The sequence below is a fragment of the Rutilus rutilus genome, assembly GCF_951802725.1.
Source record: "Rutilus rutilus genome assembly, chromosome: 23".
Taxonomy (NCBI): Eukaryota; Metazoa; Chordata; class Actinopteri; order Cypriniformes; family Leuciscidae; genus Rutilus; species Rutilus rutilus.
Window position 1 is genome coordinate 14,318,879 of NC_140233.1, and position 60,948 is coordinate 14,379,826.

General features: G+C 41.2%; 3 protein-coding genes across 3 annotated transcripts in view; all 3 read left to right on the forward strand.

Annotated features, from left to right (window-relative positions):
• Positions 1-17,665, forward strand: part of LOC311283235 (interferon-induced GTP-binding protein Mx-like) — a 25,902-nt gene extending 8,237 nt beyond the window's left edge. The window contains exons 3-8 of the mRNA XM_084397558.1: positions 9,727-9,923; positions 14,592-14,714; positions 14,823-14,933; positions 16,410-16,564; positions 16,648-16,786; positions 16,902-17,665. Of these exons, the coding sequence (XP_084253684.1) occupies positions 9,727-9,923; positions 14,592-14,714; positions 14,823-14,933; positions 16,410-16,564; positions 16,648-16,786; positions 16,902-17,104 (928 nt within the window). The 3' untranslated portion in view covers positions 17,105-17,665. The remainder of the gene's footprint in view (positions 1-9,726; positions 9,924-14,591; positions 14,715-14,822; positions 14,934-16,409; positions 16,565-16,647; positions 16,787-16,901) is intronic.
• A 3,749-nt stretch (positions 17,666-21,414) lies between these two features.
• LOC311283236 (interferon-induced GTP-binding protein Mx-like) lies at positions 21,415-22,482 on the forward strand. The gene is made up of 4 exons (XM_084397559.1): positions 21,415-21,543; positions 21,684-21,760; positions 21,862-22,071; positions 22,153-22,482. The coding sequence occupies exons 3-4, from the start codon at positions 21,931-21,933 to the stop codon at positions 22,381-22,383; spliced, it is 372 nt and encodes a 123-aa protein (XP_084253685.1). The 5' UTR covers positions 21,415-21,543; positions 21,684-21,760; positions 21,862-21,930; the 3' UTR covers positions 22,384-22,482.
• A 10,952-nt stretch (positions 22,483-33,434) lies between these two features.
• Positions 33,435-57,464, forward strand: LOC311283290 (interferon-induced GTP-binding protein Mx3-like). The gene is made up of 13 exons (XM_084397644.1): positions 33,435-33,463; positions 38,252-38,448; positions 40,883-41,005; positions 52,733-52,887; positions 52,971-53,109; positions 53,231-53,429; positions 54,829-54,907; positions 55,011-55,133; positions 55,701-55,833; positions 55,957-56,100; positions 56,241-56,317; positions 56,418-56,627; positions 56,713-57,464. Exons 2-13 carry the CDS (start codon positions 38,259-38,261, stop codon positions 56,941-56,943), a joined length of 1,803 nt encoding a protein of 600 aa, XP_084253770.1. The 5' UTR covers positions 33,435-33,463; positions 38,252-38,258; the 3' UTR covers positions 56,944-57,464.
• Positions 57,465-60,948: the final 3,484 nt, after the last annotated feature.

Sequence of the window (60,948 nt, forward strand, 5' to 3'; positions counted from 1 at the left end):
CCTCTGGCAGGACACGGTTAATGACCGTGCCCCCGCACAGGGCCGCTATGCCACCCTCGCTGGTGCCGGTCATTCCGCCTCGCTGCCCCACCGACGGTACGTCTGTGGTTCGTATGACCCCGCTGGTGCACTTTCTGGAGGCCTGGCTAGAGCTTCCCAGACTGTCCCGCTGGGTCGCGAGAACCATCAGATTCGGCTACGCGATTCAGTTCGCGATATCTCCTCCCGGCTTCAGGGGAGTCCGCTTCACTATGGTCGGTGGCAATGCCCCTGTCATGAGAGCGGAGGTCGCCACCCTACTGGCGAAGGGTACGATCGAGATTGTCCCTCCAGCCGAGATGAAGTCCGGCTTCTACAGCCCTTACTTCATTGTACCCAAGAAGTCTGGTGGGTTACGGCCAATCCTCGACCTGCGCGTCTTGAACCGCTCCCTTCACAGGCTGCCGTTCAAGATGCTAACGGCCAAACACATCCTCCAGTGTGTGCGGCCGCAGGATTGGTTTGCAGCGATCGACCTGAAGGACACCTACTTCCATGTCTCCATTTTACCTCGACACAGACCGTTTCTATGGTTTGCTTTCGAGGGGCAGGCATACCAGTACGCGGTTCTCCCTTTCGGGCTAGCCCTGTCTCCTCGCGTCTTTACGAAGGTCGTCGAGGCAGCCCTTGTTCCCCTCCGGGAACACGGGGTTCGTATCCTGAACTATCTCGACGACTGGCTGATCCTAGCTCACTCTCGAGACCAGGTTTGCGAACACAGGGACCTAGTGCTCCGGCACCTAGCTCGTCTGGGCCTTCGGGTCAACTGGGAGAAGAGCAAACTCTGCCCCGCGCAGAGGATCTCTTTTCTCGGTATGGAGATCGACTCGGTCGCCATGTGCGCGCAGCTTACGAGTGAGCGCGCGCAGTCACTGCTGACTTGTCTTCGTCAGCTCGAGGGCAAGAGTGCGGTTCCACTGAAACTTTTTCAGAGGCTCCTGGGGCATATGGCATCCACAGCCGCAGTAACGCCGCTGGGATTGCTTCATATGAGACCGCTTCAGCTTTGGCTTCGCGATCGAGTCCCGAGGTGGGCATGGCAACACGGCACGCTCTGAGTCCCAGTGACTCCAGCCTGCCGTCAGACCTTCACCCCGTGGACGAACCTCAGTTTTCTACGGGCCGGAGTGCCCCTAGAACGAGTTTCCCGGCATGTTGTTGTATCAACAGATGCCTCCACCACGGGCTGGGGCGCCATGTGCAATGGACATGCTGCCGCGGGCTCCTGGACAGGACCCCAGCGCCTTTGGCATGTCAATTGCCTCGAGTTGCTGGCTGTACGTCTCGCCCTGCACCGCTTCCATGCGCTGCTCAAGGGTCAGCACGTACTAGTCCGTTCAGATAATACCGCGACAGTAGCGTACATCAACCACCAGGGTGGTCTACGCTCCCGCCGTATGTCGCAACTCGCTCGCCACCTCCTCATATGGAGTCAGAAGCATCTTAGGTCGCTTCGAGCCATTTATATCCCGGGAGACCTGAACCAGGCAGCCGACGATCTCGGCTTCGGCCTCTCGCTGGAGAATGGAGACTCCATCCCCAGTCGGTCCAGCTGATTTGGGATCAGTTCGGGGACGCACAGGTAGACCTGTTTGCCTCCCACGACTCGTCCCATTGCGACCTGTATTATTCCCTGACCGAGGGCACGCTCGGCACGGATGCACTGGCGCACAGCTGGCCGCGGGGCCTACGCAAGTATGCGTTTCCCCCAGTGAGCCTTCTTGCGCAGACTTTGCGCAAGATCAGGGAGGACGAGGAGCAGGTCATTTTGGTTGCCCCGTATTGACACAACCGGACCTGGTTCTCCGAACTAGTACTCCTCGCGACAGCACCTCCCTGGCCAATTCCTCTGAGGAAGGACCTCCTTTCTCAGGGACGGGGCACCCTTTGGCACCCTCGTCCCGATCTTTGGAACCTCCACGTGGGACGAGGCAGGTTTGAGTACCCTACCACCAGCGGTGGTGGCTACCATCACTTCCGCTAGAGCATCGTCCACGAGACATGCCTATGCGTTGAAGTGGAACCTCTTCGTCAACTGGTGTTCTTCAAAACATCAAGAACCCACGAAATGCCCGATCAGTGTCGTGCTTTCCTTCCTGCAAGAAGGGTTGGAGCGAAGGCTGTCTCCCTCCACCCTGAAAGTATATGTTGCCGCCATTGCCGCACATCACGACGCAGTTGATGGTAAGTCTCTGGGAAAGCACGACCTGATCATCAGGTTCCTGAGGGGAGCGAGAAGACAATCCTCCTTGTCCTCCCCTCGTACCCTCTTGGGACCTCTCAGTGGTTCTAACTGCCCTGCAGAGTGCTCCATTTGAGCCTTTGCAATCAGTAGAGCTTAAGTTCCTGTCTATGGACAGCGCTCCTGGTTGCATTGGCCTCCATCAAGAGGGTAGGGGACCTGCAGGCATTTTCGGTTGACGAAGCGTGCCTGGAATTCGGGCCGGCTAACTCTCACGTGATCCTGAGACCCCGGCCTGGATACGTGCCCAAGGTTCCTACCACACCCTTTCGAGACCAGGTAGTGAACCTGCAAGCGCTGCCCTTGGAGGAGGCAGACCCAGCCTTGGCACTGCTCTGTCCAGTACGCGCCCTTCGTGCTTACGTAGACAGAACGCAGTGTTTCAGGACCTCAGACCAGCTCTTTGTCTGTTATGGTGGGAAGCTGAAGGGAAAGGCTCTCTCAAAGCAAAGGTTATCTCACTGGATAGTGGATAGCATTGCTTTGGCATACCAGCAGCAAGGTCGTCAATGCCCCCTTGGTGTGAAAGCCCACTCCACTCGTAGTGTGGCTTCCTCTTGGGCTCTAGCGCATGGCGCCTCGCTAACAGACATTTGTAGAGCTGCAGGCTGGGCGACACCCAACACATTCGCGAGATTCTATAATCTCCGAGTAGAGCCAGTTTCTTCCCATGTACTTGCTTCAACCAGCCGGTACTAGATTCTGCTCAGGTGTCTTCGCTTGCTCGCCATTCCTCTCCACGGACGGGATACGTGCGATTATCTTCTTAGGTGAGTCTGATAAGCTCTGAGTTTCCTCCAGCACTGGTTACGTCAACGCCTGAGTTATGCCAATCTGCCATAACGCAGCTTTTGCGCTTGACTAGGTGCCTCCATGTGCATGGTCCCCCCTCTGGGCGACCCCCACATGTGTATTCCACTGTAAGTCTCTTTTGAGCGTGTGTCTTTCCCTTGGCAAGCCACCTTGCCACCCCTGGGGTTTAAATATTCCACCTGTGGCTGGACACCTCAGTGATACTCCATATGCATCCCTCTGGATCATATGTGTCTCTCAAGTCCCCCCCTTAATGGTTGGGCGTAATTGCATATTTCTCCTGAGATATGCTTCCCAGTGTACCTTGGTATTCCTGTGTTAGGTAGGACTCCCTCGTTCATGCTAGGCTCACAACAGGGAGCTCAGACTTACGCAGGGCACTGGATGACAGCCGAGGTGGCGTGATTAGACTGGAACCCCAATCGTCGTCATCCGACGTAACTCGGAGTGACCACGAAAGGGAACGTCTCGGTTACGGATGTAACCCTCGTTCCCTGAGTAGGCGTTACGTCTTCCTGCCACTTCCGCTGTATCGCTGAAAAACGCCTGGGTCCAGTTTCGACTCCTTAGCGAAGACATATCTGCATGTTGCCAGCGTACTTCCTTATATACCCCCTGCGGTGGGCGGAGATACGCTATGCAAATTCCGCAGACCCATGGCATTTCATTGCCATTGGCTCGTTTTATATACTCGAAGGTGATAGGCTTCTAAGCGAAACCCCAATCGTCGTCATCCGACGTAACGTCTCCGTTCCCTACTCAGGGAACGAGGGTTACATCCGTAACCGAGACGTTTTGTATGGAAGCTTGTTTCCGCCACTGAATAATAAATAGTTCAGTTGGGTAGTGCACATATTAAATAATACTGTTACCGAGGTGATAAAAGCACCAAATTTTACATGAAGCTTCTTTAGGACCTCCTAAATGATTTCAGCCTAGGAGCCCAGCTGAAATATTGACATTTAATGTCAAATCACTTAAAAAACAATATTCATGAAAAACGTTTTTTTTTTTTTTTTTTTTTTTTTCTCTCAAGTAAAACTTTCAGGGTAATGGCCTTTTAAGACCAATGAATAAGCTTCCTTTTGTTAATTTGTGCTCAGGCCAGTAGTTCTTCCAAATTATAATTGAAAAACAGAGTGCCAAGACACCTTATACCTAAAAAAAACCTCAAAAAGCCCTGTATAATATAGGCGAATTATAAAAAAAAGGCAGCAAAAATGCTTAAATGTTAAGAGATCTTGGTTTTCTCTTTTATTTTTCAATTCAACTAGGTCATTCATATAGCTATCTGCTGAGTTCATAGTTTGGTCATTAGTTTTATGTTAGGCTGCATCACATCACATTAAATCCTATTTGTGTGTGACAGTACATAGCTAGATCTAGATGTACTTTCAGTTATTTTGGTTGCCTATTTTGCACGTGTTACAGGTCAGAATTTGTTTGTCCTTTTATGCTTAATGTCCAACTAAGGAATACACTTGGAATACACTTGGCGACCTCTTAGAGTGCTCTGGTTGGACGACAGCACTCACTGAAGCAGAAGTAGCATCTTCTAGAAAGGCTGACTCATTTCTGAAAGCAGCACACCTAACGGTGCGAGTCATGGAGACCAAGTCACTCTACTGTCACTTCACAATCTACAGCAGGAAGCTTTTAGGCTTATTGCTGGCCATAAAGATGAAGATACCTTTATCACTTGGAGAAATTACATGCTGAAGAAGAGTCCAACTTTCATGTATTGGGATCTAATACTAAGATATGAAACCCTCATTCTCATTTTTGTCAGAGCTCACAGAGAGAAGAACTTCCTTCTATATTTAGAAGTTTTAGAAGAACTCATCCCTCTATTTTTTGCCTTGGACCATACAAACTATTGGCGCTTTTCCACTGCATGGTACGGCTCGGTACGGTTCGACTCGGCGCGGAACGGTTCGGCTTGCTTTGCTTTTCCACTGCGTGGTACGACTCGACTCAGTACGGCGCGGTTCGGCTCGCTTTAGCTCGGTTGCTTTTCCACTGCAGTTAGTACCGCTTCAAAGTGTTTGACTGATCGTTATAGCTGCCGTCTCTACTACCATGACATCATCATATTAAATGCGAATTTTTCATTCCGTGTTTCCCCATCCACTCCTCGGCAACCAACGAGAGGAACGTCTGCACCTCGTCCACTGACCACGATTCAGCCATTTCTCTCTTTTTTTGAAGTTTATACTCTTTTTTTGAAGCAAATACTTTTAAAACAGGTGCTACAGCGTTGGCTGTTGTCTACTGGCTATTTAAATCTAGCGGGTTTAAGTGTCTCGTGTCGTAAATACAATGACGCTGGTAGAGATGATTCTGTCTGACCAATCAGTGATCTGCAGTGTTTTCACGTCACATTTTAGTATCGGTACGGTACGCTTGGAACCTCAACAGAGGTGGTACCATTTAAAGCGAGCCGAAGCGAGCCGTACCGTACCGTACCATGCAGTGGAAATGCGCCATAAGTGAGCCGTACCGAACCGAGCCGTACCATACCATGCAGTGGAAAAGCGCCAAAGCGTGCCGTCCCGAACCGAGCTGTACCGTACCATGCAGTGGAAAAGCGCTATATGCAAGATGGTGTCTGTCCACATCAGGGACATGAAGTCTTCGCCCAGCACCATCAAGGATGAGTTTGAAAAGCATTCACACTGGGTTCTCTCAAAGACATACAACAAGTTCTCTGCAATACCTTTTGGCCAAGCTCATGAACAAGAGAATAAGATTGTGAAAGGTTGCGGTGGTGCATTTGTTCTCACAGAAAACCCAAATGCTTTCAGACGATGGATGATCTCTGGACCAGAGTTGGGAAGATTGCTGAAAGAATTTGAAGAGGACTTTCTTCCTGAAAATGACATAGATAATCCTAAGAATTTTAAGCATCATGAACAGTGTCTTTCCACACAGAAGACATTTCAAAGACATGTAGCCAACCTGTCTGAAACTATTAAAAGAATGGGCAACCCTTTCTTGGATGATTTTAAAGATCTAGTCACTCTTCACAGCCGTAACTGCAGATGAATCTGTAGCTAAAACAGAGTTCATCTTAGAAGACACAGGCTATATATCACATCAGGGCAAGCTGTATCTTCCTTTGGTTCCAGCAGCACCATGAGCAGTTGCAATCATGAAGAGGCAGACACCTGGATTGTGGTTCATATACAGCATGCCCTGGAGCAAGGAGCAAAAACTGTCCATGTGCGTACTGTGTACACTGATGTCATTGTGATTCTTGAAGGTCTATTCCATGATTTACTTGTGATTCAACCTTTGACTGACATCTGGGTGGCTTTTGGCATGGGCAAAAAGTACAGATTTCAATTACATATGTAAAAGTCTGGGTAAGGACAAGTTTCAAGCACTGTTGATGTTCCATGCCTATTCAGGGTGTGATACAACATCTGCTTTCACTGGGAAGGGTAAGAAGTCAGTTTGGCGGGCCTGGCAAGCCTATGATAAAGCCACTGAAGTATTTGCTTCCCCTGCCAGAAATCCATTCCAAAAATTAGATGCTGCTTCATGGCAGTTCCAAAAGCTTGAGAGACTGACTGTCAGCTTGTATGACAAGTCCAGTCCTTTAAGCTCCATTGGCCAGAAGAGGAAATAACTCTTCTGCCATGGGAGTAGGACAATGGAGAAACTGCCACCCACCCAAGATACTCTACTGCAGCACATCAGACGGGCAGTTTATCAGACTGGAATCTGGGCGACCAGCACACTCTCACAGCAAGGTATTCCTTCTCCAAGGGACTATGGATGGACCAAAGAATCAGGGTCTTGGGAACCAGTTTGGATGACACCTTCAGCAGTCCCCACAGCCTGCAGAGAACTTATCAAATGTTGCTGTAAGGGGGAATGCTCCACCTGCAAATGTGGCAAAGCAAGTCTAGACTGCTCAGCTCTTTGCAAATGCAACTGTAACGACTCGTAATTATCAATTACAGGGCCAATAAAGACCATATTGCTAATACTTTAACATGTATTGAAGCTTTAGTTATGTAAAAGTTCATAAACATAAATAAACATATCAAAATGTTAACTTTGGGATTCATTTGAATACTTTATCTTGTGCAGGAACTTGAAAATCTCTGTGTTTTTAAGCATATTTCATTGTTAATGATATACTTCTAATATGACATCTTGCAACATTTATTTACGAGGGCATGTCAAACAAGAAAGATATGCAAAATCATAATAAAAATGATAAATATTTTTTGTCTTTTATCAGAAGTTTCTCGGCAGGAGAATGTCCAAATGTAATGTAATTTATATAAAAAGTGTTCTATCAAACGATACCTACCTTTTGACTCCTTTTTATAGTTTTGGAGTTATGAGTCTTTACTTTTGTGTGTGTCACTCAGACAAAACAACTCTAAAAATGCCTTCAAGGCTTAAGGGGTTAAATTAAAAATGTTTAATTTAAAAATGGCCAGACACGGGACTCTGGAACTAATAGGAGATTCATTTTAGTGACAAATACAGTGGCCCTTCGAGCTCAGTGTGCTGCAATTTAAGAAAACATGCAAATAGACTAAGCAAGCTAAGAAAAAAATCAATCTGACAACACATGCACATGTTCAGAAAAAGCAAACAAAAATGTTTTCAGTGGACATTAGTGCTAAACACGGCTTAGAAACGCTTGCAGAGCCAAAAGAGAATAAAGAAATGAGAATTTAAATGTCGTTTTAATGATTTTGAAAGACATTTGACATACCATACATGTATCCTGCTTAATAATAATAATAATACAGACAAGATATATCCCAGGGTATAGGCTAAAGTAGTGTTGCGTCCCCAACCCTCTTAGGATTTAACTCGCCTAAAGTCCTTTTAGGATGCAGCACCGGATTCAGATAATGTCTCTCAACTGAAATATTATAGATATTATTTCCATCTAGTATTTATATTACTTCTGAGTCAAGATATTGTTTACCTTTGTTTTAGAGGAAAGGAACAGGGGTGTATTCAAGAAAGCAAGGTTAGATAGCTATGAACACGGAGCTGAGAGCACAGCGCACTCACACAGTGTGTGGGAGAAATTTGGAATTATCTCAGATGAAGAAAACAATATTGTGAAAGGCTTTGCTGCATCCAAAACCTGCCTTAAAGTTTTCGTGTTGGATAGCAGCAAATTGAAATGTGGAATTTTGTGGAAGTTTTCTGAAGGAGATCAAATCTGAGTTCCTTGGCAGGAAATGAGCGATTCATAGCCTTTGGACACGCCCATTCTGGCAGGCTCTGACATGCTAGGGCGCGAAGTGCCCTGATTGGTTCACGCGTCTCAGCCGCATCGCATAGGTTCGTGCAGTTGCTGCAGCACAGCCAATGACCGTATTCGCTGTTCGTCTGTACATGCTGTGCAGCTGCACTGCGTTTTAAAGCTACACTGTGTAGGATTTTCTCCCATCTAGCGGTGAAATTGTTTGACTACCAACTGAATATTACTTTCTAGCCCCTCCCATTCCGAGGGCGTTTTAACTCATACGGTGGCCGTATTATTTCAAATTTGCCGGCAGTCCCGAGTAATCTCCCCCTCGCATTTGTCACGGTGCCACTGAGTGTAAAAACGCGAAAGGTGAAGCTTGAATTTCCAGGTATGTCCCTCTTTGGCTAATGTATTTTCAAGATGGCTGCCGACATTCGAGCATCTCGCTGTAGATGTATTCTAAATGGCAGATTCTATGCTTACGAGAATACTTGATTAGTTGGTAGAAGTAATTACACATTAATGAGCACATATCATTTTGAAAGAACAAAGTGTTTTTTGCTAAGAATCAACTTAAAAAATGACCCAGTGTAGCTTTAAAGATTTGGCTTTAATATTCTCGAGAAAAGGAGTTTTACCATAGCGTAAGCTAGCCTTACGCAATACGAGAGACCTCTCAAAAGGGAACGGGTGGTGTTTCACAAGACAAGCATGACCATGCCATGAAAATAATAAGGTGATGCATTCTGAAACTGTTGCCTTAAACACTCACTGGGGGCTCAGCTAGAATATTTTAAACTGAAAGGGTTATTTATGCCAATTATGATAACTTTATATTGTAATTATACATATGTCCATGCCAGTTTTGTGGCTTAATTGATGGTATAATAATACAATAAATGATTGTGGCGAGCAGGATGAAGCCCAGGGCCGTGAGAGAACGGCGCAAGGCCGGTGGAGTGATTGAGGTGTTGCTCATCATCAATCACATCACCGCCTCGTACCGTTCTCTCACGGATCCAGGCCTCGTCCTGCTTGCCACAATGTTAATGTGGTTTTTCATGCTTATGTTCATAATCATTCGAATATGAATAAAAACCTCCAAACAATAATAAACAGATCTCAACAAGTGTACAATATTGTATGCATTTATTATTTTTAGTATTGAAATTATCTTGTCCAAGCAGCATTTTGCACTCAGATAAGATATTACAAAGGGCATAGTGCCCTCAGACGACCACAATAATACGATTATTTCCAATATATTAGAAATTATGTTACCATGTGATTTTTGAAGAAAGAAAACCATTAAGCTGAATTAATGCCTAAAAACTGAATTAATACAGTGCAATAATGAGATTTGTTTATATAGGTCTACAAATGTACGTTTTTATCTTTACAGTCAGCAAATGAAGGGAGCAGTTCACAGTCATTTAGAGGAGAGAATTCGTCCATTCATTGATCTGATTGACACTCTGCGGTCAGTTGGCATTCAGAAGGACTTGGCATTACCGACTATTGCAGTGATCGGAGATCAGAGTTCTGGGAAAAGCTCGGTGTTGGAAGCGCTATCTGGAGTTGCATTACCAAGAGGAAGTGGTGAGGACTGGTTTACTCTCCTTTGGTATTGGAAATTCATATAAACACAATGAACATTTTAGGTAGCCTACACCTCTCCAATTTTGCTCTATTGCACTTCCAGTCTGAAAGGTAGGATGGATCCATGAATTCAAATGGTTTATGCCAAAGTCTGACCCTACCATCTGCATTTCAGAACAGAAAGTTGGTCTGGCAGCAACAAACCACTTAAATCAGATTTCATTAGATTGGCTAATCAGATATTTGCATCAACAAGCAGGTGTAAAGGTAAAGTGGTTACCAGATCAGTAATGTATGAGACACATGCAGTTAATTTTCAAGTTTATGAAAGATTTGTAATTCAGAAGTATTTGTTAGGATTAAATAGTTGTTTTTACATTTAAAATGGTTTCTGGAGTCTGGCAGAAGATGCTGTTTTTGGTCTTTTAACTACGAGTGGTCAACTCTGTTATTGATATCAACTCTGTTACCATCAATGTCAACTCTGTTTGTTTTAAGGTTTTGCTTTAAAAATTATCATTATGTGTGTTTTATTGCCAACAAATTGATCAGAAGCTGATTAGCATATTCTTACTACATGGAATTTTAAAGGATTTTATTCATTTTTAAAGCTATGTTTAATGAAAGTACATACCATCTTGGCAACTTTTCAGTTAAATATGTTGATATTTTTACTCCAAAAAGATTAGTCTCTATCTTATTAGGCTTAAACTTGAATTAATGGAAGAAGAGACAAAAGTTATCTTAGGGAAGACATGGTTTTTAATTGTGTTACATATGTGTCACGGTTTTGGTCTGGTTTTGTTCTTTTCATGTTTGCTTCCTTGTCTGTCATGTGATTCCCTGTTTGTCATGTGATCCTGCCATGTCTTGTCATTGGTTTATTGTCTGATCATTGTTCACAGGTGTCCCTTGTTTTGTCATTAGTCTGTGTATTTAAGCCCTCATGTTTGCCATGTGTCTTGGTCAAGTATTGTTTCCTGTAGTCTGCTGCTGTGCAAAGTTCATGTTCATTCTTTGGTTTTTGTTTCATGTTTTGTTTTATTTATAATAAACTGCACTTGGGTTCTCATCTTTCAACTTGCCTCCAGTGGATCCTTATTACAGAATACTTGACCATCTACAATGAACCCAGCAGTTGTTGCCCTACTTTCTCTTCGCCAGGACAACCTCACCATTGAGGACTACGTTGCAGAGTTTTGTGAACTCTCTCACCTGGTGAACTTCAATGATGTGGCCCTCAAGGACATTTTTAGGGTGGGTTTAAATGAGCCTGTTTGCTCCCAGCTACCTGGGGGAAAAATTCATTGGTCTCTGGCACAATACATGGACTATGCCCTATTACTGAGCGGTTCCTCATTTACTGTGGGTTTTGAGGAGAAGCCCCACAAACCCACAGTATCTGCCAAGCCTGAGCCACTTCTCGTCATGCCTGCCAAGCCTGAGCCACTTCTCGTCATGCCTGCCAAGCCTGAGCCACTTCACGTCATGCCTGAGCCACTTCATGCCAAGCCTGCCAAGCCTGAGTCTCTTCATGTCATGTCTGCCAAGCCTGAAACTCTTCATATCATGTCTGCCAAGCCTGCCAAGCCTGCCAAGCCTGAAATTCTTCATGTCATGTCTGCCAAGCCTGAATCTCTTCTCGTCATGTCTGCCAAGCCTGCCAAGCCTGAAATTCTTCATGTCATGCCTGCCAAGTCTGAGTCTGTTCACGCCACGTCGGCTACCGAGCCGGTGTCTCCTGACAAGATGGCCGCCGCCGAGCCTGTGTCTCCTGACAAGATGGCCGCCGCCGAGCCTGTGTCTCCTGACAAGATGGCCGCCGCCGAGCCTGTGTCTCCTGACAAGATGGCCGCCGCCGAGCCTGTGTCTCCTGACAAGATGGCCACCGCCGAGCCTGTGTCTCCTGACAAGATGGCCGCCGCCACGCCTGAACCCTCAGCAGAGATGGCCGCCGCCACGCTTGAACCTGAGCCCTCAGCAAAGATGGCCGCCACCACGCTTGAACCTGAGCCCTCAGCAGAGATGGCCACCACCACGCTTGAACCTGAGCCCTCAGCAGAGATGGCCGCCACTAATGTTGAGTCCTCAGTTATGGCTACACTAACAACTATGGCCACAGCCATATGGTGTGTATGGTCGGTGCACACATTTGAAGTTCACGTCACGTCTGCCGAGCCAGAGCCTGTTCACGTCACGTCTGCCGAGGCAGAGCCTGTTCACGCCACGTCTGCCCAGCCAGAGCCTGTTCACGCCATGTATGCGCCGCCTGAGCCCTCAGTGACCGCGACACTGGCCATTATGGCCACAGCCATGTGGTGTGTGTGTGTGGGCTGCGCACACAGTTGAGCCGGTGGTGTCTGTTCCAGTTCCCGAGCCGGTGGTATCTGTTCCAGTTCCCGAGCCGGTGGTGTCTGTTCCAGCCCTTAACCCCGTAGCTGTCCCCAAGAAATTTTTTGGGGGGGGGCAGTAGGGTACTTGAAAGGACCATGGAGGCCGCGCCACCATGGTCTCCTGAACTGTCTGGTCCACCTTGGCCACCTGAACTGTCTGGTCCACCTTGGCCACCTGAACTGTCTGGTCCACCTTGGCCACCTGAACTGTCTGGTCCGCCCTGGCTTCCTGCACTGCCGGATCCGCCCTGGCTTCCTGCACTGCCGGATCCCCCCTGGCTTCCTGCACTGCCGGATCCGCCCTGGCTTTCTGCACTACCGGATCCACCCACGCCTTGCCACGGCCCAGGTCCGCCCACGCCTTGCCACGGCCCAGGTCCGCCCACGCCATGCCACGACTCAGGCCCGTCCACGCCATGCCACGTCCCTAGCCCTGTCCCCCTGCACGGGCCTGGCCCACCATCCCTCCCCCAAGACCGCCTCCGCTCCACCACCCACCTGGACTTTTATGTTTTGCTGGGCATCGGGAGACGCCCTTAGAGGGGGAGATTCTGTCACGGTTTTGGTCTGGTTTTGTTCTTTTTATGTTTGCTTCCTTGTCTGTCATGTGATTCCCTGTTTGTCATGTGATCCTGCCATGTCTTGTCATTGGTTTATTGTCTGATCATTGTTCACAGGTGTCCCTTGTTTTGTCATTAGTCTGTGTATTTAAGCCCTCATGTTTGCCATGTGTCTTGGTCAAGTATTGTTTCCTGTAGTCTGCTGTTGTGCAAAGTTCATGTTCATTCTTTGGTTTTTGTTTTCATGCCACGCCATGTTTTTGTTTCATGTTTTGTTTTAGTTATAATAAACTGCACTTGGGTTCTCATCTTTCAACTTGCCTCCAGTGGATCCTTATTACAATATGTTAACTGTATATGTTTGACCCAATTTGTCTATAACAGAGTTGACAGCTTTTTCTGTTAGTACATTAATTTTCAGAATTATTTTAAATCTTACAAGTTTAAGATCAGCAAATATTGAAAATATTAAATTTAAAGTGTGTTCCCTGAAAATAAAGTTTAACAGAATAATTATTCCTATTTTTGTTTTCTTTCTCTACTTGAAATTTACCCGCAATTCTGGAACGGGTCGTATGTTCAAGTTGAATTCTGAAGGCCTGTTCACACCAAGAACCATAACTTTAATGATAACTATAACGATAATTATTAGCGTCCATAATAATGTTCTGTTTATTATAAGCGCACACTTCAGTTTTGTAATCTGCCACTTTAAATGCTTGAGCTCTTAACTCTTGTGCAACAATTTAAAAAAAGTTACACAAGTCCATAGTGGACAAAAATGTCCGTGTCAAAAAACTTTCATAAAAATTCAAGTTAAAAAAAGTTAAAGTGGAAAAAAGTGAAACCAAAAAATAGTTATAGATGTTTAAGTTTATGAAAATGATTTAGGTACATTATGAACATTATTTTATATAAAATATATATTTTATGAAACATTTTGAACTCTAAAACTGATATAAATTCAAAGCCATAAATCTAAACAAGTTTCTCTCAAATATTACAAGCACATTTGTTTTTTATTACACACATACAAACCACACTCTGACATCCATACCAACACATCCACACAATTATCGCTGCATAATTGATCCAATTGGCTCTATAATATGACGAAGCAGAAAACATAAAAATAAAAATAAAGCGAGTATTTGCTTTATAGGCCAAACCTGAAAAAATGCCACCATCTGGTAAAAAATGGTCAGATTTTTTATTTTGAAGCCTTGCCAACAGAATGAAAGCCTCTTAATAAAGATTGCATCATTTGATAGTTAAATGGCACTGGGATTAAAAATAGCTTTTTTGTCCAAAAGGCGCTGAGAGGAACTATTTTTTTAAAAGAAAAACGGGGTGAAATAGTAAAAATCCAATAAAAATACACACCTGTCCCACATTTTATGCAGTTAGTATTTACACAGGCAAAGTGATCAAAAAAACAAAACTGAAAAAGATACAAATTGGCTTTCAACGTTTTTATAGTTTATCAGCTGGAAAAAAACACTCTGAAAGTGATTGCAACAATATATTTTCTCTATGCCGTTAATATCCATATAGTTGTGGTTTGGACTCTGCTATTCATTTACATATATAGAATTGTTTTTTAGACATCTTTATCACTATCGTTATCGTCCATGGTGTGAATGGGCCTTAAGAATTGAAGAATGATTACTTTTGTCAACACATGCACATTTCTAACTGGACTGTGCTTGTTATAGGAATTGTCACCAGATGTCCACTAGAGCTGAGGCTGAAGAAGGTTACTGGTGGAGCCAACTGGAAGGCTGTTCTATCGTACCGTAAAAAGAGGACTGACTTTGTGGATCCGTCATTTGTTGCAGGTTTATAAACTGCTTGCAGTCTCTTTTGCGTTCTTAACTTGATATTTTTTTGCAACTGACTCGAAATTATCAATCTTACAACTGAATTTAAATTATGAAATTTTGCAGGTCCTATTAAAGCCGGCAAATTGGCAAATGGAAAGGTAGCACATCCATCTTATGATTTGAAGAAATTTGAATTTGGAGATCCTTCATTAGTTGAAGAACATGTTGCAGCAGGTTAGTAAATCTGCAGGAAAACTCCTTTCTTTTCAGAGTTACTAGAACATAATATAGAGATCAAAATCTCAAGCTGCAGTCACAATCAGTAAATAAATATAAAAATTTGTTTTGTCTTATAAAATTGATGGCTGTTGTCTTGAATGCTGATTCAGTAAATTAAATGTGTTATTCCAGTTCATCATATCACTGCACAGAACTCAAATTGCATAGCAACATCCTGTTATATGAAGGGCTATAGGTGCATGCACGCCATGTCATAATTACGAGATTCCGACTTGTAAAAAGCACCTGTCCTCATAGAAACTCGTAATTACAACTCAGAATTTTTGGAGAGGCCGCTTTACCCCCTGACTGCTGCAGATTCATTTTGGTATTGAAGTGTTGCCATACAAACACATAATTCTGAGTCAGAGTATAACCAAAGTCCCTTTAAGGCAACTCATATCTCTTTAAATGGGAAAATCTCCAAAACTGTTTGCAAAGCTTACGATTAAATTTCATATTTGAAATCACCAATGAAATTTGACAACAACTGTCTCATAAATTGTATTTCTAAACGCTTGTATCATGACACCCATACACAAAAGAATTATATTTGAAATATATTTTCTGGATATGTTTTGGAATATATGCAAATATTTGAAATTGGCCCAATAAATATATGTCATACTTATATTTCATATATTTTTGTTATATTTCAGAATATATTTCAATGTATTTGGAATATATGCCACATATATTTTTGACACTTTTGGGGACCCGTACAGAAAAAAATACATTGAAATATATTCTGAAATATAACAAAAATATATGAAATATAAGTATGAAATATATTTATTGGGCCAATTTCAAATATGTGCATATATTCCAAAACATATCCAGATAATATATTTATTTTGTGTATGGGCAAGCTGGACCAAGCTAATGCGCATGTGGATTCCTAAGCACGTGTCTCATAACACTGACTGTTTCTATAGCAATCGGATCTTCTAACGGCAGCTGCAGTGACACAATTACTTTACTAATCGCCGATTGACTCTTTTCTTTAGAAGGTGGGACTCATTCCACCATATTGCGCGTTACACTTTCTCCCATTCATAAGCAATAGGAGTGAAAATAGGAGTGAACCATCTTTATGTATACAAAGTCTTTGGTAGGACGTATATACAGTATACATATATGAATCATTGCACTGGAATTGATTCATATTGTCATTAGCATATTGCTAAGCTAAATGATAAATGCAGAGTAGGCCTATATACTTATTGGGTAAAATACTGTTTTTAATTTTTAACATTAAAATTACATTGAACTATTTATTTTTTATTGGTACTTTTAAGTACTGAATGAAATATGTTTAATTAAAATGATGATTTTTGTATCAATGAAAGAGCTAAAGCTTCAGGCTCATGCTTTTAAAGACGTATTTTTTCTTATAAACACAGTTAATTTTGCAGTGTGTGTGTTGTACAGCCCAGAATGAGCTGGCAGGAAAAGGGGTGGGAATATGTGATGAGCTCATCACTTTAGAGGTCATGTCACCAGATGTGTGTGACCTCACACTGATCGATCTACCTGGAATTGCCCGAGTCCCAGTAAAAGGACAACCCCAAGATATTGGAAACCAGGTGATCAGCATAATCTGATTTTGCGCACCACATTTTAGTACCATAGACATCCAGTTTTAAAACTATGCCTTTATGTCTTGCAGATCAAACTTCTGATTATGAAATTTATTGAGAAGCAAGAGACTATAAACCTGGTAGTGGTTCCTTGTAACACTGATATTGCAACAACAGAAGCATTAAAAATGGCACAAGAAGTAGATCCTGAGGGCAGAAGAACTGTCGGTAATGAAGCAGATGATCTGCACAAAACATCTAATAACAGTAAATATCTTTGAGGATTAGAGGCTTCAAATCATCAAATGGACTTTTTACAAAAAACATTTTTTCATTCTCACAGCCATTTTGACCAAGCCAGATCTCATAGACAAGGGAACAGAGAAGGACATTCTGGCTATTGTCCACAACAAAGTGATTCCTCTCCGCAAAGGTTACACCATGGTGAAATGTAGAGGACAACAGCAGATCGATGAGAACATTCCTCTGGAGGAGGCGACACAAATAGAGAGAGATTTCTTCCAAAACCATGACTGTTTCAGGTAAGGTTACAGACTGAAAAGAATATAATTAAACGTTTAGCGTATCAATTCTGAATTCAAATTCATTTTATGTTTTGAGGTGCATAAAGTAACAAAAAAAACATTCAGGGTGATGTCACGATCAGCCACGCACTACATTTCCCATAATTCACTGCCTGGACTCATCTTCACTGATTGCATTCACCTGTGTCTCGTCACCGTGTTAGTCTCCCTAGCCTATTTGTACCCTGTTCACTCATTCACTCTCCGCGAAGTTTTGCTTGTTGTTACACTGCACTCCTGAGCGTTTCTTCATGGTTTCCCGTTTCCCGTTTCCCGTTTCCCGTTTCCCGTTTCCCGTTTCCCGTTTCTCCTGCCTGTTCCTCGGATTATTCTCCTGCCTCTGACCCCTGCCTGTGTTTCCTGGTTTGTTTGTTTGTTCGTTTGGACTGCTTACCTGTGTTTCGACCATTGCCTGTTTCTTGGATTACGTGTCTGGATTAACCCTAATAAAGCTGCATTTGGATCTCAACGTCTTGTCTCTGAGCAGTTGCGTAACAGGTGACACAACTGTCCTGATATAAGTAAAAAAAAACATGAGAATGAAATTAATGAAAAGAAAACCTTAAAGGGGTGGTAAAATGCCCTTTTCACAAGATGTAAAATATATCTCTGATGTCCCCAGAGTGTGTGTGTGAAGTTTTAGCACAAAATACCCCACAGATATTTTTATATAACATGTTAAAGTTGTCACTTTTTGAGGGTTTGCAAAAACGCACCGTTTCACGAGTTCACACTTACATATAACTTCGTTTTGTGCCTGGCCCTTTAAATGCAAATGAGCTGCTGCAGAGGGTGGGGTTTCAAGAGCTTGTGTGTGTTAGCAGCAACGATTACCTCATGCAGACACACTAAAATGGCATAAACTGTTCTGCCTTTAATGTTAAAACGAAGTCAGACAAAGATGGAGAGACTCAAGAAGAAGTGACAACATGTAGAATTCAACAGGACATCTCTGAATGGTTAGTTGATGAATTTATGTTGCTGATGTGGAGTTAACTATCTTCAATTGGCATATTCTGTCATGGTAATCTATAAATCGCTCGTATAGGAACTGTTGTGAGATGACTCACAGAGTGACTTTCTATTGCATGTGAAAAGATGGATGCTAAAGTTTGAGCTGACTCACAAATGTAGGCTACTCTTATACAACAACTTTTCCTCTTCTCAACATGGACTGCGTTTTCCCGGGGGCGGGGTTTATGTAAATTATAGGGTTAGTGATGTCACTAACCCTGGAGGAATGTCGTGTAGTTCCTACCAGCCGTTTGTTGTAGTCCTTTTCTTTAAAAACAAATATCTTCCTTTGATTTGAACTTTGAGCGTTGTAACTTTGCAGATGTTGTTTATGCTCAAACAGCAACATTACACACTAACTAAAGTTAGAAAAGTGAAATCATACTCAACCACCGCTTTAAGTTTGGCATAATCTTTTAGTAATATTTCTTAGGAAAAATATTTTCACAAGACATGAGCTTCACTGCTTTTGTCCACAAAAAAGTGTGTGAAAAAAGTTTGTCCACAAAATCATATAGCTATATGGAAAGTACAGTGATGTGAATAAGTATGGACACCCATGCTAAAGTTGCCTAAAAAGAGGAATACAAATTCATCTTTTAGAAATTGATCTTAATGCCTTAATTAAAATAATGAGGAAAAATCCAACCTTTAAGGACACCAATTTTCTTTGTGAATGAATAATGTATCGTAAATAAATAAATGTTCTTCCTTAAAATACAGGGTGCATAAGTCTGGACACCCCTATGTTAAATTCCCATAGAGGCAGGCAGATTTTTATTTTGAAGGCTATGTGATGATGTGGGGCTATTTTAATTCCAAAGGCCAAGGGAACTTTATCAGGATGCATAGTATCCTGGATCCATGAAGTAACTGGCCTTTAAAAAAATCTGCCTGCCTCCATGGGAATTTAACATAGGGGTGTCCAGACTTATGCACCCTGTATTTTAAGGAAGAACATTTATTAATTTACGATACATTATTCATTCACAAAGAAAATTGGTGTCCTTAAAGGTTGGATTTTTCCAAATTTTTTTAATTAAGGCATTAAGTTCAATTTCCAAAAGATGATTTTTTATTCCTCTTTTTAGTCAACTTTAGCATGGGTGTCTAAACTTATGCATAGCACTGTAAATAAATGTTCTTCCTTAAAATACAGGGTGCATAAGTAAGGACACCCCTATGTTAAATTCCCATAGAGGCAGGCAGATTTTTATTTTTAAAGGCCAGTTATTTCATGGATCCAGGATACTATGCATCCTGATAAAGTTCACTTGGCCTCTGGAATTAAAATAGCCGCACATCATCACATACCCTTCACCATACCTAGAGATTTGCATGGAGTACTTTCCATAAGATCATCTCTCAATGCAGATCAAACCAGCTATTAGGCTAACTGAAATAAAACATGCAAATCTCTAGGTATGGTGAAGGGTGTGTGATGATGTGCGGCTATTTTAATTCCAAAGACAAAGGGAACTTTATCAGGATGCATATTATCCTGGATCCATGAAATAACTGGCCTTTAAAAATAAAAATCTGCCTGCCTCTATGGGAATTTAACATAGGGGTGTCCTGACTTATTAGATAGTCCAATCTTATTTCCTGTATTTTAAGGAAGAACATTTATTTATTTACGATACATTATTCTTTCACAAAGAAAACTGGTGTCCTTAAAGGTTGGATTTTTCCTCATTTTTTGAATTAAGGCATTAAGATCAATTTCCAAAAGATGATTTTTTATTCCTCTTTTTAGGCAACTTTAGCATGGGTGTCCATACTTATTCACATCACAGTACATGCAAAAAAAAAAAAAAAAAGTATCACAGAGAGTAGCCTTGCAGACCCTTAAGACTGTATCTAGGTCAGTAAGTCTCAGATATTTTTCACCTTTATGTGACAAGGCAAAGTTAGTTCAGATTGAAAAATGTCATGTGGTATAACTCCCCCAAAACCTAAAAAAAACCCACAAAACTTTTTTATTAATGTTAGATTTTTGTAATGTTCACTTTGACCATTATTATTTTTTCAAGAACACCTGTTTGCCAAGCTACAGTAGGCTATATGAGCTAAAGTAAACCCCATCTAAACTAAGTGCCTTCTCTTTTTCTACTACAGAGACCTCTTAAATGAGGATAAAGCAACTATTAAATGTCTTGCTGTCAAGCTGACTCAGAATCTTGTTGATCATATCAAAGTAAGTTTTTAAATGTCTCAAACTAAGAGTCCTAATTTTGGTGAACTGCATTTGTGGTTTGTGAGAAACTATAACCAAATTGTTTCTTACCTATCTTTGTCAGAAATCACTGCCACAGCTCAATCGGCAGATTCAAAAACAGTTGTGGGATGTGAAGAATGAGCTTAAGGAGTACGAGACTGGACCACCAGGAGATCTTGAGGGAGCCAAACAGTTCCTCACTGAAGTAGGACCTCAAGTCATCACATCTTCTCGCTTAGGAGACTTATGATTAGGGGTTCAAACAGCTGGAACCCTATGATATGGAATGTAAACATTTATTAATATGCATTTTGTAAAACAGACAGATCATTTCATCCATAAAACTAGCATCCCTTTAAAAAGATAAAAACACAGAATACAGAAAAAAAGTCAAAATTGCGAGAATTTTTTTGGTGTGTTTGCAAGAAAAAAAAAGTCAGAATAACAACCCCACAATTCAGAGAAAAAAAACGTTTGAATTGCAAGATTTTTTTTGTAGGAAGAAAATAAGAAGATATTAAATCGGAATTGTGAATTTTTTTTTTTTTGCAATTACCTTAACAGAAGTAAAATGTTAAAAGAAGTAAATGTTTGAAAAGCAAGGTTCATTCTGTTTAAATCTACTATTGTCTCGTGCCTTGTGTGAACAGCCCCTGAAAATGTTCTCTGTTCAGATAATACCTCTTTTACCTCCTCAGAAGATTCACTTTTGCTGTAAAATGATATTGTAAAAGGCTAATGAAATGAAAAAAAAATACATTTCTTCACAGACCCTAAAAAGATTCAATGATCAAATCAACTCTTTATCATCAGGGGAACAGATGAGTGAGGCAAATTTGTTTGTCCAGCTTCGGGCTGAATTCAAGAAGTGGAATGATCATCTTAACAGCACAAAAACATCCTGTCAGTTTATTTACAACATGCTTTGAACTTTGAATTCACGGTTGATGTTGTTTTCTTAGAGTTGTGATAAAAATGAAAAAGTCAGTTAATTTCATAAGAAATCCATTTTGTTTCCAAACAAGTCAGCAATTCAAAAGAGTTGAGCCAGAATAACAGAGGGCGGGAACTGCTCGGATTCAGTAACTACAGAGTGTTCGAGTCAGATCTGCAAAAATATGTGGCCAAACTTAAGAAGCCAGCCATTGAATTACTCAATACCATCAAAGGTACCATCACAAAAGACATTATGGTTATTGTGGAGAGCCTCCATTATAAAACCAAAAGATTAGATCACCAATTTAATGACATTAATAGTTTTAACAAATGTGGCTGTTTGTCTTCTTGACTTGATGTATTTCTCCTGAAGACATCATCATCACACATTTGACTGACGTGGTGAATCAGTGTTTCAGGACCTACTCTGTCCTTCAAAACACTGCTAAGGTAAATATTGCTTCTTATTGGTGGATCCAATTCGGTTTCCAGTTTAATCAAGTTCTCTTTCCTCTCTATTTTTTCATTTGACTTTTTCATTTTGCCCATAGGACAAAATCAACAACATTCAGTTAACCCAGCAAGAAAAGACGGAGCAGAGGATCTCAGAGCAGTTTGAAATGGAAAACATGGTCTACACTCAAGATTCCATCTATTTGAAGGTCTTGAATGAGATTACGAATGAGAAGTTTTCAGAAGATCAGTTACCTGTCTTTGACAAAAATTGCAAGTACAGTAAGATGCTGGAGGCGTATTATGAGGTAGATTTTCTTAGTTTTCAGAAATAAATAGCAGTGCAGTGTTTGTGTGGAAGTAACTTAGTATCTCTATTCTTCTTTCAGATTGTGGTGCAGCGAATGGCTGACCAACTGCCCATGATGATCTCATTTTTCATGTTGACGCAGACTGCTGAGCTCCTGTCTATTGACATGTTGTGTTTACTGGATGGGGCAAATGTGAGCGAGCTCCTGTTTGAGGACTCTGAAGTCAGCAGAAGGCGCAAAGACCTACGAGAGCGCCTGGATCGTTTGAGTGCTGCTCAGGAAGCAATTAGCACTTTTTCTACTGACTAGAGGGTATATCTGAAAATACATATAATGTATCTATGTCAATCTTATAACGTATTTGACAACTTATAAACAAACATCCATTTTCCATAACATTTTCTTCAGAATATTAAAATACATTAACCCACATCTTATACTTTTTGATTGTGTCCATGTTACTCACAAAATGGACTAAAGCAGGGCCGATACATTTTGTTTTCTAAAATAGCTAAAAGCTTCAGTGCGTTACAAGTTAAGGTCTAACTTAAGATTAGGTCTAACTTGACATTTAATGATTTTTTTTTGGCTCATATAAAATGTTTAAAAATATGCACACAAAAAAATATATATTTATAATTTTTGAGGGCCAGTGAAAATGATGGCAGTGCATGTATAAGATTGTGTACTCTGATGCAGTGAATAGCATTCAATCACTGTAGTTCAGCGTGTACTGTATGTAAGACTGGAGTCAAGCCGTCTGGCTTAGAGAAGGTATACTATCTGAGAAATCAAAGGACATTTCTGAAAATTAACATTTGAACTCTCTCTTGCGAAATTAGCATCCCCATCCGAGACGCAGTCACACTGTGTTGATCACCTCTGTAATGTCTTAATCTACATCTCTTTCCCTTCACCCCCTCTTCCCCCATCTCTTCTCTTCATATGCTGAGATCATCTGAAATTCACCCAAAAATCTATATGGTTTAACGTGAACAATTATCATACAACACTATACATGTTTGGTGTCATTCGAAATGTCTCAGTGTGACTGGTCTCATTCCCACAGAAGTTAACCAAAAGATGACAAAGGTTTTAATAGTTTAGAGATAGGTCTGAGTATGTAAAGAAATATTGCAAGAGGCTCAAGGTGCGATTTGTAGTCAGATCAGCCCCAGATGTAATCCAGACACTGTGTAATCTCAGATGTAATCTTTGAATTGAATATGTAATCGGAATGATACATTTACCTGAATATTAATAAATTGTAACATTTGAATTTATTCTGACTTACTCTGAAATTATTAATTAAGTAGATTACTTGAATTCCTTAACACCACAAATCTACGCCCAGGTTAGTTTAACAGACTAAAATACAGCTTAGGTGGAGCAGAGGCTGAAGACTGATATTTTAGAGCTCCGACTAACACATTGGCATTAGTTATGTATACTTAGACTGTAGAGGCTAATAGTGGGTTTTCCGTTTAGAACAACTGGGTGTTAGGCCGTTTCTAGGCATAGGCAAACTAGGCGGTCACCTAGGGCGCAAACAGCTGGGGGGCGCCAGTGAGAGCCCCCGCCCCACCAAGAGTTTTTATTTTTTTTTTTTTTTTTATATATATTATTAATATTATTATTATTATTTCAAGGTCATATTATATTTTCATACTTTTGCTATTTCGAAGCATTATGATTACTTGCGATTATCTGAGTAAGTCTCATTGGTGGTGATAGTGGCCGCTGCCGTTAGAGACATGTTAAAGTCGTGCATGCGCAATACAACGCCAGAAAGCCGAAAGATGGTAGAAATCTCGCCTAGGGCGCCAAAAAGGCTAGAAACGGCCCTGGTTAGACCAATCTAAATAGGGGTGAGCCTCAACCTCTAATTATTGTAATATTATTCTTACTAAGTGTATGTGGAAAACCACAGCATGCTTATATAAAGTTACCATTAGAGGAAGTTAAGTTGGTCAGCTTGGCTCTATGATAATGGTCATGACCTCTGGTTAGATATAGTCTTACCTTATTTAAAGGAACCGTATGTAAGATTGTGCCCAAAACTGGTACTGCAATCACTTTCAAATTACTGTAGAGCGGTGTATTCCCTCCCCCTCCCCCCTGACTCGAGGTTGCCAGTTACGCTGCAGGATCCAGCAGGAACGTAGGCTGCTACAAGGAGCTTCCAATGGCAAGTGACGAGTCCTACACAGTAAGTTTTTTTTTCTGTTAATTATGTTTATGCTTCATGAGAGATGTTTTGCGTATTTCGGATTCATAACGAGGTCTTTTAGGTTTTGTAACATTAGACATTTTTTATCCGACACGTTTGTAGCTGCAGCTGTGGTAACTAGAGCAGAGCTGGCAACCCGGATGCCGAAACACTACTGACTTCGTGATTATTAGATAGGTGGAGGGTGGCGCTTCAGGCCAAAACACAACATGACAACATCAACATCAGTTGAGGGCTGCAACTTTTAAACACTTTTAAATGACAGTATCCTGGCCGGACTACTGTTGTCAGTGATATAAGTATTTGAAATGAACATGATTTCTTAATGTCTAGTGACATATCAGGGCCATTTCATGATTAATTGAAATACATTTCTTACATACGGTTCCTTTATTTAAGTGTGTTCAGATCTATGGGGACTAAATTATATATTCTAATGCAAGTAGAGCAAGTAGAGTGCGGCCGTCTAGAATATTAGTCAACCTCCTCTGTCTAATGACCGAGACTGACAAGCTTGTGAGTTTGAGATCCGAAATACCTGGCCGGTACAAGACTTAAAAGTGTTAAAGGAATCCAAATGAACAAGTGTAATTTCAATAAGGAGTTAAATAGAATAATCAAAAGTAGATAAATTATTATACAATTGTCAATAATCAATTGGCATTCTAACCTAAATTTGAGGTTGTGATAAAATTGAGTCAGCTAACAGTTTAATTGGAATTAAATTACTTTGCTACACTGAAAAGACAGAATGTGCAGAAACCTTCATCCGCTCATCAGAAACCATCGTTGGGCAGATCGGGCGGGCCCTACAAGAACAATACATAAGGTATAATACATTTTTTATTAAACTTTTGGTAAACTTTTTTTAGATAGTGAAGCTAGTCTGAAACTGGGCCTGACAAAACTAAGCCAGTTCTCTGTACTCAACTCCATATGTCATTTGATAATCAACTTCCTGACAGACAGACAGACAGGCAGAAGCTTGTGAGGCTGGGAAAATTCACTTCCAACACGTACAGCACTGGTGCTCAACAAGGATGTGTGCTCTTCCCAATGCTCTTCTCCCTCTACTTCTCTGACACCTTTGTCAAACTCCTGAAGTTTGCAGACACTACAGTCATTGGCCTCATCCACACCATACAAACAAGAGGTTGAACAACAGACCTGACAGGATAATTGGTGTGCACCTGCCAAACCTATAGGACTTGTACATCTGCAAAGTGAAGAAACGGGCATGAATCATCATCACGCCTTCTCAGCAGCCTGTTTGCACTTCTGCACTCAGGCAGACATTACAGATCTCTGTGCACTAGAGCATCTAGGTATAAAAACAGTTCTTTCCCTCAGGCTATCTCCTTCTTAAGTAGCTAGCATACCAATTACTGTTTTTACACTCTCAGAAAAAAAGGTACAAAAGCTGTCACTGGGACAGTACACTTCTAAAGGGTTCTAATATGTACCATTTAGGTACTAATATGTACACGTTTGGTACCAATATGTACCTTTGAGGGACTTAAATGCACTCTTTAGGTACAAAGGTGTACCTTTTGAAAAGGTACCGCCACAGTGACAGCTTTTGTACCTTTTTTTCTGAGAGTGTATATATGTGTAATTCAGTACTCTTATTACATTTTTGCCATCTGAGTTAGGCAATATAGATACTTACTATGTAAATGCATATTTTTATTTATACAGTTGTACAGGACATAATGCACACACCTGTAAAGTCTTTTGATATAGTTCAGTTGTATAATACATCTGCTATGCTAACATACACCCATTTCTAATGGATGAAGCCTTGGCCTGGAAGAGAGGTCATCAGGTGGTCCCCAACCTTCAATGGGTGTTTCGACCCTTAACCACAACACCCTCCAGTTGGCGGGTCAGCAGTGACTGGCCAAGTCACTGCCCCTCTCCTCCAGGCTTCCAGCTTGTGACCTCTCTCTTGTGCCAGAGCCAACAGGAGGCTCTCTCTGATGCTTCTCCCAGCCTACGAACAGCTGCTTTCCTCAAGTGGCCTCTCAATCCAACCTTTGTCAATAGATTCCACACATATTGAGCTGGGAATCCTCGACATCCGACTTCCACCGTCATCAGCCATGTTGTCCACCCCTTGTCCCGGCAGTCTTGGACAAGTTGCTGGTATTTGGCTTTTTTCCTCTCTGTAGCTTCCTCACAGCCCTCCTCCCACGGCACCGTGTAACTCCACCAGGATGATCTTCTTTCCCTCTGGAGACCACATGATGATGTCGGGCCTTAGAGTTGTGGACAATACCGCCTCGGGGTAGTGGAGTTTCCTCCCAAGATCAACTTCCATTTCCCATCCCTAGGCTGACTGCAGGAGATTCTGCCTGGCTTGGCTGTGGACGACAGGTCTTTGTCCCTCTTTTACAAAGGTGCTCAGCAGTGGTCTTGCTTTGGCTGGTTGTTTCTTACTCCTTTCTTGCTCCAGGATGTCTGCGAGCACCGCCAACAACTTGTCATGGCGCCACCTGTATTTCCCCTGTGTCAATGCGATCTTACACCCTGACAGAATGTGCGCCATGGTTCCTTTCCCAACACACAACCTGCACAGTGGGTGCAAATTGACTGGGGTTGGTAAGGTGTCATACACTGCTCGGAGTAGAAAGGATATATGGAAGGGCTCCAGCCGCCACAGTTCACTCCATGTGATTGTTCTCTTGGGGAGGTTCCACCTTGTTGTCATGGCTGGGACAATGCAAAAAGGTGCGAGGACTCAAGTGCAGGAGAATAATGTTTATTTACAAAAGAAAACATAAACACAAAACAAAACCCCAGAGGGGGAAAACATAACTAATAAATACAAAACAAAAACAGAACATGAAACTTACTGGAGGATCACGGGAAACGGGAAACATTAGACAACGTACTGACACAGACTGCAAACAAGAGGGGACTTAAAAAGGGAAACTAACAACTGATATGTCTAGGAACTATACTCTCATTCCTGCGTAATAATCAAGAAACTTTGCTGCCGTACCATGGGTCCAGCAGGCGTAATGAAAATAACTGCTTTTAATGCTTAACTGCCACCTTTTCATATGAGGTCTGCCACTTTAGAGGTCATGTCACCAGATGTGTGTGACCTCACACAGATCGATCTACCTGGAATTGCCAGAGTCCCAGTAAAAGGACAACCAGAGGATATTGAAAACCAGGTGAGCAGCATAATCTGATTTTACAAGTCACATTCTGTACAATACCAGTTTTAAAACTATGTCTCGTGTCTTTTCAAATTAAAAGTCTTATAATAAAATTTATTGAGAAGCAAGAGACTATAAACCTGGTAGTGGTCCCTTGTAACACTGACATTGCAACAACAGAAGCATTAAAAATGGCACAAGAAGTAGATCCTGAGGGCAGAAGAACTATCGGTAATGTACTCTCACCAAATAACTTTGATTTATGAGCACCTGTGTCAACAAATGCACATTTTACTGTTCTTAACTATTTTTTTTATTTTTTTTACTGATGTAATTATTATTTTTAACATTTAACTATTTTTTGAAATGTTTGATATATAATTCAATATTTTGAAAGGATTATCCTCTGTCATCTGGGTAGACAGTTTTCAGTTTTACAAGATCCATTACAATTTGCAAATCGAAAAGGTGTGGGAGTAGATGATGTCATACTTTTTATGTTGCATAATATTTATAATCAATTGGAAACAACTGCCAGTTCTGTTAGGATTATGTTTTTGCGTTTTAACCTACATAGTACAACTATTGTGTAGGTATTGGATTATCTTCTATGTCGACCCCAGTTTGTTAGGCTGAGAGATAAAATGTCTGATATTATTATGACTAAAAAAAGTTTAAGTATACTTCTGACTATAGGCACACTCAGACATTTTTTTATACAAAGTTTTCAGAAGATACTGCCCTTGTGGGTTTAATAAATTAAGGTAATAATGTGGGCTATAGAGGAGAGGTTGAATTATTTCTTACATGGTGTGATGAAAATTTAATGTGGAGAAGAAGTTGATCATTGATTATAGACGGAAAAAAAGAAGTGATACTACCAATGACAATTAAAGGTCAATAGAGATTTGTTCAGTCTTATGAACATATTTGCGTCCATTTGGATAGTAAATTTAACTGGAAGAAGAACAGTGAGACAGTTTTTAAGAAGGCACAATCAACACTATTCTTTTTGAGGAAGTTGAGTTCCATTGGTGTCAGGAAGCTTCTTTATGTTTGTTATCAGGGAATCATGGTCAGTGTTTTTTTTATGCAGTGCTCCGTTGGAGATGTAGTAGTAGTAGATGATAAAAATATAGGATTAATAAACTGATTAGAAAAGCTGGTTCGGCTTTGATCCTGATTCACTTGAGGTCATTGTGGAAAAGAGAACAAGGGTAAAATAAAAAATTCTGTTTTCCAAAGGTCATCCACTACACTGTATCTTTAGTGGACTTAAAAGCTAATTTAGTGGAAGATTAGTAATGCCTCAGTGTTCTACAGAGCGATTTAGAAGGTATTTTTATTCCTACTGCAGTTAAGTTTTTTAATGAAGTTGTGTAATTTTTTGCATGTATTGATTGTTGTTCTTTTTAATGTTCAATTGTCTATTTGTGGTGTTTGTAATGTGCAATGGTGGCAAATGAGTTTCCCCTTACGGGATTAATAAAGCTTATCTTATCTATTTTTCATTCTCATTTTACAGCTATTTTGACCAAGCCAAATCTCATAGACAAGGGAACAGAGAAGGACATCATGGCCATTGTCCACAACAAAGTGATTCCTCTCCACAAAGGTTACACCATGGTGAAGTGTAGAGGACAACAGCAGATCGATGAGAAAATTCCTCTGGAGGAGGCGACACAAATAGAGAGAGATTTCTTCCAAAACCATGACCATTTCAGGTTACAGTCTGTTTTTCTAATTGAACTTTGTGTTCCCAAAAATTATTCTGAAAGACTTGATTCACACTGTTTAGGTCAGATTTTGTTTTCAATTTCAACCAGTTTTCTACACTCACACAGTGGGGTTCACAGTGATGCCACAGAAGAACAGTTTTTGGTTCTCCAAAGAACCTTTCAAAGTTTTAATGTGAAGAACATTTTATACACTAGCATCCTTTTCCATAAAGAACCTTCTTTTTTGGATAAAAAATGTTCCATGGACGTTACTATTCTTAATAGCTGGTTAGCAAGATATTTGGAATAAACTAAACCACCTTACAAAAAGTGCTTTATCATTTTCAACAGATGCCTCTTGAATGAGGATAAAGCAACTATTAAATGTCTTGCTGTCAAACTGACACAAAATCTTGTTGATCATATCAAAGTAAGTTTTTAAATGTTTTTAAAGGCCTGTTTACACTTAACATGAATTAACTGTAGATGTATTGCAAAAATGCAGATAGATTGTGAGACTATAATAAATCATGTTTTTTTTTATCCATCTTTGCCAGAAATCACTGCCACAGCTCACTGAGCAGATAAAAACACAGTTGTGGGAAGTGAAGAATGAGCTCAAGGAGTATGAGGCTGGACCGCCACTGGACACTAAGGGAGCCAAACAGTTCCTCATTAAAGTAGGATCTTAAGTCATCGCATCTTCTTGCTTCTGAGAATTATCATTTGGAGTTCAAGCTGCTGGAACCATATTGTGTTTGTTGTGATTTTCTCCTTCTTCCTTATGTAACGGCTCTAAAAATATCTTGGCGTCAGTGATAGTCCCAAATCTCATCACTGTTCAGGCACACGTACACCCCACTGTCTGACACTAGGTGGTGCTATGGTTATGGTAGAGTTTGTATTCTAAAATATTTTCACACCCAAATGTCTTTTTCTACCTCCCCAGAGACAACACTTTTGCCGTAAAATGATAATGTGTAATAACATGTTCATGTAACAAATATTTTCACTTTATCACAGATCCTAACAAGATTCAATGATCAAATCTACTCCTTATCATCAGGGGAGCTGATTAATGCAGAAAATTTGTTTGTCCAGCTTCGGGCTGAATTCAAGAAGTGGAATGATCATCTTAACAGCACAAAAACTGTCAGTATATTTTCAATATTAAACATTAAACCTTGAATTCACTGTTGTTGGGATTTTACAAGAAAGTTAAAGTTAATTTAATGAGATGGGTTAGATGCCAGCAGATTTTAACTCTTCTTAACTGGAATCTTTCACAATCAAATGCCCTACTTTTAATCAACACATGCTCTAGTCTACTGTTTCTGGAAGTCCACAATGATTACACTGGCTGGATTCATGTTTTTGATTGATTTATTAAGAGTAGAGTGTCCAAATTTTAACCAAAATATATCATCCCTTCTTCTATAACCATAAGCAGCTCTTACATGACCAATTTTTTAAATGTATATTATACAAATATTGTCCTTTGTTTTCTTTATGCATCTCTCTTGCCACATCTTTCTGAAACCCACTTTAATTAAATCTTTAATTTACTCTTCTTTCAAGATGAAAACATTTACTTGCATGGTGTCAAAACACTCTTTCTCCAGTATCTTCACGAAATCTTACCAAAACTTTCCACAAATCAGCGGGAGAGCGTCGTCTGGCAGCGAGAGAAAATAAGCGGAAACACAACCTGCTTTACCCTGACTAACTATGTAAAAGGTCCGTGTTACATATAACCCCACGTTAGGTTGTTCCCCGCGCTCCCCTACAATGGTCTCATCCCCACAGAAGTAAACCAAAGGCTAATAAAGGTTTTAGGAGTTTAGTGATATCTTGCTTACAGAGAAGGGTGGGTGTTTCATGCAAATGTCATATTGTCCTTAAAAAGGTGTAAACTCTGGAGACAGTAATTAATGTAAATTCCCATTGTTATAGAATGTAGGAGCCTTATCTTATCTAACCTTTGTCTGGTGGGGCATACTACAATGTCCATAAAGTTCTTAAACCTTAAAGATGTAATAAAAGTGTGTCTGCTTGACTGTTTAATGGATGCAGGGGAACGTCAAAGCACACCTCCTTAGTTGTATTTTGACAAATGTACTGAGCCCTGTATTGAGCCTCTGCACGGCATTCTCCGACAAAGGGTCAAATTTTCCATGATGTTACAAAGTCCTAGCCTGCATATAACTACTGGTCTTCAATCAATACCTCCTGTTTCATTGCTGTCCTGGTTGGAGTTATTGTTGTAGAACCCAACTGAATAATTTTCAGGGAGCGATAGCTTTTTACTATTTAAAAATATTTTCATTAGCTATCTGAGGATTTTGAGAATTTATATTCTAAAGAACCTCTTGAAAGAACCTTTTGGGCAAAGAATGTTCCATGGAGGTTTAAGGTTCTTTACGGTACCATTCAACTAAAAAATTTTTTATTTAACCCTTAAAATTACCGTTTTTTTTCTTCAATGAAATGATTGTACTATATTTTAGTTCGATAATGTTTTTTAATTAATATTTATTATTTTCTAGGGGATTTTATTGTACTTAATTTAATTTTTGAAGTTTTGGGGAGAGCGGGGCACAACGTAACGCGGGGATAGTTGTGCAAAAAGTGTGCAATATAACTCACTCACCTCTGTAAGCCCGACTCAATCAACCCAATGGAGACATTTGATCAGCGGGGGAATGTCTTTGCGTATTACTGTCCTTCCTCGTGGCAAAGTAATTTGATTCAATGAAATACATTTTCTCATGTATTAACTAGTTATTTCATCTGACTCCATACATGAAAAGGTTTTAATGATATCTGTGCATCATTAAATGTGAGCGAATGTTTGACTATTCTTTTTAACTCTTTACTGAAAATAATGTCATAGTCGATTAGAAGAAAATCAAATGTTTACAATTTATTATGTCAGGTAAATGTATCACACCAGTTTCATAATCAGTTCTACCAGAAAGACTCGGGAAAATAGATATTGTAACAAGCATGCATTTATTAGTGATCCAGCAAGCAATATATGCAATAAAGTATTTGGCAAAAGCCCCGTCCGTAACTCGCGATCCGAGGGTACGGATTCAGCATATGCTGCCTGAAGATGAAGGCAGGGGCGCAGCCGACCCCCCGTGAGGTATTGGAAGGGACCATCCTGGTTGTGGTGGGGAGGTTGGAGGGGAAGGGACCATCCTGCGGTGATAGAGAAGATGGAGGGAAACCATCTTGGTGGTGGTGGGGTGGATGGTGGTGAGTGGAAGCGTTCAGCATCTGCGAACTCAGACAAGTGTAAGTACAGGTCCTTTATACTTCTAGTATTAGAACATGTTTGGATAGATGAGAAGGTAATAAGTGATGCAACAATTGAGTCTTCCCGGCAGAACTTACGCTAAAGCTTCCATTTCAAAGATAATAGATACAAAACATCAAATGCTCTGGAATAAAGAGAGAAGATGCAATACCTTGCTTACACTTCACATCATGGGCTGGTCTGGGTTACAGAATCGCGTCAAGACAGAAACATTTGCTAACAATAGGAATTTACATTCAGAGTTTACACCTCTTGGGAGCAGAGTGCCATTTGCCTGGAAGACACCCTCCTTTGTGTACAGGTTATCTCTTTGGGAATGGGCATTTGTACCAGTTGCACTGAGACATTTCAAATGATACCAAACGTGTATTACTGTACAATAATTATTCACAATCACATTAAACTATATAGATTCTTGGGTGAATTTTGGTAATCTCAGCATGAGGGAGAAGGGATGGGGGAAGAGGGAAAGAAATGTAAATTAAGATCATTCTGAGATGAGACTTGCATCTCGAATGGTAATGCTACCTTCACAAGAGTGAGTTCAAATGTTAATTTCCTTTGTTCTGTCAGAGAGTAGCCCTCTCTTCCAGTTCCTCCAGTTTTTCCAGTCTAACACCTCACCTGTCTGTCACGTGTTCTATCTCTGTTTGCATTTGCATTGTTAACATGGGTGTGTTTCACTATAACTTCAGTCTGAAATATAGATTTAAACTCATTTTGATTTCTCTTCAGCATCACCTCAAATGCTCTATTTGGCTGAAACCTAAATTATACAATTTACAAGAGGCATCTAAAACTAAGAACATTATCTTTTCTCAGAACTGATTTTTTACATTTTTTCCTTGTTTATGCAGAAAATGTTTACTTCAGGCGCACTTTCTTTCTCATCTCCAAATCGAAGAAATGCTAATGATGATGATGAAGATAGTGACAGTTCTCAAAATGAAAGGTTAGTATATTTTATTTGCTTATTATTAAACTATTGCTGAATTATTTAGTAAATTGTTTTAATTTAGTAAATTTAGTAAATTTAGTAAATTGTATGTAGAATTATTTGTACATGCTTTTATTGGCCATGTTAATTTCTTGTTATCTAGATGTATAAAAGAAAAGAAAAAGAAATGTACATTTATATACAAGGCAATATGAGTTTATTAGGGCAGGTCACTTGAGTGTACTATAGACCTTTTTCAGAGCAGCGCCATGACAAGTATTAAAAGCGAGGCTGTGAGGAATAGACTTTCCGTTCGCCTGCGTGAGGAGATCTCTCCTCAGTGGAATTGGGCCATGGGGCTGTTTCCAGCAGTTGTGCCAACTCAGAAAACCATAACTGGGTCTTCCAGAGAGGGGCTATTAGTAGCACTGCACACTTGCTTTCCCTGATCTGTTCGATGACCTATGGTAGCATCGTGACCGGAGGAAATGCATATAGCAGATGGCTCGGCCAGTCGTGGGCAAGCGCGTCCTTGCTCTTTGAGAAAAAAGTTCGGCAATGAGTGTTGTCTTCTGAGGCAAAGAGGTCGACCTCTGCCTCGCCGAAGATGCTCCATATCAGCTGAACCGTCTGAGGGTGAAAAGACCATTCCTCTGGTGGGACATTGTCTCTGGATAGCATATCCGCACCCTGGTTCAGAATGCCTGGCACATGTGCTGCTCTCAGCGAGCGCAGGTTGTGCTGAGCCCATAGAATGAGACTCTTGGCCATGGTGTTCAGGTTGTTACGATTTATGTAAGACACCACTGCCATGTTGTCCGTTCGGACCAGGACGTGGTGGCCTCTTAGATATGGGAGAAAAGCTATCAGTGATAGAGCGACCACTCTCATCTCTAGACATTTTATATGTAGGCGCTTCTCCGGGCTTGACCATAGGCCAGAGACGGGCCTGCCCTCGTAAAGGGCCCCCCAACCTAGGTTGGAAGCGTCTGTCGAGATCACTTTTCTCTTTGAAACCACACCCATACTCACGCCAGACTGATACCAGTCGGCCGCTTTCCAGGGAGTTAGGGCTTTGATGCAGCCGTGACTTGCTCTGATTAGTAAGTGGCCAGATCACCACGCATGACAGGGTTTCAGCCAGCACTGAAGAGGACGCATGTGCAGCAATCCTAGCTGGAGTACTGATGATACCATGAGGCCATGAGACCCAACATCCTCTGAAATCTTTTGAGAGGAGCGTGAGCGCCCGCTCTGAAAGATGCAGCTAGGCGTTGAATGGTGAGTGCGCGCTCAGGTGAAAGGCACGCTTTCATTCATTTAGAGTCTATCACTGTACCCAGGAAAGAAATACTCTGGCTGGGAGACAATGTGCTCTTGGAAAAGCTGATCCTGAGACCCAGGCATTCTAGATGGCTAAGGAGCCAGGATCTGTGAGTTAGCATCTGTGCCTCCGATTGAGCTATAATCAGCCAATCGTCGAGGTTGTTTAACACTCGCACTTCCCGCTGTCTCAGGGGGTAAGTGCTGCGTCCATACACTTCGTAAATGTACGAGGTGCTAGCGATAGGCCGAACGGTAATACTGTGTACTGGTAAGCCTGCCCCTCAAAGGCGAATCTCAGGAATGGCCTGTGATGAGGCGTTATTAGGATGTGAAAATAAGCATCTTTCAGATCCACTGAGAAAAACCAATCCCCCGGGCGAATTTGCGCGAGGATCTGCTTGGTTGTCAGCATCCTGAACGGACGCGTCATCAGCGCTTTGTGTCTGAGGTCTAGGATGGGCCTGAGGCTGCCATCCTTCTTTGGAACGAGGAAGTAGGTAAAAACCCGACTCGCTTTGTGAAAGGGGAACTGGTTCGACAGCTCCCTTTTCTAACAGTTTCGAGACTTTGGAGAACGTGGGCAACGTCCCATCTCACTGTCGTTTCGACCACGGCTGAAAAGCACGGGGGTCTGCGAGCAAACTGTAGCGAGTAGCCTCGTTTTATTATGTTCAACACCCATTCTGATATACCGGGGATAGCCTCCCTGGCCTTGGCCCGCATAGCTAGGGGTTGAATGAAGACTAGAGACGGGCCGTCCAGCCGACTTGTGCTTTTAATGCTGTGTGAACAGCACTCATGTGCTTGGGCGCACGCTTTACAGCGGGCGCACCCTTTATCACATCTCCAGCGCGAGCTGGGGGGAGGGGGGGACTGATGTGGAAACAGTTTTTATGTGTAGGGGTGCGTACTTAACAGTGGGCACATAGTCTATATTTATTATCTCTCCCGCGCTGGCTGGGGGGAGAGTTAAAACCGTGTTGGCAGTGTTTATGTGTAGGGGTGCGAACTTCATAGTGGGCACACGCACTACATTTATTACACCTCCAGTGCCGTGTTAAGAAGGTTTTCGAGGCTAGGGGTCCAACACAATCTTGGGTCGGGGCCCCCGTTTCATATGCAGGGGTGCACACTTTTTAGTGGGCACACCACCTATATTTAGAACATATCCAGCATGGGCTGAATGAGCATGGCAGCATGGGCTGGACCGCTTCATGATCTGGCCGCCCAGCTGCTTTCATTGGCACAGTGCTTGTGTGCAGGGGTGCATACTTTATAGTGGACACACAGCCTACATTTAGAACACCTCCAGCGTTAGCCAGAGGGGGAAAATGCTAGAAAGCGCTCTTTCTTCATTAGAGTTGCTGTTGGAACAGTGTATGTTTGCAGGGAAGCGTACATTACAGTAGACTCAAACCTGCATTTTAAATACCTCCAGCTTGAGCTAAAGAGGATTGTGTTCACTACCCCTTGTAGGAAGCCAGAGATGGCTCTTTAACATGACTAAGCTGGCCATGCTTCGTCCAATCACACTTACGTATGCTGGGATTAGATGGGGGGCGGGGTCCTCCCGGAAAAGTGACCCGTGCCTCCCGTTTGAACCCAACCAACCCTCCCAAAAGTTGAACCCAACCAACCCTGTCTTCGGATGCTGCCAAAGAGAGTGAGTCATGCGGGGGCGGGGCGGGGCCGGCGTGAGCTCGTTCGCTTTAGTGAAAAGATTCAGCGCAGCCGAGATTCAAACTCGGGTCTCTGGTGCGAAAATCTCAGATTCCACCACTGAGCCACAGAGGGGGTGTGAATAAGCAGAGGAGAATAAAGTCTGTCTCTGTAGAATGTGAGTCACACGGGGGTGGGGCCGGCGTGGGCTCACCTGTTTTTGAATGCTCATTAATACCCTAACCTTGCCGTTGTAAACGGGAGGGCACGGGTCACTTTCTGTACGTAAGAAAGCTGGCCGCGAGCGCAGTGAAGAGAGCAGCATCATCTGCTGCCAGAGCCGGGATTCGAACACTGGTCTCTGGCGAGAAAGCCTTAAGGTGATGATACACAGGGCAAATTTTTGAGCAATGTTATTGGGCAATGTTGCCGTCAACGGGCAACCAGATGAGACAAAGGGCCCACAACCGATCTAAATTATCCAGATAGAAAAGGATAGCCCATTTTCAATGGGAAAGTGCCCAAGCAACAATCGCTCAACAAGATTGCTTAAAAAGTTGCCCTGTGTATCATCACCTTTAGATTTCACCACTGAGCCATGGGGGGAAATGACGTAAGACAGTTAGCGCGAGCAGAGAAGAGAGCGGCATGTTTTGTGTCGCATGTAAAACGGCGTTTGTTTGCAGGTGTGCTCATTTGCTGCAATGTTGACATTTCCAGCTCCCCGAATTAAAGAGGGGACTGGGAGATGTGTGAGAAATGGAGGTTGGTCCGGCCTCGACGGGACTCAAACACTCTCTTTCTTCCTTTCGCCGGTGAGTGACGCAGTTTTGAAAACTCACTCACAGTGTCCGTCTGGGTCATGCAGAGAGCTCGAGAGGGCTCTGCGTGACGCACGAAATGGGGCACGAGGGTGCGGTAGCTCTCTTGAACGTAAAGAGAGCTAGCTGCGGGCGCGAGGCACGAACATCGCTCGTGTCCGTCCGCTCTGACATCCTTTGTGCGCGGCGCTACTTTTGCTACTCAAGCAAAGGGAGAGAGAGCGGGAAGCGGGGTCGTCATCGGCGAAACCGGCCATTCGAGCCCACAGGGTTGGGAGATCCATCTCGTCGCACTCAGGGCAGCCGCCCTTAGCGAGTGCAGCTTCTGCGTGGTAACGGCCCAGACAGGAAGAGTAGAGGATGTGACGGTCTCTGCCGAAGAGAAGGCCTCTGCATGAGGCGCAGGTGGTTCGAGACATTTGCAAATTGTGACGCAACGGCGAACACACTAATGCGTTAAAAGGATATATAGCGTGCCGGATGGCACAGCAGAACAGCGGGCTGAAGGCGTCGTAAAATAATGCCATGTTTGTGGCGAGCAGGAAGAAGCCCAGGGCCGTGAGAGAACGGCGCAAGGCCGGTGGAGTGATTGAGGTGTCGCTCATCATCATCAATCACGTCACCGCCTCGCGCCGTTCTCTCGTGGCCCAAGGCCTCGTCCTGCTTGCCACAATGTTAATTTGGTTATGTTCATAATCATTCGAATATGAATTAAAAAAAAACTCCAAACAATAATAAACAGATCTCAACAAGTGTACAATATTGTATGCATTTATTATTTTTAGTATTGAAATTCTCATCCAAGCAGCATAGTGCCCTCAGACAACCACAATAATAAGATTATTTCCAATATATTAGAAATAATGTTACCATGTGATTTTTGAAGAAAGAAAACCTGTACCATTAAGCTGAATTAATGCCTAAAAACTGAATTAATACTGTCCAATAATGAGATTTGTTTATATAGGTCTACAAATGTACGTTTTTTTCTTTACAGTCAGCAAATGAAGGGAGCAGTTCACAGTTATTTAGAGGAGAGCATTCGTCCATTCATTGATCTGATTGACACTCTGCGGTCTGTTGGCATTCAGAAGGACTTGGCATTACCGACTATTGCAGTGATCGGAGATCAGAGTTCTGGGAAAAGCTCGGTGTTGGAAGCGCTATCTGGAGTTGCACTTCCAAGAGGAAACGGTGAGGACTGGTTTACTCCCCTTTGGTATTGGAAATTCATATAAACACAATGACCATTTTAGGTAGCCTATACACCTCTCCAATTTTGCTCTATTGCACTTGCAGCCTGAAAGGTAGGATGGATCCATGAATTCAAATGGTTTATGCCAAAGTCTGACCCTACCATCTGCATGTCACAGCAGAAAGTTGGTCTGGCAGCAACAAACCACTTTAATCAGATTTCATTAGATTGGCTAATCAGATAATTGTATCAACAAGCAGGTGTAAAGGTAAAGTGGTTACCAGATCAGTAATGCATGAGACACATGCAGTTAATTTTCAAGTTTATGAAAGATTTGTAATTCAGAAGTATTTGTTAGGATTAAATAGTTGTTTTTACATTTAAAATGGTTTCTGGAGTCTGGCAGATGTTGTTTTTGGTCTTTTAACTACGGGTGGTCAACTCTGTTATTGATATCAACTCTGTTACCATCAATGTCAACTCTGTTTGTTTTAAGGTTTTGCTTTAAAAATTATCATTATGGGCCCTATCTTGCACCCAGCGCAATTGAGTTTGTACACCGACGCATGTATCATTCCTATTTTGCACCCGCGCAAAGCGGACTTTTCCCTCCACAGATGCACGTCGGTTAACTAAGAAATACACTTGCGCTCCCCGGGGCGGTTCAGCGCAAAGAGGAGGCGTGTTCCGGCGCAAACGTTCCCTCATGCTATTTTACAGGTTTAGAAAACAATTGCGCCACTAACCGAAAAAAAACAGTTTAAAGTCAGTGGCGCGTTGCGCATGTTATTCATATGCTATTTTAAGGGCGCATGCTTGGCCTTAATCAATGTAGCATGTGCACAACGCGCATACACTTTGATTCTCTCATCTATACACAGACGCAGCAGTTATCATTTTTGCAAATCATACATTATTACGATAGATAGATAGATAGATAGATAGATAGATAGATAGATAGATAGATAGATAGATAGTTTATTATAAAAGCATACATCTAGCTTACACATTTACCCAAATTATCACACGCCTGTTTAACTGAAGTTAATTTGGGTGTGTTTCTCCATCCCCATCGTCCCTGACGGGAACGTCGGTCTCCTCGGCTGTGAACCGCTCCTCGCGTGCGCCTGGCAAATCCGCCGTTATAATAGGAATCCGCTTTAGAACAAGCGCGCCTGCTCTTAAAGGGAATGTGAGATGTCGCTCTGATTGGTTTATTTCACGTTACGCCCAAACCACACCTATGAATAATGAAGCTACTTCAGACCAACCCATTTTAGATTTACGTCGGGCGCAAGACTCATTTATCCCGCCGGTATAATAGCAACAGCGCCCAAGACCCGCCCACAAAGTTACTTGCGTTTTGCGCTTGATACTTGCGTTTCAGATCGTTAAAATAGGGCCCAAAGTGTTTTATTGTCAACAAATTGATCAGAAGCGGATTAGCATAACTAGTATTCTTACTACATGGAATTTTAAAGGATTTTATTCATTTTTAAAGCTATGTTTAATGAAAATGCATACCATCTTGGCAACTTTTCAGTTAAACATGTTGATATTTTTACTCCAAAAAGATAAGTCTCTATCTTATTAGGCTTAAAGTTGAATTAATGGAAGAAGAGACAAAAGTTATCTTAGGGAAGACATGGTTTTTAATTGTGTTACATATGTTAACTGTATATGTTTGACCCAATTTGTCTATAACAGAGTTGACAGCTTTTTCTGTTAGTACATTAATTTTCAGAATTATTTTAAATCTTACAAGTTTAAGATCAGCAAATATTGAAAAAAATTAATTTAAAGTGTGTTCCATGAAAATAAAAAAGTTTAACAGAATAATTATTCCTATTTTTGTTTTCTTTCTCTACTTGAAATGTACTCGCAATTCTGGAACGGGTCGTATGTTCAAGTTGAATTCTGAAGGCCTGTTCACACCAAGAACCATAACTATAAAGATAACTATAACGATAATTATATTAGCGTCCATAATAATGTTCTGTTTATTATAAGCGCACTCTTCAGTTTTGTAATCTGCCACTTTAAATGCTTGAGCTCTTAACTCTTGTGCAACAATTAAAAAAAGTTACACATGAAGTCCATAGTGGACAAAAATGTCCATGTCAAAAAACTGTCATACAAATTTTAAGCTTGGGAGCACATAGTTTGGTCTCATTTTTGCCGAAGTTAAAAAAGTGGGAAAAAGTTAAACCAAAAAAAAGTTATAGAAGTTTAAGTTTATGAAAATGATTTAGGAACATTATGAACATTATTTTATATAAAATATATATTTTATGAAACATGTTTAAATCTAAAACTGATATAAATTCAAAGCCATAAATCTTGTTGTGATCCAAATTTGAGGATATCTAAAAAATGAGCTTTCAGTATTTGTTTGGGCACAGTAACAGATTAACTGGACTGTGTTTGTTATAGGAATTGTCACCAGATGTCCACTAGAGCTGAGGCTGAAGAAGGTTACTGGTGGAGCCAACTGGAAGGCTGTTCTATCCTACCGTAAAAAGAGGACTGAATTTGTGGATTCGTCATTTGTTGCAGGTTTATAAACTGCTTGCAGTCTCTTTTGCGTTCTTAACTTTATGTTTTTTTGCAACTGACTCGAAATTATCAATCTTACAACAGAATTTAAATAATTAAATTTTGCAGGTCCTATTAAAGCCGGCAAATTGGCATATGGAAAGGTAGCACATCCAACTTATGATTTGAAGAAATTTGAATTTGGAGATCCTTCATTAGTTGAAGAACATGTTGCAGCAGGTTAGTAAATCTGCAGGAAAACTCCTTTCTTTTCAGAGTTACTAGAACATAATATAGAGATCAAAATCTCAAGCTGCAGTCACAATCAGTAATTAAAGCTGCAAGCAGCATTTATCGGGGTTCAAGCAGTTAAGGCCTTTAAGGCATTTAAGCACAAAAGCATCAAAAGTTATTAAGATTTATTTAGCAAGCATGTAACCACTGACATAATAGATGGAAAAGACCATTTACAGCCAATACAGGCAGTTTACCATGGGAAATATATGGTTTTAAAGCTTTTTAACAGTTATAGTGCCACCTATGGTCTGATCTCCATAAAGCTGTTTACTGTGACCTCAAATTTAACCCATACACGTGTATGAGTTTGGTGAAGATATCTCATTTACTTCTTGAGTTATAGCCATTTTAGTAAAATAGGCCCCTCCCACAACAATTTACCATATTTTAGTATTATTTACTATGATTCTAGCATGATTTACATAGTTTACCATGATTTTATCTTAGTTTACCTTGATTTACCATATTTCTAGCATGATTTACCATGATATACTACATTCTAGTATGATTTACCATTGTTTACTGTGATTCTAGCATGGTTTACCATAGTTTATCATGATTTATCATAGTTTACCATGATTTACCCTGTTCTAGCATGATTTACCATGATATACCACATTCTAACATGGTTTACCATAGTTTATCATGATTTATCATAGTTTACCATGATTTACCCTGTTCTAGCATGATTTACCATAATATACCACATTCTAACATGATTTACCATAGTTTATCATGATTTATCATGGTTTACCATGATTTACCCTGCTCTAGCATAGTTTACCATGATTTACCATGTTCTAGCATGATTTACCATGATATACCACGTTCTAGAATGATTTGCCAGGATTCTAGTATGATTTACCTTGATACACCACATTCTAGTATTATTTACTATGATTTACCATGTTTCTAGTGTGATTTACCATGATTTACCACATTACTAGCAATTATGTGAAGTGTCAGTGCAAATGAAGTGATAAACACTGACAAAATATGATTGTGTTATAATAGTTATTGTTATATAAGTGATTTTTAGAGTCTAAATATGAATGCGAGCACATGTGAAAAGCGCATGTGAAAAGACTTCATTATTCAGTAGAATGGCCAGCAGAGGGCAGTAGAAGACCACTTATTGGCTCACTTTCACTTTAAACTTCATGATTTTCACCAGTTTTCTGCACTAAAGCAAACCAGTTTTTCCATGTTAAAGCAGCACTCAGTAGCTTCGGGATTTCTTCGCTGTATTCTCGCTTTTTGCTCGCAGGTTTCTCTCTAGAGCTCCCCCCACAGCTTCGGAATAGATATTTGACAACACTGTTGTAAAAACTCTTTGGTGATTCTCAGACACCAGAGGCTAGTAGATCAACGACATCAAAGCAGATGGGACATTCTTTAAAACGTCTTCTTCCTTCGGGTTCGGACAGCGTGAGGGAGCGCAATAATGACAGTATTTGAGCAGATTTCTTTTGGCCATAAAGCAATTGTTTACATCGCGAGACCTGATATCACGCGATACTTCCTGCCGCGGCGGCCGGCGGCCCGCCGTCTCAAAGTTGCAAGTGCGAATTTTCCGCTCACGGGCACCAGGGGGGTGCGAAACGACCACCATTCAACCCGAAATAAGTAATATAACCATTCCAATGACTCCGAAGCTGTTCAGTTAAGGTAAAAAAGTTACTTAGTTCACCTTTAAGTCAATAATGCATGCTTACACACACACACACACACACACACACACACACACACACACACACTTTTTTTAATGTTTTGGGATATGTTATTGAGAAAATATATTTATTGGTCTATAGGAATTCCTTTGTGATCTAATAATATAAAAAAAAAAAAGAAAAAAAAATTGCTTTTTAAAGGTCCCATGACATGCTACTTTTTGTAGGCTTTAATATAGTCCTTAGTGGTCCTTAATACTGTATCTGAAATCTCTTTCCAAAAATTCAGCCTTGGTGCAGAATTATAGCCACTACAAGCTAGTCCCAGAATGAGCTTCCTTCAGACGGGCCGTTTCGGTGTCTGTAGCTTTAAATACTAATGAGGAGGAGAAAGGCGGCGCAAGGTGGAGTGTGGGTGTGGCCTTGACCATCTTGCGCAACGGTAGCATGCATGTTTGTTTATGTTGGATATATTGCAATGGCACGAAGACACGCAGTCGTTCAAGCATTTCAGTTTGACCCAGAAACTGATCCAGATGGAGAAGCAACGGATGAAGAAGTTGCAACTCAGCGGCTCCAGCAGGACGTTTCCGAATGGTTAGTTAAAAATATTGTCTGGATACGGTACTTTATTCGGATGGTTTACAGTTATTATCATGTACTGTAGCTAACGCGAACCTACTGTTGCCTTTTCATGAGAGATCTGTAACGTCTGTAATTTATCTTATTACAATTACATCAAGCTCTGCGATCTTGAAATGCAGATATCGCGCGCGCCATATAACCAACAGGAGAACGGTTATCCAAATAACAAAGAAATGTACAACACTCGCGTTACAGTGTGTGTAACTTGATGCTGTCTACCTTTACATTAGCGCAAGTAACTGCATAGCTGCATAGCTAATGTGACAGCCACATTCTACGTGTAACAAGCTAGGTAACCATAAACAGTAAAGCAACACACTTATAATTTGTTGACTTACTTGTCCAACGTTCAGCAAGCCCAGCTCTGTATTGACCATTCGATGTTCATTTGTACATCCAATTATTGAGCAATTATTATGCTTCGCTCGCTCAAAAGCCATGATATCTCTCGTGGACAAACTAAAATTGCGGGCGCGCGTTCTACTTCCTAGCTCATTTTCTCATGGGCGAGAAATATTCTCTGGGCGGGCAAAGCAGAGAAAGGGGAGGTAACATTTCTGCTTATAACGTCATAAGGAGGAGATTCAAGATCAGCCCGGTTGAGCTTCCATTTTCTCAAAGGCAGAGAAAAATAGCAAAAGCTTGATTTACACCGATTAAAATTTCTAGAAACTTTGGGACCATATACAGGCTAGGGGAACTCATATTAATGTTAAAAAACCTCAGAAAGTGGAAATTTCATGTCATGGGACCTTTAAAACATGTGTTTGTTTCCCAATACTGAAAACTAATGAAAAGGTAATGTGTAATCCTGCTGCTCCCTCTAGTGGACAGTGGTATTACAGCTTCTATCTTACAGTTGAAGTGATTGAATGAATTAATGAATTAATGAATGGGAATTTGGTTTTTCACTTATATCTCGGGAACCAGAAGGCGAAAAATTCTGAAACTCAGAGCATAGATAGTGCGTGAGGAGCCCTGTTGAATGAGACCATCAAGGTGTTTTTGGGCGATTGGGGCCGGGAGTTACGACCGTTCAAATGCAAATCTTTTGGGGCTTTTATCTCTGGAATGCCCAGGGCAAATTACACCACATTTGAATCGAAGCTAGCCAAGGACGGGCCCTTTCCAACGGGGTGGTCTGGGTCGGGAGTTGCGGCCATTCAAATTCGGGGGTCCCGCGGACTAGCGATCCGCGGGGGGGCGCGCTCCCGAGGCCCGCGACGACACGTTTCGATCAAGAGCCCGGAGAGGACCTTACCATCAAAATTTGAGCGCGCAACGACTTTCTGTTTTCGAGTTATGAATTAATTTGTATTCGGGGGCGTGGCTTAAATGCCGTTTTACTTTCGTTTTCCATTTCCATATCTCAGTGTGACACAATTGTCAATAGTAATACTCCAATAGATGAGTTTTGACAAAATGTGATTGTAAATGTTAAAATAATGATTTTATAAAGTCTAAATATGAATTATATAACAATATTAGGGAGCAGTATGATGAAATGACAGCAGGGGGCAGTAAAATACCACTTATTGGCTTAATATGACACGTTATATCATTTTCACCTTTTTAACTGTTATAGAGGCAAATTTTGTCCGATCTGTCTGAAATTTTTCATACTTATTAAGAGTAATATCATGTTCTGACTTGTTTTTAAGAATATATTAGCATTCATTTAAAAGATATAGGCTTTTGGGACACTTGGTCAAGACTACATATTGAACTGACCCTATTATTGTCAGGATTCAGAACAACACAGACAGGTAAAGTTTAAACGGATGTTTATTTGCACAAAGGAACAGTCACGGCAGGTAAGTTGAAGAGTAGTGGATTAAACTGAATGAGTCAACTGGATGAGATGGAACTTGACAAAGTCTCTTATCTATAACAGGTTGTAGATGTTCGGGTGATGTCAGCGGGTCTGAAGCAAGGTAGCAGATGCAGACTGAGTCCTGTAAAAGTGTGGGGTTGAGTATGTCATCACAGTGAACCCAGCATCTCTCCTCAGGGCCAAAACCTTCCCAGTCCACGAGATATTCTAGTTGGCCGCCCCGTCGCCGGGAGTCGAGGATGTCCAGGACACGATAGATGTTCTCGTCTTCGGGATCCACTGGAGGAGGAGGTACGTCATCAGCACCAGACCCTGGGGAAGGAGGAAGAAGAGGATCAGTGTAAGGTTTGAGCAGAGAAACATGGAATGAAGGTGATATGCGGTAGTGTGAGGGGAGTGACAACCGGTAGGTAACTTCGTTGATCTGCCTCTGTATCGCGAACGGACCGATGTACTTGGGACTCAGCTTGCGGCAGGGCTGTCGGAGACGGATATCCCTGGTAGAGAGCCAGACCTTTTGCCCTGGCTGGTATAATGGGGTTGCAGATCTTTGTGCGTCGGCCTGGCTCTTGTGTCTCCGAACAGCCCTTTGCAGTTGGACGTGTGCTGAGTCCCAGACCCTCTCGCTTTCCTGGAACCAATGGTGGACTGCTGGAACATCAGAAGGCTCACCTGACCAGGGAAACAGGGGCGGTTGGTAGCCGAGTATGCACTGAAAGGGCGTGAGACCCGTGGTGGACTGTTGAAGGGAGTTTTGTGCATACTCGGCCCAGGGTAGATACCTGCTCCAGCAGTCTTGATGATCATGGCAATATGACCGCAGGTATCTCCCGATCTCTTGTATTTTCCGCTCAGTCTGGCCGTTGGACTGGGGGTGATATCCAGATGTTAGGCTGACTGAGACTCCCAGAAGGTTGAAGAATGCTTTCCATACCCTGGAGATGAATTGTGGACCCCGGTCTGATACAATATCTTCTGGTATTCCGAAATGTCGAAATATCTGAGTGAATAGAGCTTCAGCTGTCTCAAAGGCTGTAGGTAAACCAGGTAGAGGGATGCCTGTGTCAGTGTCTCCATTCTTCAAGTGCGAGTTTGATCGCTAGAAGTTCCCGGTTACCGATGTCATAATTCTGCTCCGCCGGGGACATCTTCTTGGAGAAGAAGGCACATGGATGGAGTCGAGGAGGCTTCCCCTGCTGCTGTGAAAGGACCGCTCCTACCCCGGTGCAGGATGCGTCCACCTCGACGAGAAATGGAAGATCAGGATTGGGATGAACGAGGGTAGGAGCGGAGCCAAAAGAGAGTTTCAGTTTCTCAAACGCGTGGATGGCTTCGGTGGTCCAGGACAGAGACTTGGCCCCTTTTTTCAGAAGAGAGGTGATGGGTGCACTGATCTGACTGTAACCTTGAATGAATCTTCGGTAGAAGTTCGCGAAGCCCAGGAAACGTTGAAGTTCCTTAAAGGTGGATGGTAGTGGCCAGTTGGTGACGGCATCCACCTTCCTCTGGTCCATGGTAATTCCATGAGGAGTGATCACTTACCCCAGGAAATGGATGGTACTTTGATGAAACTCACATTTCTCCAGTTTCAGATATAGCTGGTGTTCACGCAGACGTTGCAAGACAGATTGGACATGACGGTGGTGCTCAGACAGGTTGGCAGAGTATATGAGAATATCGTTTATATAGATGATGACGAATTGATGCAGGAAGTCTCTGAAAATCTCGTTCATGAATCCCTGTAACACTGCAGGAGCATTGGACAACCTGAAGGGCATGACCCTATATTCATAGTGGCCTGCAGGGGTGATGAACCCAGCCTTCCACTCGTCTCCTTTTCTGATCCTTACCAAATTGTAGGCACTGCGGAGGTCCAATTTTGTGAAGATCTGAGCACCACGAAGTTGCTCCAGGGCGGCAGGAACCAGAGGAAGGGGATACCGATATTTAACCGTGGAGTTATTGAGGGTCCGGTAGTCGATACAGAGGCGCAAGCCTCCGTCCTTTTTGCCTACAAAAAAGAAACTGGAAGCGGCAGGGGACGTGGATGGTCGGATGTAGTCTTGACGGAGAGCCTCCTCAATATACTCCTCCATGGCCTTCTGTTCCGGGATGGACAGTGGGTAGATCTTACCACGCGGTAGAACCGCCCCAGGCAGCAGGTCGATCGCGCAGTCCCATGGCCGATGTGGTGGAAGTTTGGTGGCCAGCTGTTTATTAAAGACATCCTGGAACGCCCGGTAGATGGCAGGGATTTCATGTTGTTTGTCTGTGGCTGGACTCTCGACGTACGTAGAGCACACAGGAATTTCCCGGATGGGGACTGAAGAAGAATGAAGGATTTTCTTGACCCGAGACAGACAGTGTGAAAAGCAGTCCCTTCCCCATTGACGAACCTCTCCCGTAGACCAGCAGATGTTCGGTGTATGCAGTTCCAGCCACAGGCGTCCCAGGATGATATCCGCTGTAGAGCCCTCCAGCACCAGAAACGACAACTCCTCTCGATGAAAACAACCGATTTTCATGGTTATAGAAGGACTGCTGTGACATATCTTCCCACGACCGAGCGGTTCACCAAGGATGGACTGAACCCGAAGTGTCTGTGGAATGGGTCTTCGGCGAGTTTGTAGTTTTTGAAGAATGGAGTGAGAGATAAAGTTACCAGCGGATCCAGAGTCAATTAACGCTTGCGCTGAAAGAGATCGTTTGAGGTAAGAGATCTGTACTGTAGTGTATTTCATTTGGGAAATAGGTGAAAGACGTACTGTACTCACCGCCGGTCGTGGGGAACGTACTGGGCAGGAGATGAGCAGATGACCAACAGATCCACAGTAGAGACACAGGTTATTGTTTATGCGACGTTGGCGTTCGACAGAGGATAAATGCGTTGAACTGATATCCATTGATTCTGGTGCTGAAGGGCTGAGAGTGGTCGAAGGTCGAGGAGGAGGCAGTGCAGGAAGATCGAGCTGACAAGCGGTACGGCGTTGATCCACTCGGACGGAACGTTGAATGAGATTTTCTAAACCAATGATGTCATCATGAATGGTTAACTGTAAACGAATCTCAGGCTCTAAACCTTGACGGTAAGCTGTAATGAGAGCCGGCTCATTCCATCCGCTGGAAGCTGCCAGGGTGCGAAATTGCAATGCATATGAAGAAACCGAAGATTTGCCTTGTCGTAAACGAAATAACTGATCATGGATAGACAGTGAATTGGAGACTGGAGAAAACACTTCCCGGAAATGTTTGATGAAATTATTGAGAGTTTGAGTTACAGTACCTTTTGCATCCCAAAGCGCCCGCGCCCAGAGCAGAGCACGTCCCGTGAGAAGGGAGATGAAAAAAGCGACCTTCGCTCTCTCTGAGGCAAATTGTGAAGCACTCATTTCCATGTACAGCTCGAATTGTAGGAGAAATCCGCTGCACTCCCCCTCCTCGCCTGAGAAGGGCGCTGGCCGGGCCATGGGACTGACAGAGGCAGATGAAGAAGAATGATTGACGGACGGTGGTGGAGTGGTGTGATAGACAGCGGCGATCGGGATAGGGAATTCCTCTTCGCCGTGATCTGTTGATTCGTGCATGTTTGGTCAGGTCTTCTGTCAGGATTCAGAACAACACAGACAGGTAAAGTTTAAACGGATGTTTATTTGCACAAAGGAACAGTCACGGCAGGTAAGTTGAAGAGTAGTGGATTAAACTGAATGCATCAACTGGATGAGATGGAACTTGACAAAGTCTCTTATCTGTTACAGGTTGTAGATGTTCGGGTGAGGTCAGCGGGTCTGAAGCAAGGTAGCAGATGCAGACTGAGGATCCGGTGGACAGGCTGAGTAATACGAAGAAGCAGGTAAGTATGCGAGGCAGGTAAGTGGTTTCGTCTTCGTCTCAGAATGGGTGAGTCAGAATGTTGATGTTGTATCAACGAGACCTGACAAATGACTGAGGGAACTGGTGGTGTATTTAAACTGTGAGTGAATTGACCGGAGATTGGCAACAGGTGATGATGACAGGTGCAGGTGATTAGAACTCAGGGGATGCAGAACGAGTGGGCGGAGTGCAGGGCCGTGCAGAGACCTCTGGAGGGGCAGGTGCTCAAAGTATAAAAGGGGGGCACATGGAACAAGGCTTTAAATGGGGCTGTGTTTTTCCTGGCTTAAAATGAGGCGGAGGTGGTAAAATCCTAATAATGTATTTTAATAATAAGATAATAAAATGTGTATTTTTTTGTAGATCATTATATAGCCTAATGTGTTTCCCACATCATTTTTGTGGGTGGAGCTTGGTACCTCTAGGGGGGTCCGGGGGCATGCCCCCCGTAAGAAAATGTTGTACATTTTAAAGATAAATTCATTAATCTGGTGCACTTTGAGTCACCCGAATCTGCCCGAATCCACTGTTAAAAATAAATAATCCACCCGCAAACCGCCCATATTCTTTGATTTAGATATCTGCATCTGATCATCACATTACAATTATTCAAATTCTTAGTGTTAAGCATGATAGTATGGTAACATATCACACTGAAGTAGGCTGATTTAAAATGAACATTTATATACAATAAAAGTTCTTCTTTTGGCAAAATTACATTTCCTTAATAGCCTAAACAGAGGCTTTTCTCCCTTCAAACTTAAATTGTCAATGTTTCATTACATCACTGTTTGAAATCTCTAATTTTTTGTATCTTTTATAAAGGGCATCTTTCCCCTAATTTTATTAAATGTATGCTCCAACTTTCATTTCAAATTCTTAAATTTGATCAATATATTATAGTTATTATATTATAGTTACCAATCACATTAAATAATTTACATTGAAAAATTATAACTGTATTAAATTAGATTATTTAAAATATTTTTGAATATACAAAAATAAGGAATGTTGAAAAGATGATACTTTATGAAACTAAACCGCCAGTAGGAGGCGGCAGGCGACCGTTTTAATAAAAGCGAGTCATTGAGTCATTCATTCAAACGATTCGTTCAATCGGCTGATTTATTCAGAATGAGGCAGTTTATGAATGGGTAATTGAATCTTTGACTCAACCGATTCGTTCAAAATGCTGAATCATTCAGTAATGCAACAAGTGTTGCTATGAGATGCGCGATGGTTCTGCGGTGATATTTGTTTGGAACTATTTTCGCTGCTGAAACAGAACAAAAACAGTCATTGCGTCTAAAATGTAAGTGACTTAATTTTAACTATTTGTTTATTGACCTGTTATGAAATCAGTCTCGGTTTCAATCTTGATGGCATTCAGGAAAACAGTTACTTCTACAGCCTACACACAGAAATATAAACAACATCTCTGCATGCTCTCTTCACGTTGTCCTTGTAAAATAATAATAATAAGTAAACAAACATCAAAATCACTTTGCTGAAAATGAAACGCCACTTACCAGCAGCCGCAGATTTTAAGATATCTTCTGGTAGTGCGCGTAGCCGCGCGAAATTAAAGAATGTGCGTGCAGCGTGAGGAATCGTTCCGGATGAGTTCGTCAGGTGAAAGGTCATCATGTGGATCATTTCATTTACGGCTAAATTATTATTTATTAATTTTACTAATAGTTAGGTTGGGCAGGCATCCACAAAAGGGCCTTTAATTACAAAAAAAGGAGAGGAAATTTTGCCTTGACAAAAGGGCACTTTGGGCACCAAGGGGCAAAGGGGCAGGTGCTCAAGCACCCAACGCCCCCCCCCCCCCTCTGCACGTGCCTGGCGGAGTGTGGAGGTCTGGTGATGACGCTGATGTATCCGTGACAATTATAGCCATCCAAATGAAGAAGTTATACTTTTTCTGATAATTATTGATCTAGAGAGTCCAGAGAATTGCACTGCACTGGTTTTGAACATTACTATATGAACATTATATGATCATAGATGGAAAACACCATTTACAGCCAATACAGGCAATTTACCATAGGAAATATGTGGTTTTAAAGCTTTTTAACAGTTATAGCGCCACCTATGGTCTGATCTCCATAAAAATTTCCATGCTTCTTTAGCATATTATGCCACATATGCTCATCAATTTTTGGGAAGTTCTGAGTTTTCATTTGGGATTTATAGACGTTTGAGTGTATTTTGACACACCCCTTTTCTAAATGACCCTGTTACAGCCACCCAAATGCAAAAGTTCAACTTTTTTTCGATAACTATTGATCTAGAGAGTCTAGAGAATTGTCCTAGACTGGTCTGGTTCCGATCGGGCGAAAAACCAGGGACTAGTCTGCAAAAGTAAGTTTTGGACAAAATGCGACATAGCCATTTTGTCTGCCTTGAGCCAGGGATCACAGTGGTGTAAGGCACTTGAGTCTAGGTCAAACAGTCTAAGAGTTATGAGTGATTTTGTACTTTTGGTTGCTGTAGCGCCACCTATGGGCCAATCGGGGTCATACTCTGATAGGTTGTCCCCAAATTGAGGCCTACCATCTGGCCAGGTTTCACGTCTCTAGGCCTTACGGTTTGGCCTGCACGATGTGTTTTATGAATCCTTACAATTACAATAGGGTTTCAGCATTTCATGCTTGAACCCCTAAATAAATATAAAAATTTGTTTTGTCTTAGAAAAATTGATGGCTGTTGTCTTGGATGCTAATTCAGTCAATTAAATGTATTATTCCAGTTCATCATATCACTGCACAGAACTCAAATTGCATAGCAACATCCTGTTATATGAAGGGCTATAGGTGCATGCACGCCATGTCATAATTACGAGATTCCGACTTGTAAAAAGCACCCATGTCCTCGTAGAAACTCGTAATTACAAGCGGAGAGGCCGCTTTACCCCCTGACTGCTGCAGATTCATTTTGGCATTGAAAGTGTTGCCATAGAAACACATCATTCTATAATTCTGTGAAAAGCTCAGAGTATAACCAAAGTCCCTTTAAGGCAACTCATATCTCTTTGAATGGGAAAATCTCCAAAACTAGATTTTAAATCTAGTTTTCAAATCAAAACTTTCCAAAACTGTTTGCAAAGCTTACGATTAAATTTCATATTTAAAATCACCAATGACACAACAACTGTCTCATAAATTTTATTTCTCCCATGCATAAGTAATAGGAGTGAACCGTCTTTATGTATACAAAGTCTTTGGTAGAACGTGTATATATACAGTATACATACAGTATATGAATCATTGCACTGGAATTGATTCATATTGTCATTAGCATATTGTATATAAAGGCTAAAGGAAATGTAAATGAAAGAGCTAAAAGGAAGCTTCAGGCTCATGCTGCTTTAAAGGACGTATTTTTTCTTATAAACACAGTTAATTTTGCAGTGTGTATGTTGTACAGCCCAGAATGAGCTGGCAGGAAAGGGGGTAGGAATATGTGATGAGCTCATCACTTTAGAGGTCATGTCACCAGATGTGTGTGACCTCACACTGATCGATCTACCTGGAATTGCCAGAGTCCCAGTAAAAGAACAACCAGAGGATATTGGACACCAGGTGAGCAGCATAATCTGATTTTGCGCACCACATTTTAGTACGATAGACATCCAGTTTTAAAACTATGTCTTCATGTCTTGCAGATCAAACTTCTGATTATGAAATATATTGAGAAGCAAGAGACTATAAACCTGGTAGTGGTTCCTTGTAACACTGACATTGCAACAACAGAAGCATTAAAAATGGCACAAGAAGTAGATCCTGAGGGCAGAAGAACTGTCGGTAATGAAGCAGATGATCTGCACAAAACATCTAATAACTTTGAGGATAAATATCTTTGAGGATTTGAGGCTTCAAATCATCAAATGGACTTTTTACAAAAAACATTTTTTCATTCTCACAGCCATTTTGACCAAGCCAGATCTCATAGACAGTGGAACAGAGAAGGACATTTTGGCTATTGTCCACAACAAAGTGATTCCTCTCCGCAAAGGTTACATCATGGTGAAGTGTAGAGGACAACAGCAGATCGATGAGAAAATTCCTCTGGAGGAGGCGACACAAATAGAGAGAGATTTCTTCCAAAACCATGACCATTTCAGGTTACAGTCTGAAAATAATATAATTAAACTTTTAGCATGTCATTTCTGAATTCAAATTCATTTTATGTTTTGAGGTGCATAAAGTAACAAAAAAACAACAACAAGAACAACAACAAAACATTCAGGGTGACAACTGTCCTGGTATAAGTAAAAAATTAAATAAATAAAAAAACAAAATTAAAAGACTTAAGAATGAAATTAATGAAAAGAAAACCTTAAGTTTGGCATAATCTTTTAGTAATATTTCTTAGGAAAAATATTTTCACAAGGCATGAGCTTCGCTGCTTATTAATATTCTTGGAAAAAAGTTATATGGAAAGTACATGCAATAAATTTTTTTTTTAAAAAAAGTATCACAGAAAGAAGCCTTGCAGACCCTTAAGACTGTATCAAGGTCAGTAAGTCTCAGATATTTTTCACCTTTATGTGACAAGGAAAAGTTAGTTCAGATTGGAAAATGTCATTAACGTGGTATAACTCCCCCAAAACCCCCCCCCAAAAAAAAAAAAAACTTTTATTAAAGGCAGGGTAGGTAGAAATGGTCTAAAAATTTTATTTTTCAAATTTGTTTAAACTTTATGTACATATCAATACATAATTAAAATGTAAGTACTCTGAAAAAGAAAGTATCAAAATCGAGTGTCTGTAGACCTCTCACGACTGTTTTAAAGACATCTCATTATTTCCATTCACTCCACCCCCTCATTTCTGTGCTTCTTCCAAAGCCACGACCCCAAAACACATGAACGCGCGACTCCGACCGCTGAGCTAGAGGACGCATTATTTACCTGAGACAAGCGGAGGGGAAGGAGCATGCAGTGACATCATGTCACTTTAGATTGCTCTTTCTCTGCCATTGTTTTGGTATTCCTAGGTTCAGTGCCTTCTTCTTCTTCTTCGATAGATTTTATTGGCAGCGTGCAAACATAGTGCATTACCGCCATCTACTGGACGGAGGTGTGATCAGGTTCCGTGCCTCTCGCACTCCTCAAATCAAACGGTCGCGCGCAAGTGGGCAGGTGCTGTGTGGCAAAAGGGTGGTTGCCATGGTTGCGAGAGAGTGACAGTCGCCTAAGCCAATCCTTTGATTCGTCCCGAATCGAAATAATGAGCTGTGTTTAATACAGATTAAACGGTCTAGAGTCACTTGATTTTTATACTCTTTTTTTCAGAGTTCTTACATTTTAATTATGTATTGATATATATAGAAAGTTTTAACAAATTTGGATCTTTAATTTTTAATAAATCCTACCTACCCTGCCTTTAATGTTAGATTTTTGTGATGTTCACTTTGACCATTATTATTTTTTCAAGAACACCTGTTTGCCAAGCTACAGTAGGCTATATGAGCTAAAGTAAACCCCATCTAAACTAAGTGCCTTCTCTTTTTCTACTACAGAGACCTCTTAAATGAGGATAAAGCGACTATTAAATGTCTTGCTGTCAAGCTAACTCAGAATCTTGTTGATCATATCAAAGTAAGTTTGTAAATGTCTCAACCTAAAAGTCCTAAATTTGGTGAACTGCATTTGTGGTTTGTGAGAAACTATAACAAAATTGTTTCTTACCTATCTTTGTCAGAAATCACTGCCACAGCTCAATCAGCAGATTAAAACAAAGTTGTGGGACGTGAAGAATAAGCTTAAGGAGTACGAGACTGGACCACCAGAAGATCTTAAGGGAGCCAAACAGTTCCTCATTGAAGTAGGACCTCAAGTCATCACATCTTCTTGCTTAGTAGAATTATGATTAGGGGTTCAAGATGCTGGAACCCTATAAAATGGAATGTAAACATTTCTTAATATGCATTTTGTAAAACAGACAGATCATTTCATCCATAAAATTAGCAGCCCTTTTATCAAAAGATAAAAACACAGAATACAGAAAAAAGTCAAAATTGCGAGATAATTTTTTTTGTGTGTTTGCAAGAAAAAAAAGTCAGAATAACAACTCACAATTCTGAGAAAAAACGTTTGAATTGCAAGATTTATTTTTTGTAGGAAAAAAATAAGATATTAAATCGGAATTGTGAATCATTTTTTTTTTTTGCAATTACCTTAACAGAAGTAAAATGTTAAAAGAAGTAAATGTTTGAAAAGCAAGGTTCATTCTGTTTAAATCCAATATGCTTTGTCTCGTGCCTTGTGTGAACAGCCCCTGAAAATGTTCTGTGTTTAGATAATACCTCTTTTACCTCCTCAGAAGATTCACTTTTGCTGTAAAATGATATTGTAAAAGGCTAATGAAACGAAAAAAATTTTTTCTTCACAGACCCTAAAAAGATTCAGTGATCAAATCAACTCTTTATCATCAGGGGAGCTGATGAGTGAGGAAAATTTGTTTGTCCAGCTTCGGGCTGAATTCAAGAAGTGGAATGATCATCTTAACAGCACAAAAACATCCTGTCAGTATATTTACAACATGCTTTGAACTTTGAATTCACTGTTGTTGTTGTTTTCTTAGAGTTCTGATAAAAAATGAAAAAGTCAGTTAATTTCATAAGAAATCCATTTTGTTTCCAAACAAGTCAGCAATTCAAAAGAGTTGAGCCTGAAAAACAGAGGGAGGGAACTGCTCGGATTCAGTAACTACAGAATTTTTGAGTCGGTTCTGCAAGAACATGTGGCCAAACTTAAGAAGCCAGCCGTTGAATTACTCAATACCATCAAAGGTACCATCACAAAAGACTTTATGGTTATTGTGGAGAGCCTCCATTATAAAACCAAAAGATTAGATCACCAATTTAATGACATTAATAGTTTTAACAAATGTGGCTGTTTGTCTTCTTGACTTAATGTATTTCTCCTGAAGACATCATCATCACACATTTGACTGACGTGGTGAATCAGTGTTTCAGGAACTACTCTGTCCTTCAAAACACTGCTAAGGTAAATATTGCTTCTAATTGGTGGATCCATTCAGTTTCCAGTTTAATCAAGTTCTCTTTCCTCTCTACTTTTTCATTTGACTTTTTCATTTTGCCCATAGGACAAAATCAACAACATTCAGTTAACTCAGCTAGAAAAGACGGAGAAGAGGATCTCAGAGCAGTTTGAAATGGAAAACATGGTCTACATTCAAGATCCCATCTACTTGAAGGTCTTGAATGAGATTACGAATGAGAAGTTTTCAGAAGATCAGTTACCCATCTTTGACAAAAATTGCAAGTACAGTAATATGCTGGAGGCGTATTATAAGGTAGATTTTCTTAGTTTTCTGAAACAAATAGCAGTGCAGTGTTTGTGTATGTGGAAATAACTTAGTATCTCTATTCTTCTTTCAGGTTGTGGTGCAGCGAATGGCTGACCAACTGCCCATGATGATCTTATTTTTCATGTTGACACAGACTGCTCAGCTCCTGTCTACTGACATGTTGTGTTTACTGGATGGGGCAAATGTGAGTGAGCTCCTGTTTGAGGACTCTGAAGTCAGCAGAAGGCGCAAAGACCTACGAGAGCGCCTGGATCGTTTGAGTGCTGCTCAGAAAGCAATTAGCACTTTTTCTACTGACTAGAGGGTATCTGAAAATACATATGATGTATCTATGTCAATCTTATAATGTATCTGACAACTTCTAAACAAACAGCCATTTTCCATAAATAAACCTATAACATTTTTTTCAGAATATTAAAATATACATACATACATTAACCCACATCTTATACTTTTTGATTGTTTCCATGTTACTCACAAAATGGGCTAAAGCAGGGCCGATATATTTTAAGATTAGGTCTTACTTGACATTTAATGATTTTTTTTTGGCTCATATAAAATGTTTAAAAATATGCAAATAAAAAATATATATTTATAATTTTTGAGGGCCAGTGAAAATGATGGCAGTGCATTCAATCACTGTAGTTCAGCGAGTATGTAAGACTGGAGTCAAGCCGTCTGGCTTAGAGAAGGTATACTCTTTGAGAAATCAAAGGACATTTCTGAAAATTAACATTTGAAATTGCAAATTGTAAGGAAATATTGCAAGAGGCTCAAGGCGTGATATGTAGTCAGATCAGCCCCAGATGTAATCCAGACACTCAGCATTATATGTATTTTTATGTATTATGTATTTTTTGTCTTCTGTATTTCTGAGCATTTTATGTTTTGTATTGATTATCTTTGAATTGATTATGTAATTGGCATGATACATTTACCTGAATATTAATAAATTATAACATTTATTCTGACTTACTCTGAAATTATTAACTCTAGTAGATTACTTGAATTCCTTAACACCACAAATCTACGCTCAGGTTAGTTAACAGACTAAAATACAGCTTAGGTGGAGCAGAGACTGAAGACTGATGTTTTAGAGCTCTGACTAACACATTGGCATTAGTCATGTATACTTAGACTGTAGAGGCTAATAATGGGTTTTCCGTTTAGAACAACTGGGTGTTAGACCAATCTAAATAGGGGTGAGCCTCAACCTCTAATTATTGTAATATTATTCTTACTAAGTGTATGTGGAAAACCACATCATGCTTATATAAATTTACCATTAGAGGAAGTTAAGTTGGTCAGCTTGGCTCTATGGTAATGGTCATGACCTCTGGTTAGATATAGTCTTACCTTAATTAAGTGTGTTCAGATCTATGGGGACTAAATTATATATTCTAATGAGCAAGTAGAGTGCGGCCGTCTAGAATATTAGTCAACCGGCTCTGTGGTGCGTTTCCCGAACAACGATGTAACTCGCTGCTTAACTACCATAGTACGATGCATCGTTGAAGAAATCAACTAGCTAGTAACGACTGTTTCCCGAAACCTTATTGTCGCAAAGTGGTAGTTCAACCACGTTGGTTCCTGACGTCACGCACGTAATAACTTTTAATGAATCTGTTTGAGATCGAATTAACGCTAGATGTTTTGCTATAAATTACAGACATGGCATCTGAGGACCATTTCTCATTTTTCTCAGTTATTTCGCTTTATTTCCAGATTCAATCATAGGCTCATTCTTACATAGTAGAGCACATTCGCACATGCGCACTCTTCAAAAACGGTGCTTTAAATCTCTTGACAAACTCAAAGACGTAAATGACATTTGTATGTATTATAAATAAAAGAGACAGGTTGTACTGAATATCATCTTGCTTATTTTGCTCAATATAAGGATTTATTAAGTCCACATGTCATGCAATCTAGAAACTCTGCTTCTAACCACAGGTCGAGAGCTGTCGTTCCAACCACACAACTCTGTGATGCTGTTCGTTGGAACGATGGTTTCGGGAAACACTGACTCGTTGAACTATGCTGATAACGATGGAACTTGCGAACATAGTTGGCTAACGATGCTTTTGGGAAACGCACCCCTGTCTAATGACCGAGACTGACAAGCTTGTGAGTTTGAGATCCGAAATACCCGGCCGGTAAAATAATTAAAGTGTTAAAAGGAAGTGTAATTTCAATAAGGAGTTAAATAAATAGAATAATCAAAAGTAGATAAATTATTATATAATTGTCAATAATCAATTGGCATTCTAACCTAAATTTGAGGTCATGATAAAATGGAGTCAGCTAACAGTTTAATTGGAATTAAATTACTTTGCCACACTGAAAAGACAGAATGTGCAGAAACCTTCATCCGCTCATCGGAAACCATCGTTGGGCAGATCGGGCGGGCCCTACAAGAACCATACATAAGGTATAATACATTTTTTATTAAACTTTTGGTAAACTTTTTTAGATAGTGAAGCTAGTCTGAAACTGGGCCTGACAAAACTAAGCCAGCTCTCTGTACACAACTCCATATGTCATTTGATAATCAACTTCCTGACAGACAGACAGACAGACAGGCAGCAGCTTGTGAGGCTGGGAAAATTCACTTCCAACACCTACAGCTGGTGCTCAACAAGGATGTGTGCTCTTCCCAATGCTCTTCTCCCTCTACTTCTCTGAAACATTTGTCAAACTCCTTAAGTTTGCAGACACTACAGTCATTGGCCTCATCCACACCATACAAACAGGAGGTTGAACAACAGACCTGACAGGATAATTGGTGTGCACTAGAACATCTAGGTATAAAAACAGTTTTTTTATAAACATCTCCTCCTTAAATAGCTAGCATACCAATTACTGCCCGTTTTTATATATGTATAATTCAGTACTCTTATTACATTTTTGCCATCTGAGTTAGGCAATATAGATACTTACTATGTAAATGCATATTTTTATTTATACAGTTGTACAGGACATAATGCACACACCTGTAAAGTCTTTTGATATAGTTCAGTTGTATAATACATCTGCTATGCTAACATACACCCATTTCTAATGGATGAAGCCTTGGCCTGGAAGAGAGGTCATCAGGTGGTCCCCAACCTTCACTGGGTGTTTCGACCCTTAACCACAATACACCCTCCAGTTGGCGGGTCAGCAGTGACTGGCCAGGTCACTGCCCCTCTCCTCCAGGCTTCCAGCTTGTGACCTCTCTCTTGTGCCAGAGCCAACAGGAGGCTCTCTCTGATGCTTCTCCCAGCCTACGAACAGCTGCTTTCCTCAAGTGGCCTCTCAATCCAACCTTTGTCAATAGATTCCACACAGATTGAGCTGGGAATCCTCGACATCCGACTTCCACCGTCATCAGCCATGTTGTCCACCCCTTGCCCCGGCAGTCTTGGACAAGTTGCTGGTATTTGGCTTTTTTCCTCTCTGCAGCTTCCTCACAGCCCTCCTCCCACGGCACCGTCAACTCCACCAGGATGATCTTCTTTCCCTCTGGAGACCGCATGATGATGTCGGGCCTTAGAGTTGTGGACAATACCGCCTCGGGGTAGTGGAGTTTCCTCACAAGATCAACTTCCATTTCCCATCCCTAGGCTGGCTGCTGGAAATTCTGCCTGGCTTGGCTGTGGACGACAGGTCTTTGGCCCTCTTTCACAAAGGTGCTCAGCAGTGGTCTTGCTTTGACTGTTTGTTTCTTCCTCCTTTTTTGCTCCAGGATGTCTGCGAGCACCGCCAACACCTTGTCATGGCACCACCAGTATCTCCCCTGTGTCAATGCGATCTTACAGAGTGTGCGCCATTAGCTACGTTTACATGGACACAATCGGAATGAAATCAATACGATTGATGAATCCGGACAAGGTGTTTACATGAATGATAAATAAAGTAATCAGGTTGATGTGCGCATTTATATGTCACAAGTTTCAAATCGGATCTGATGTTTTGACATGCGCACACTGCACGAATATACAGAGTTTCCCACTTTTCGCGCATAAATATTCTCCTCTATTGGTTCTTTATTTGATTTAAACAGCAGACGTAATATTAATTAGTCTCTGGTCATAATTTAGAGCATATTAACCGTTTTGCCGTGCTGCTTATTGATCACGCAGTAAAAATGCCCCTCCCCGCGGCCAAAACCAGTCGTCTGTGGATGAGAATCCAAAACAAGGACTGGTGGGACGTTGTCCTTCTTCACTTCACAGACGCGCGAGTGAAATGAGAATATTAGAATGACGGGAAACTTATTACAGTTTTTCTCGATTGCTTAAACACATTTCTTGAAACTATGCCT

Excerpts from the sequence above, each read along its gene's own strand:
- LOC311283236 (XM_084397559.1), top strand. The coding sequence starts at position 21,931 with ATGGAAAACATGGTCTACACTCAAGATTCCATCTATTTGAAGGTCTTG. Across the intron at positions 22,072-22,152 it reads TGCTGGAGGCGTATTATGAG|ATTGTGGTGCAGCGAATGGC; the intron begins GTAGATTTTCTT and ends TTCTTCTTTCAG.
- LOC311283290 (XM_084397644.1), top strand. The coding sequence starts at position 38,259 with ATGAAGGGAGCAGTTCACAGTTATTTAGAGGAGAGCATTCGTCCATTC. Across the intron at positions 41,006-52,732 it reads GGATTCGTCATTTGTTGCAG|CCCAGAATGAGCTGGCAGGA; the intron begins GTTTATAAACTG and ends TATGTTGTACAG. Across the intron at positions 55,834-55,956 it reads TAACAGCACAAAAACATCCT|TCAGCAATTCAAAAGAGTTG; the intron begins GTCAGTATATTT and ends TTTCCAAACAAG.